Source organism: Solea senegalensis, linkage group LG12 (assembly GCF_019176455.1).
Source record: "Solea senegalensis isolate Sse05_10M linkage group LG12, IFAPA_SoseM_1, whole genome shotgun sequence".
Lineage (NCBI taxonomy): Eukaryota > Metazoa > Chordata > Actinopteri > Pleuronectiformes > Soleidae > Solea > Solea senegalensis.
The window spans coordinates 22,384,156-22,456,244 of record NC_058032.1 but is presented as its reverse complement, the minus strand read 5'-3'; the positions used below and the strand labels follow the sequence as shown (position 1 = coordinate 22,456,244).

General features: G+C 38.9%; 2 protein-coding genes and 1 long non-coding RNA gene across 3 annotated transcripts; all 3 read left to right on the top strand.

Moving 5' to 3' along the window:
• The first annotated feature begins 33,692 nt into the window (after positions 1 to 33,692).
• LOC122778985 lies at positions 33,693 to 35,860 on the top strand. The gene is made up of 3 exons (XR_006361491.1): positions 33,693 to 33,827; positions 34,113 to 34,144; positions 35,450 to 35,860. It is a non-coding gene; the product is annotated as an uncharacterized LOC122778985 (long non-coding RNA).
• Positions 35,861 to 51,861: 16,001 nt separating this feature from the next.
• LOC122778825 (dynein regulatory complex subunit 4-like) lies at positions 51,862 to 52,998 on the top strand. The gene has a single exon (XM_044040928.1). It carries the CDS (start codon positions 51,862 to 51,864, stop codon positions 52,996 to 52,998), a length of 1,137 nt encoding a protein of 378 aa, XP_043896863.1.
• Positions 52,999 to 55,912: 2,914 nt separating this feature from the next.
• Positions 55,913 to 63,128, top strand: LOC122778824 (cyclic AMP-responsive element-binding protein 1-like). The gene is made up of 8 exons (XM_044040926.1): positions 55,913 to 55,924; positions 56,467 to 56,535; positions 58,505 to 58,634; positions 58,724 to 58,799; positions 59,127 to 59,248; positions 61,895 to 62,080; positions 62,171 to 62,324; positions 62,959 to 63,128. The coding sequence occupies exons 1-8, from the start codon at positions 55,913 to 55,915 to the stop codon at positions 63,101 to 63,103; spliced, it is 894 nt and encodes a 297-aa protein (XP_043896861.1). The 3' UTR covers positions 63,104 to 63,128.
• Positions 63,129 to 72,089: the final 8,961 nt, after the last annotated feature.

Sequence of the window (72,089 nt, the reverse complement as noted above, 5' to 3'; positions counted from 1 at the left end):
AACTCGTGATTGAGACCAGTAACTCCTCTGAAAAGTGTTCATTGACTTTATCAATCAAGTGAGAAGTCAGAGCTCACTTTTCCATTTTGCCTTCAATTCAAACTGAGTTATTTTTGCAACCAGTGGAATTGCCCCTGGTCTCTATTAAATATATTATCAACTTTGGTCTGTCCCGATCAGGGAAACTGGAAGTCTACATCCATCTATACACGGTCAATGGTTAAGACACTGCATTTACTCACAATGATTTGGAGAGTTTAACCTAAAACGTATCCCTTACTTGCACTATGTTGAACCCTAAAGGCCCTGGTATACCTCCGCACACCATCGGGTGGCGGTACAAGTCTGGACACAGGGAATAGGACGCATTCATACCAAAGAAGAAGAGTAAGGTGCTGGTGGGGCGGAAACTCAGTTCCTGTTCTGCTGACTGAGCTTATGCAGCTGTCTGCCATGTGGCGAAGGAAGGAACAGCATGAAAAACAAATCACTCACTGAGATGACTCATTACTCCCGAGTCATATAAAAGATTAGTTCATTTTGAACGAATCGTTCACAAACGACACATCACTAGTACCCTTTTAGCGCCATAATACGTGTGCTAATTTTGTCTATTTTTTTTAGATAAATGTTGGCCATCTGGCTGATTAAAACCGTGACCTGGATGACGTCACGATCAGCTGTCCCCTTCTGCTTTGTCTCGATCTGATTCTGCTTTGTTTTGACGTCATTCTGTTTCGCTTCACGGCTTCTCCCGCTGTGTCGCGGCCTTGTATTCGCTTGTCTTCGTTTAGGTTTATTTCAATTTTGTTTATTAATTTTATCGTTATTTCACCTGCCCTTTTTGTTTTTTGATTTCTGAGATTTATTTTGGTTTATTTTTTTAATTGATTTAATTGATTGCTGTGTTAGATACATTTTTATTTAACACAGCATATTATTTAAGTGATTTATAAAGTGTTATGTTTATTTTCTTTAATTATTCTGTGGAGTTATATGTAAGTTTTGGTAGTATAATTTGCCCAGTCGTAATTATTTGGTTCATTTTGTGTGGTTCTGGTTATTATTTTCTTTGAGTTATTTGTGGTATATTATTTGTTTTTACTTATTCTGGGCAATTTATATTTTGTTTCATTTGAACATAATTTGCCCGTATGATTATAATCCTGAGTTTATTTGTGTAATTTCTGTATCTTGTTTTAGTGCCAAGGCCGGTGGTGGTGCTGTGTCCCCTGGGATTTGGGTATTCACTGTGTGCCTGTCACATCACCTGGTGATTTGAGTATTTTTAATTTAGACTCCTCCTGAGAGAGCTGAGGTGAGACCTAGCTTCATTTCATCACAAACCTAAGCCTGAACAGATTTATTTTTTTTGGTTTGAATGAACACATTGTTCTTTTAAAAGATTAATTAAAGTGTGCATTATTTGAACATTTGAATCACGTCTCCTGCATCTTGAGTAGAATGTACTTCTTTGGGTGAAAGTCCCAAAGTGGCGTAGTCAGCTCCTTAACTTTAACAACATTACATCTTAGTTAGGTTTCCTCCTAACTAAGGCTAGGACAGAGTCCAACTCAAAGTATTAGTGTTTAAATGTCTAGTGTGTAGGAATTTGTGACATCTAGTGGTGGAACTGCAGATAATAATAATTATCAGCTGCTTATGGTGCATCAGGAGGAACTGTGCTGGCCTCCCCAGAGTAGAACGCTTCCACATGGCTGGCTAATTCTTTTGCACTGCTGTGGAAACATGTTGACACAAAATGGTGGCCTTTTTTTTTCCATGGCAGAGCTTTTATACACTAAAACGAATGTACTTGTGAGTAGTATATTCAATTTCAGGCAGTAAAGCCTCCAAATGTTACACACTGGACCTTTAACAATCTGAAAATGAGACTCATTTTTCTTTCTACAACAGAAATTGATAACACATTTCAGACCATGGCTGAAATCAATGCAAATGGCTTTGGACACAAGGTCAAAAAGGGCACGGTGGACCTTTCATTTGTGGAACATAAGTTCAGCTCACCATTTCTTAGGGGGCTTATTTCACAGATCATTTTTTGGATCAGGCCCAAATCTCTGGACCCATGGACATGACCCTATCTTCTAAATGCATAGGAACAATGGAGCAAACCAGGCAAGTTCTTCACTGAAATTCTCTCATCTTCTCTTTCCATTTCATCACGATCTCCCACTTCATGTTAAAAGGTGGAAACGGATACACAGAGAACAAGGTCGCCTTTCTCGCTCTCTGCATGTCTCTATATTTCTCTCTATCTCCCTGTGGAATCAGAGAATCACTCAAATTTTCTTACCTTTTGAACTGCCTTTTTTCCCTTGCATCAAACCACTGTAGCCTGCAGCAGGGAGCTCGTCCGGCTCTCAGAGTGTCGAAACAAGTGGGATGATCGATGTTTACAACCAGTCAAACAGCTACTATTAGATATCAGTGTTTTAGTTAAGCTTCAGATTCAGTTGTCTGTTTGGAGCCTTCGGGGGCCGATAACACTATCTTTGGCATTAGCTTTTCTCCAGAAAGGTCTGAGACTGCTTCCCCTCAAACACAGGCCAGCCTCCAGGGCTTGGAAATAAAACAAATGCATTTTTTTTTTTATTTCTTGTTTGTCTGGTGGGTAGGAAGGGTTAGCGAGCCTAGGGGGGAGTTTTGCTAAATGGAAATGTCAATGCATCTCAGCACAGCCAGGAAAAAACCCACCTTCATGCAAGATAAATGCATGCAATATGTAGTCCCATATGGTGCAATCCCATTAGCTTATGCAGCCACGCATGTTGAAGTTTGTCATAAACAGACGGCATGTAATAAATGTTTAGGGAGGGAACCAGGCTTATGCTTTTGTTTACTCAGGGAAACAGGACAAAGGCTGTGATTGAAACAGGCTCTGGAACCTTCTGTAACTGATACTGGTGTTTCTCAAATTTGTGCAAAATGCACACTCTCGGCAGTTTGTCCATTCAGCCTGCTGTGGAGACATGGCAGCCATATAAAAGCATTGAAGGGTTTCATGTAACACATTTAGAAGATAAGCCTTCATGCTAATGTTGTACTTTTCTTTCAAAAATTACTGTGGCCAGTGTGGTTGTGGCAGGCTTTAGGGGACTTGCTTTTCTCAAATGGTGGACCCAATGCCAAAGTGAGGCCGACTCTCGGCCCCTGTCCATCGTTGTGTCATCTCTTGTCCTTGTCCTCTAGGAGCTGGCACTGGGTGGTCTTTCCCAGGTTAGGCACACAGCTGTTCCCGAGATTGGTGGACTTGGGACTGCTGTGCATTTGAGTCCTGATAGACCTACCACTGGGCACACACACATATTTGGTTAATCACTTCATATTAGTGCAATTGTTGTAGGTTATTGCTGTCATTGTTGTTGCAGTGGTTATTATTGTTATGGTTGTTTTGGTCAGCCTGTTACTGTCTATAATGTTGTAAATTATTTATTAACCTCATATGTATATATGTATATATATATATATATATACATATACATATACATATACACATACACATACACAGTATGTCTCGCTACTTGTGTAGTCCTCACCTCTTATTTTTTCTAATGTTTAACTGCAGACTACGTTTAGCAGATTACCTACTGCCAGAGCAGAGAGGTATTTGTATGCACATTTGCTAGCATGAGTGAGTGAGTGAATTGGAGACAGGCAGGGGGTTTGAGAAGCAGGGCTATAATCAGTGTTTTGAAAATGCTTCTGCAAGTTATTTATATGACACAGCATTGCTTTGTCCTTTTTGGAACAATTTCCACAAGCACATGGATTAGTTAGCCAAAAAAAAAAAAAAAATTGGCTGTAAAAGCCCTAATTTGGTTGTAAATACACAAATTATGTTATTCTAAATATATTTTTCAGACTTTAACACTTCTATACCATTTTTACCATTTTTATACCATTTCCCCATGGAGCTTCATGCCACTCCATTCAAGGATAACATGAAAGATGGAAACCAACATTGGACCAAATATCTTAACTTCGCTGTGATGATAAATGTGTTTTGTTCAGTATATTCTACAAATATTATTATAGTGTAGATAATAGTGACTGGCCAGTGGAGCAGAGTTCAAGCGAACTAAACCCAGTCTCTCTTCTAACCACAAGAAATATAGAGGATTTCTTGTGGTTCGCTTTTGGCCCTGCACTTTCAAGTGGAAAGGCCTGGGTCATACTTTCAACAGAGGTCCACTGGGATCCAAGAGAATAACATTTTGTTATCCGTCCATGTCCAAAGCAGAAACACCTACTGTACATGCTCCCTTTAGCACACCACCTTCCAGTCCAGTTGGTGGAGCTTTCTAATTTTGGTCAAAAGAGACAACAAGTAAGACAATAACCAATCATTTTGCTGTACTCAAACTCATTGATAGGAAGACAGACCTTTTTTTACCATTCAAAACTTTCCATGTCTACTCAAGAAGAGGGGTAGTTTATTACACTAACTAAATACATAGTCAGTGCCAAATTATAATAATAATTTTGAATAAAACAATATTCCTCCCCCAAAAAGTGATTGATATTTAGACTCTTATTCCATCAGTGTAGCACACGTTACACATTCTCTCTGCATTGGCAGCACAAATCGTCTGTTTAAATCTGTCTCACATGCTCATAATAATTTATTCATCATCAGACTAAAGCACTCACTAATAATAAGAATAATAGTAAATTTGAAACACCATCTCTCAGCAGAGGAGGGGGTCTGTGACACCAACTATCTCCCACGTACAATGTCATTCTTTCTTCTTTTCTCAGGAGACAAAACAACTTGTCTAATTTAGCTTCTTGTGACCACAGGGATTCCATGTAACTCTAACACTCTAATGTTCACTGTTAACAACCTGGAGCTCTCTAACAAGTGTTATTGACTCAATGGAAGTTTCTATCTCACCTTGAAGCAGCTCAGCGAGTTAAAGAGCACAGTTGTTGGAGCATAATAGAGTTAGTACCTCCTTTGTGATCGGTGTTTCTTCAAAACCTGCAGTCTCTTCTCATATAAAGCTTGATGTTTTGTTGAAACGAACAGCCACAAACTGAGCAGGAAAAAAAGATCTGCTGGATGTCAAATGTTGTAATTTGTTGTCTTCTCATAAAAGAACATTGTACAGTGCAGTGTATGGGCATGCTGAACGTCTCCTCTGGGTTTGGTGTATTTCTGTAGCTACAGTCTTAGTTGTGAGCTTGGCACATGCAGCTGGTCGCCGTCAGGTAATGGGGTGCCAAACCGTTAAGACATAGACACTAAATAAAAAAAAAAAAATTAAAAAAAAATCATAAAATAGACAGAGAGCCAGTGGAATGAGGCCAGGACATCAGCAGCATTTCTGACGACCCAATGTACAGAGTTTTAGTCCAATTGAGAGGTGATAAAAGCATGAATAACCCTATCAAAATTTCACACAGGGAGCTCAGCATTCACTTTACAAAAGTTTGTTTTCACAATAGAGCATATCTGTTTATCAAGAATGATAATCGGAAGCATTAATCATTTTGGCCTGGGGAAAATCAACACCGGATCAAAAAGGTCGACCCAAGAAAGTTTTTTGTGGCATGGCGTAAGTGTGCAGCCTCTCCCTCTTACTTTTAATCTACAATGTGTCACAAATGATAAATTTCATTCCTGTGACGCTCTCCTCCTGCAACCGCCAAAGTCACAATTAATCATCCTGTATTATTAAGTGTTCAGTAAGTACAATCAAATGAGAAGCAGATCTGATGGTCATAACTGGAATCAACACAGTTCAAACAATAGCACACCCTTAACTGGATCGGGAAAATTGCATTTAACACAAGGTGGACATGCACACAGAGAGGAGTGTGATCTTGCAGTCTGAAGAGCATGTTCTTATTCTTAAAACAAACATCCACCCAGCATGTTAGAGGATTTTCAAATCTGACTTGATTTTAAAAACATGGGAGACCCCAGACACAAGAAACTATGTATCTGATTTGCACTGTTTTAATCCTGAGAAAACATAGACTAGATGATCCCGTCAAGATGCTGGACCACACAATTGTGTTTAATCAAACATTTTCAGGGAGCAGATTCCATGTATTTTGGATCTCACTGAAACTCTAAACAAAAGTGCACACACAGCATCCATTTCCTGGTCAACTCTCATTGCTTTTTGTGGGGTTCTACTCACGATGACATCAACATTGAGTCTTGTAACCCCTCACACTACAGGATAATTTGTAAAGCCACTCTCAATTATCGGGTCCGAAATCTGGCCAATTATCCGCATGCTTTACGAATTAAGCTGGTTTAATGCTAGTCCAGTAAAATCTACAAGTACAAGCAAACTTAACTTAACTTAACTTAAAATGGATACAATGGTTTACAGATAGAGCAGAAAGCCCTCCTCTTGTCTTCTTTTGCTCTTTCCCTCCAGATCCCAATCTTTGGGATGCTTGATTAATGCTGCAACTACCACGGGAAGACAAGCCCTGTAGCGGTCGATAGCAGGGCGGTAACGTGATTCTGTCACCCCCGCAAACTCCCTTACACATACTTTTGTTTCAGCTCTCACACACGAACACACACACACACGCGTGCTGCTCGATGTCATTTGAAGGGACATCAGTTCGTATGAAAGATAATAGCCTTGCAGCTGGGAGCCAGCAGTCATGATGAGCCCTACGATCATTAGAGGTTGGGGGTGAGATATTGTTGGGACGCATCCTCTGCTTGGAAGGTCACAGAGCGAGACAATTTCCATCTTATTTAAACTTGGGTGTCATTTGAAAACGGCAAAATGGGTTCTGTCTTACTCACTCTTTCTTTCGGCTTGTTTGGTTGTAGGTTGAAACAAACCCAACCTAGACATGTAAATGATCACGTAAGGGCTGCATTTAGGAATGCACAATAATAGACTAATCGTTTTCTGTGAAATCCACCAACATCTGATAATATAGATTCGACTTTCTTTTAGCTATCAACTTGTTTGTCATCTGTTTGCCTTTAAATGGGATCATAATTTAATACAGGGACAACACAGAATCAGAAATTGTCTTTTTTCAACGCCGTTATAAATGCATCGCACCATTCGGTACATTCATCTACCTGCCCGGACAGCTTTCTCTATCTTTCTCTATTTCAAACACTCATAGAGATGCATGCACACACATGGACTGACAGCTGATTCATCTGCCCCTCCTCTCCACACAAATTGCATGTGGCCTGTATCAAACAATAAGGGATTGCTTGTTGGTCTGTGGAAAAAAACTGTCCATCAATTCATTGTCTACCGCTTTATCTTCCACATAAGAGTCGCAGGTCACTGTGGCATTTGGGAGCAAATCAGAGAACCCTGAGAAAACCCACATAGACATAGAGAGAACATGCAGAAATTACCTTGTTCCAACTGGGTCACGAAGCAGAATCTTTCTGCAGCAAGGCAACAGTGCCAACCACTTCTCGCTACTCTGCCATGTGGCGGACCTATATATGTATGGTACCAGTTGTTGGGAGAAATATTGTTTGTTTTTCACTTGAGAGAAGCTCTGGGTGGATTTGGTGAAGCAAACACTGCAGCTTTGTGTCTGGCTCTGGGGCACAGTCCCATCATTAAGCAGCATCTGTGTAAGTAAGCATCTCTGATTTGTTGCATGGGTGGCAAAGACTGTAGCCCTTATGCCCAGTTCAGATTTAAAGGACTGGTCATTCTCCCTCAGAGGAATGGCCCTCTGGGTGGACTGACAGTGTGAGTGTGTGTCATTAGCAGAGAGACAAAGAGAGAGAGAGAGAGAGAGTAGCCGAGGAGACAAAAACAGCTTATAATTTCTTTTTATGGAGCTCTGACTCTTGGCAATGGATTTTATCCCTCTGCTGTGAGTAATCATGTTTGCAATCACCCATACACACTCATAATGGAAGCAGGTTTTCATTAATGATGCCATTGTGCATTTCTGCGAACCAAAGATAAGGTATGTGTGGCTTAATGTCCCTGAACCAAAACTATCTTACTTATTTACACGTCTGCACACTTGTACATGTTAGTGTTTGAACCACGTGGTGCTTGTGGCAGAAATTAGAAAACATGATGATTGTTTTGTGGTTCTAAATGTTGATGTGAAGTTTAAGCACAAAAACACTTGGTTAGCGCCAACTTCCCTCATAGTTTCAACAACCCTTTGATGCAAAAGTGTTGAAAACACACTGACATTTGGTCTTGACCTAGTCTTGAGCTATTGTTTGTTATGTACGCCTTGTTTCTGGGTTTAGTAAAAGAAAAAGCTAATTTATGAGTTCCTTTCAATGTTGTTTAATTAATATTGAGTGTTAATTTGGTGAGATAAGCAAAAGGTTGTGCAAAATTGAAACTCCTTTTTTACACAAGCCACATATTCCTCCTCTTGTCCTTTTTTGATGTTGCTGATGGCCAGATGGTAGCGCGAGCATAGACGCAATGATTTTTTTGCTCTTTTTTTTTTTTTACAAACTGCCACACCTAAATTGCAGTATATATGTGTGTGGTATATGCCAGTTGCACAGCAGCCGAGAGAAAAGAGCCCCAGAGGGTCATCTCCACCACTCAGAAAAGTTCCTGCTGCCTAAAAAAAAAAAGCTCACGCAACATTCTCAAGGACCCATCTCACCCAGGACACATACCTGCTTGAACTGCTGCCTTGAGGGAGACGATACAGGACAATTAAAACAAGGACGAGTTGTCTAAAAACTAGCTTTTAGCCAAAGGCAGGAGCAAGGACAACAAGAATAATAATGTAAATTGTTATTCAGTTTGTAATACATTTTGCTCTTGGACAGACGAGAAGAGCTTAATTCTGTTTTACTGACACACAGATTAGATTCTCTGACTGGGAATAAATCCAGTATTTGTTTTCCCTTAAACTATCAAAACAGACACTCCATTAATAAACACTTATGAGTATCTGCTTAGCTCATGTCCTTGTGCTTTTATCACAAGTTGTCAGAGACAAGAGTCTCTACATGTCGACATCATTATCCGCATGTATTTTCTTTTGCTTCTGTATGTTTTAAAACGAGTCGGCTCAAGCCAAAAAATCTCTCAGTGGATCTCATTCGATGAAGCACTTGGAGGAGATTTGTGCCACTTAACCATCAATGAAGAGCCCTGTTTAATTTTCTCCGCGGAATGCAGTGCAATAGAAAATGTGTATTTGATTCAGTTGGATAAAGGTAGTTGAAGTATTTGTAAACAAGTGATTCAAGAGGCTCTTATAATATTCATATTTCCTATTACATCTCCATCAAACATTGATACACTTTGCATCCATACATATGGACCCAAATAAAAGTATGCCAGAAATAAATAAATGAAATGGGTAAACAAAATTAAGAAATATTGGCAAATGTAATGTACTAATACATGATAATAGCAATAGGGAAATTGACTTGAAATTTGATTATTAGGTGTAAATTCTGTAAATATATAATAAACAGAAAACCATGTGACTGTGGACTGACTCCAGCATTTATCTCTGTTTATAGTATATAGTATATGTATATAAAAAAAGAACCAAAAAAACTCACCCGAAAACCGTGATATGACTGCATGTTGTACATTTCGCAGTTTTTTAGGATGTTTCTTCCTCGGCTGTTAGACCAAAATGTCTTCTGTTGCTCTCTTGATTGTTTAAACCACAGCACTGACCACCTCCATCCCCTTATGCCCTCTGAAAGTCAACGCCATCAAATCCATCCAGTTTAATTAACAATGGACGATAGAGAGGCCGGCTGGAGGTTAGGTTGTGTGGTTGGATGCCATATATATACTGGCTGATGCATAACCTGATGAGTGAATTAATTAATTTATTTCAAACATAGAATAAAGTAAGGAAAACAGATAAACAAACATATCTCTGTCTATTTTGTTTCCACACACAAAAAAAAACTCTCATTACTTTGTTAAAACACATTCCTTGTGATACCAAGATGTTGCTGACGCTCACATACCTCACACCCCAACCTGGTTAGGTTGTTTTCTTTGCAGTGAATATTTTTGTTGACATTGTGTTTTGATGTGTGAAATGAGTCAACACTACCAGGAATAAATTAACTTTGATTGTGAAGCTACACCTCTCAAAGTCAAGACTGAAGTCTTGGCACATCATTTAACACCCGCCTATGAACAATTAGAAGATAATTATGACTGAAATATACGACTAACTTTTTGACTTCTAAATGTTCCACAGTGTTCTTATATTTTATAAACTATTTGCCCCTAATAGAAGAAAAAAACATTTAACCCTTAAAGGTATAGCTCAAGATCTTTGAAGTGTGTTTTTATGAGGTACTTCTACATAGTCAGTATATTATATACAGGTCACAAATAGAAGGAACTGGAGGTGGGAGGGTGTGAGGTCAGAGAAAACAAGGATTTTGCCATATAAAAATATGCACTTGCATAGCTGTGCTTAATTGGAAATCAGAAGTGCCACATGGGAAGTTGTGTCTAGCATGTCATGAACTCAAGCAATTTCACAAAATTAGACTTAACATGTCATGAAAATTATGGGAAAGTGTTGTATGTCTCCCAGACAAGCGAAATAACTTCATTTGAATGCAGCATATTTAATTAAATGGTCAAATGATTCTCATGGTTCGAGATCAAATGTATTGATTTAAATGTAACTGAACACCAGAACACTTTTTTGAGGTCAGTAATGCTATTTGCTGTTCCAGGCGCAAATCTTTGCAGAAAGTATTAAAATTACACATGCTGTGATAAAAATTGCCATCTACTGCCTCTTGGATCAAACACCTTTTACTGCATTCAAGTTTTACCATTTGCCTTCTTAGTCCATGCTTGTGTCTGTCATGATCTGTCACCTCCTTTTAGTATCTTGTTTTGTTTTTCCTTCATGTTCCATGTCTTGTCTTCCTGTTTTATTTTGGAAATCACTCACCCTTGTCTCTGTTTCAGGTTCCTGTCTACCCTGCCCCCTTCCTTGTTGGCGTGCACCTGATCCCTGATTGTGTCTACCGCACCTGCATCCTATCACTCCTAACTGCTCATATTCCCCTCTGTGTCTTGTCTCGTCGCCAGTTCGTTGTAGTTCATAGCTCACGTCCCAGCACTCTTTTTCATAGCCATAGTCTTGTCTTCTCGCGTTTTTGAACCTTGCCTGCCTTTTTGACCTTGCCTTTTTGCCTGACGCTTTTGTACCTCTGCCTGATCTCTTGTTGATCTCCCGTGTACCGAACCTCTGCCTGGAATTAAACTCTGTTACTGACCGATTCGTGTTCTGAGTCCTGCATTTGAGTCCTTTGTTCTGCTCTGCCATAGTTCACGACAGAACGAACTGGCCAGACATGGACTCAGCAGATTCAGGGGCAAAAGCTGGCTTTGTTCTGCTCTGCCATAGTTCAAGACAGTGTCACTGGTACTCGCCTGTCATCCTCTTACCCAACAAGCTCAAGGCTCATTGTTTCAGGCTCCTCCCATTTTATAAACCCTGGCGCTGTCACCTTTATTTCTCCATAACTGAGAGTGCGGTGTCAGCGACTGAGAGGCTCAACCTACTTACCACTGAGATTTCACTACCAGACCACATCCTCTGCACTGCTCCCCACTCTCCATTACTCTTCCTCTCCCTTACTCAGCTCTCAGCCCACTTCTTGGCATGTTTTTGTTCAAAATTAGACAATGGGCAGAATTAGCTTCAGGCAAGGGGGATTTAGTTACCCTTTAAAGTCTACAGGATATATGAAACAGTCTGAAACATACAATAATTGCTGACTCCTGTGTCAGCAGACAAACATTGATTAAGAACAAGATCGAAACAATAAAAAAAAAACACTCAACACTGGTAACATTGGCCTTTGAAATGGTATGCCAACTTGCACAGAGAGCAGCCTTTTCTGTGTAATACACCTACCATGGTATGGTGGTGGTATTTAATTACCCAATACAATCAATCCTAAAAAATCCGAACAATCCTTTGAATTTGTGGTGTAGGAGTGAAAGGTTACACAGATCGTCTGCCTTGGTATTTTTACATTTTCAAGAGAACTCAACAAGTAAATAACTGTTGCCTCAAATTAGGTCTGATCGGTTATCTTAAAAGACAATGACAGAACAAAAAATGCCATCTTCACTTTCAGACATTCTTCACTTGTAGTGTGAGAAATAATCTGAGGCGAGAGCATCTCATTAATGCCTCAGTCCCCGAAGAGTCGAGGGATTCGCATCTCATGGAGATAATGTCTGGCACACAGAGAGGGAGAAACGGGCAGATGGAGGGGGGTAAAATGGATAAAACAAAAAACATGATGATAAACAGTGAGAGAAAGAGGAGAGACCGGGGGAAAAAAACGCACATCAGACGACAGATTTCGAAATTGCCTCGTGCCAACTCTGCTTATTATATTTCACATCTCATTATGTGTTGGGGGCTTTTTTGGAGATGGCTGTTTGTCAGTGGCTGTGACTGGAATAACAATGACGACAGGCTCGTGTTTCTGCTTCATTTGCAGTGAAAAGACACAGGAACTTGCCTGTGCACGACTGTGACTCCAACATGGTCGGGTTACATATACTGTAGCTTTGACCTTTAGCACCTTCATACAAAGCTGGAAGTGAACTGTTTCACATGAATGTATTTTTTCCCCTCAGTGCAGTCAAGTAGCAACTGGTCATGACCTCAACAATATGAAATTGAACTCCTCTTTTGAAGTCTCCAGAATCACGATTTGGCCAGCACCATGTGCAACTGTAATTTCAGAATTACCACTCAGCTCCTATTGGACAATACAAGCTGGCAATCACACTGGTGTTTACTCATATATTTATTGTCAATTTCCCTGTAAATAGAAACATATTTTCCCTATCTATAATCCTACAATCTGCATAATTTAAATATTCACTAATGTTGAAAATCAAGTGAGAATTTAAAGCTCATTTTCCCACTGACTTCCTTTCAGATTGTGCAGAAGGCTTTCGTTGAATGACCACTGACGGGCTTACCCCACGTCTTTTTAATTTACCATAATTTGTTGTAGCTGCACAGTCTCTCCTTTTTTGCAGGTTTATCCATTGTAGTTTAATTTGGAAGAATTTGTGCGTCTGATGCGGGACTCATACTCACACCTCGTCTGAGGTCGTCGATGATTCTCAAGTGTCGTGATCAGCACTGCTGCTGTCGTTCTATCATTCATTGGTTAGACCAGCGTAGCAGTCAATAAACAGGACAGGAGAGGGCACGTACAGGACAAACAAATTAGGCCCAATATATGGGACGTCCCAGCTAATATGGGACAGTTGGCAACCCTATTCACTGCTGTCCCCCATTTTTTTTCTTTCTTTCACCTGAAAACCTGCTATTGTCTAAAAAATTTAACAAAATAACTCTGTTTAAATGGAAAATCTACAAGGCAATTAAATGTGCTCTCAACTGCAACGCTAATGGATTTATGTACCATAGTGAGATTGATGCAAATGCATTCATGAGCTGAAGTGCAGGTCTGAGTGGATTTCATTTAAATATGACATATATATATATATATATATATATATATATAGAGAGAGAGAGAGAGAGAGAGAGAGATACAGTATATATAGATATATATATTCATATTAATATACATACTGATATATTTATATATTGGAACACCAATGTTCGATATGTTTATTTGGGTTACAAAAGGAATGCTGTTGAGGCCTGGCAGTAAAGTGAGAATGTCTGATACAATTTTGCATCAGAAACTTCTTCATAATGGGTTTTTGTTGTACAACAATGAATACATTAAAATACAAAGTGTCTCTGGAAGCTTGGGGTGTGAATGTGAACACACTCTTGTGTCAAATTATGATCTGTAAACCCTGCATTTTATGTCTGTTGTCTTGTAGTTTGTTGTTTGTTTTTTTTTTAAACACCAATGTCTTGTGTTATACTGGCATCAAATTTTAAAGTGTTTTCACAGCTCAGTTCACAGTTGAGATTTATCACATCAGTACAGACTTATTTACTAGAGGATTGAGAGCCTGAGGGTTCTGAGCAGTATCCTAGCAGTTCCTAGGTCTGCACTTTACTGGACAGAGGTCTCAGATGTTGTTCTTGGAATCTGTTGGAGCTACTCTCCCAGGGGGGTTCCAAAAATACAAACAACAATAAGACACCAGAGAGAGAGTAAAACTCAGGAGGACCGTGATGTTACCGCAGAGAAGATTGTAACCAACTGGCAACGATTGAATGCAGATCTGGAGCATAGGAAGGCTGGGTTGATGAGGAGATGGAGAGCAGGTGTGCTCCTGATGCAGGTGGAGACGAGCATGACAGAGCCACCCTCAACAGGCACCTCCTGGCGGTGAGGGTGGTAGGAGGTAAGAAGTGTGGAAAGCCCAGCAGAAGGCTTTGCACACTTGGGAGGTGAATAGCGGGCATCAGATCAGAGACAATGTCTGAAGGTGTGTTTTATGAGGAGATCTGCAGTCTCTAGGGCAGAGGGAAGATTAGGGAGAGCAACAAAATGCATGGCCTTGGAGAATCGGTCTATGATGGTAAGAATAGTATTGTTACCTTCTGTTATAGCCGCTGGACATCGTCCTCACTAATTTAGCCTTGAGTTAGATATGCAAGGAGGAGGAGACCAGAGAGAGGCTGGTGCATAGCTTTGCTGCGGGATCGGATGAAGCAGGCAGAAATGAAGGCTTGTGTGTCGGCTGCCATGGTAGGCCACCAGAAACACCGCCTGAGGAACTCCATAGTGTGATGGGTACCAGGCTACTGGAGAATTTGAGATCTAACTGGTCAGGCACAAACAAACAGTTAGGTGGACTGTTACCTGGGTCAGGCTGATCCTGTTGAGCATGTTTGAACATGGTCTCAATTAGCCAAGAAGCAGCCCGCAGGATGAGGGAAGGAAGGAGGATAGGTTCAGGGTCCATATCCGACCTCTCCTGGTCAGTCTGGCGGGACAGGATGTCCGGCTTGATGTTGCATAAGCCAGGTCGGTAGGTGAGGGTGAAATTGAACTGACCCACCTGGCCCGACGCAGGCTAAGTTGCTGGTGGAGCAAAGGTACTTGACGTTCTTATGGTCAATCCACACAATAAAAGGTTGGGAGGAACCCTCCAACCAGTGCTTCCTGTAGGGTAAGTTCTGAAACTATTGCCAACAGCTCTCTGTTTCCCATGTCGTAGTTCCTTTCTGCAGGGGAGAGTCGCCTCAAGAAGAAGACGCAGGGATGAAGCTTCTGGTCGGAGGAGGTGCGTTGAGACAGCACTGCCCTGAGACTGGTTTTGGAAGCATCCACCTCCACAATGAATTGACATGATGGGTTTGGGTGAGACAGGATGGGGGCTGATTTTTAACTGAAGAAAAGCAGAGTCAGCAGACAGGGGCCAGGAGAATAGAATGTGAGATGAGGTGAGTTGAGTAGAGTCAAGGGAGCTGAGCTCACATAATAGCCAATTATTTAGCTTCAGAGCCCCTTTAAAATATTGGGATGAATAATAAAGTAGTGAAGATAGGGGGAGAGTAATGCAGAGGCTTGGGTTTGTGATGGTAATCAGTAATCCATCCTTGCAAGAGGGTAATGAGGCAGAGACATAAGAAAGAGACCACGAACAGATAGACAACAATTGTATCAAATGGAGGATTGCTCTGCTGACTTATCCTTTTTATACTCATGTCAGGGAAATATGCATAGCCTTCCCATACCAGACAAGATGGCATTTCCTTCATTAGCATCTGCTTCATAATGCTTATGAAGTCCATGGCTAACAGGAATGGAATTGGGCTTGAAGTTCCCCTGAGCAAGGTACCAAATCCCCATTGCTTGGGTCCAGAAAAGTGCTGCCCACTACTCCTGTGTTCATTACTGGTGTGAAAAAATAATGGGATACAGAGCTCAAATTCTCTATCATTAATTGGTGTGTGTGTGTGTGTGTGTGTGTGTGCAAAAAACAACACATTCTAAATTCTAACACATGTTCTGGCTGGTTTGTCAGTTCCATTTTGATTTTTGATTTTGATTCTTAATAATACACTTACACAAACAGTACATCATATACAGTACATACTGGAGCTATAGGGGCAGCCAAGGGGCAGCCCTTGGCCAAGTGGAAAGGGAACTTGACTTGTAACCGGAGGGTCACTGGTTCAAATCAAAGGGCTGGGGTACCCCTGAGCAAGGTACCCAACCCCCAATGCTCCCTGGGCGCTACGCAGTGTGTCAGCCCACTGCTCCTAATTCTAGGATGGGTCAAATGCAGAGGAATACTTAGGGATTAGTAAAATTAAATTCTTTAGTACTGGTTCGTTTCATCAGGACTTTGGATCAACAAGCTCTCAATTCACATGTTTATTTTGCTTGTCTTAATCCAGAACTGTGTTAATGACATATGGTAAAGTAAGAAGGCAAAACGTTGTGATCACATAACACTCCTGAGAAAGAGATGGAATTCATACCCATAATGGCTCAGTATCAGCACCTTGGAGGAAATTACCTAATAAAGCTGTGCAGTTCATGGTTGACCAGTGTTTGATCCCTCAGACCATTCTTCAGTTATTCCCGATTATCATCACATAAAAGCATGTGCACTGTGGTGAAAGATCATTTCCACTGTCTATTTTGTTGTGAAAAAAATAAATAGATAAATAAATTAAAAATGAAACTACAGTGGCCCTTGTGTCCACAACTCTTCCATATTATCTACCATTTCCTCCCTTTTATTCATTGGTTTATTTAATTTCCGGTTGGAAAACTGAAGCCTGGGAAGAAAAGGGGTAGCGGTTAGCCATCAGTCATCAACATCATCTTGGTTTCATTCGCAAATTTCATAGCGTAGTAGGCCCATTTTGTAAATTATAATTAGATCATAAAACACTGCACTTGAGTAGAAAGTAGTGTGATTGACACCACATTGGATTGAACAATTGTGCTCATTTAATTATTAATGAGGCACCACTTTAATTTAACATTTATATTTATATATTTAATATAATTAATATGAGGAATGAGCAATTCCTCTAAACTGTGTTCAAAGTAAACACTTGTTTACCTACTGAAAGTTAATCAATTCAATATTTACCAATCTCATTACTGGAGTTACAAGTTCTTGAAACATTGATCTTAATTAAAAAAAGTAAATGAAAAGTTAATTATGAATACAAGTTTAACAGCAATAATGGAAGATATATAAATCCACTCATATAATTTATGAGTGGAGTCGTAGATGTATTTGGCGCAATGTTCTTTTGGTGGTCAGTTTGGCTGCAGTCTTGGTCGGCAAGTGCTGCTTGGCTGCTGGCTTCAGACCTTGATGATTCTAACAAAACTTTATCTTTATCTTCTTCTGTTGGACTGTAAATAGCATTCTCTTCAGCCATTGGACAAAGTTATTATCTATGCTAACAAAGATGGTGAAAAATGCATTCATCTCAGAACTAATGGTGGAGTCCTGGATACGGTGAGCAAAATGCAAAATGAGTCAAAACAGTTTACAAAAAATGTGTGAGAGTGAAGATTTAAAACTAGAAAAAATGCTTACATTTACGAAAAGATAAGCTAAAAAGTAAAAATGTTTGTTGCATTTGTCTCAGGGGCAAGGCTACCAGACAGGGGCCGGCTCTGTGTGTGGCATGCAATACTTTTACATTGTAATAGTTGTAACTATATTATGAATATAGTTATTCTCTATATTACATGCAAGGGACACATAGTGTTTTTACAATAATCAAATATTGGCACTTTAAGTGGAAGTCATATTTTGCAAACCATTTCACAAGATCAAGTGAACACGGAAAAAAAAAAAAAAACATAAGCCTGTACATAAAATGTTATTCTTTCTTCATCTAGAATGTCATTGTCCAACTGACTAAATTAGAAGATATCATTTTCATGATGGAAGTATGGTCACGTGTTAGAGTATCTAACTTAATATCTAACTTTGTCATAGTCCCACATAGAAAAAAAGAGAATGACATCAATTTGCAGAAGAGGATGAGCTGTTTAAGGTCATAACGTTTCAATATTGATCCTTTTACTTCACTTAAATTTTTGGGTGTGATTTCAGCTCAACCAACTTATACTGTATTATAAAAGTAGGTATATAAATGCAACGCATGTCTGTCTGGCTGATAATCTGGTAATAATTATTCAACTAAATGATATTATCATTGGCAAGTGTTAAATCATGTCTTTAAGTAGACCACACTGTCAAATCAAACGAAAACCATTGTGAAAACTCTGGTTGTATTAAATTACTGTGTTGCTCTAGTGGTGTGGATGTATTTGTTTTTTTTAAGTATCAAAATCAGCTTTTTGTGTTAGCTATATGCTATATTTCAGCTATTTCTGGCAGTCCTTCTCTCACATTTATAATAAGGTGATAATAATTCCATTAAAACAGGTGGACTGATCAGATCTTAACAGCCCTTCACCTTAATTGACTGAGACTGTTTGACTTTTGCAATAAAAGGCTGAAAGCAAATGTGATAATCTGTCTCACTCCCATTTGTCTGCTAAAACTGATCTCTTGCCCCCCAGTGCTGAAGAGCAAGGGAGTACCATAAACAAAATGAGCCCTTTGTGTTAGACTGATGTACTCCAGATGTTGAAATATTCCTGCAAGGGGAAGGTGGGACCTCAGCAAAATAGTTAATCCCCGAGCCGCCGTCCCCTGCCTGATGGATGGCTGCTTTGGAGCTGTAATGAACTTCTTCACTTGTGGTGAAAAACAGCAGCAGAATGACTGTCAGTCTTTCCGCCAGCAGCTCCAATAGACTGAAGGAGACGAAGGAGACGTGTTTTTTTGTTTTTTTTTCTCCTGCTGAGAAACACGTGGGTGATGTGAAAGATTCTTTTTTTTTTTTCAGCTTTTCACATGGTGCTGTTTTTCACAACCCATTCCTCAGTAATGTGATGAGATCTGGGTGTGCACCCTGAAGGGATATCATGCTTATTATAATTGAACTGTCTTACACAGTTGTAACTTTCACCTGAATTAATACTACTATATCATAGACATGTTCAATAACACTATTGATAATGCACAGTCAGTGTCACTGTCACTTTATTTATTAATGTTAATTAAGTACTACAAACTATTACCACCACTGGGTGAGATTTTGATCGATAACGATAAGTAATGTCCTGTCGGCAAGTTAGGTGTGTTTTAATAGACGGGGCCTTGTTACAGTTCAAAATTGTTTTTCTTTGTTGAGGTAGAGAGGAAGAGTGTTCTGTACAAAATGTTTTATTCCAATGAGCAGTTGAGCAGTGTTCGGTTGAAGCTTCCATGGAAATGCGACGAATGATACCCAATTTCACTGGTGAAAAAACATGTGGTTTACACAGTTTTTAACCAGTGAGAATCGGTTTAATCTGCATTTACTCCCAGGTCAAATGACTCACCAGTGCATTATTTGGTACACAAATGGGGATGTTTTGTCTTTGTCTGTTCCACTTTTTCAAAGTGATGCTAATTCCCGCATAATTTCCAGTGCATTGCTAAGACACACAATGATCTTTCATCCGTTACCATAGCGTCATCCCTGAATGTTTTCAGTAAAAGTTAATTTTTACAACTTCAGCCTACGCTCAAGATCTGTCTGTCCATGTGGTAGCCCATTAACTGTTGAACGGTTCACTTGACAGGCTGCAAACTTGGCAAATGACTATTAAGGAGAGTAGTGTTGTTGTTAGGATAAGGAATTCATGAGATTTTGGTAGAAATGCAGTAGAAATGACCCAATCAACTTTAAAGAGAGCCAAACCTCTTTCATGGCATGTGCTTCTGGAGCTGAACACTGCGAAGGACTCCAAGAATCTTTTTAAACCAAACAAACTCGTTTGCATTGCGACTGGCTCTGCTTCAGCATCACTAAGGCTAATCAGCTATGCGAGCAAGCCTGTTGCTATTTGCTGCCCTGATCCTCCGAATTATCAATTCTTCCAAATCAACTTCACAGTCGTACCACTGAATCCGCTCGACGACTGCGGATTTGAATCTATTAACTGGATCGGCGTGCAGTGGAACATCAGCATGAGCAATTGCATGTGAACTTTTAATTATGGAAAAGTATTGAAATTCCTCATGCCTGGCATTAAGTGGGTCATGTTTCTTTTACACAGCCCAATTAGATGGTGAGGAAGAACTGAGAAGAGAGATGAAAAAATACTCCCTCTCATTGAATACAGGCCTCAAGCCTAATTTCCCAATAAGGACCTTTGGTTTGGGTGGTATGATTTTTCATTTTATTCTTTTTTTATTTCTATTTTAGTTTTTATGTCCCTGACTGAGGATTCCAAAAATACTATATTGTATATTAGATTTGACATTTAAATTGACTTACTGAACCTGGGTACTTGTCATACATACATTACTCAAAAATCTTGCTAACAAAAACCAAGTTGCGTTGAAACCTTTTGTTTTGTTTTGAGAATGTATGATTAGTCAAACTTACACTAGCTTTTATACTTCATACAAACCTCTATGTTCATACATTTGTCCTACAGATATTGCTAAAACAGCGGTGGTCACAGGAGATGCATTGGTTTACTGATGGTACTGTGTCTGAACGGAGCCTAAAACTGTCGACTCCATGAATTATAGTGCTGAGCAAAAGATTCCCAGGCAACTACTTCCATGTTAAAGGGCGAACAGACGGTAGAAATAGTACAGACATCATGTGACACACATAAACCCTAATGCTACTAAATGTAGAAAAATTGCATCACAGATGTTCCCCCAACCACTTAACACTTTACTCAGCACTTTCCCTCTTTCATTGTGTTTTAAACGAGCAGCCACGTTGAGGTAAATGCCAGCTCCCACCTGCACCCTTAAATTTTTTGCTATTCCAAAGACATAACAATAACAGCTTGGCTATTTAGGAGCAACATCTCATCCCATGGTAGTGGATGGGGTGGGAATGGTGATAGAACGACCTAGGAGAGAGAGGAGGAGCCATTATCTGAAAGAGCTTAACTAAAGAGTTACAGCTAGCTCCGGGCAAGTTCCAGTCACTTCAGAATACATTCATTAATCACGACTAAAGCGTTTTACTGCCACAGTTAAAGAGAGAGAGGAGAGAGCTAGGGTGTCTCTGTTACCGAAAATCTTACATCAATGTGTTTGACTGAGCTGGAGCATTATTCTGTTAATGAAAAGGAGGAAATAGACGTGTTTTAGTATTATGCCACGTAATACCTAATGATATCAAGGATTTATTTTTCACAACCACCCAAATGGCTCCCTGGATGCTGAGCACACCCAGATAATACCAGTGAGAGAGCAGAAAACCAATAATTCTGGCCGGGCTGTGAAGCTCTATCGGATTTACTGTCAAGCTCCTTCATGACTTTAATAAAGTTCCTCTTTCCGTCCTTCCACACCAAGTCCCCGGGGTCTTTACAGCTACACGACCACCAGCATCAGTCATTAAGGTAACTTAAGAAACAGTGTGCACTGTTCCTGTCATTAATTAGAACTCATTAAAAGTCTTCTGTTGCTGGAATCTGAGCTGCCTCTTGGAGTTGTAATCATTGTCTGATTGAGGATGTTGTCGGTGTTGTTTGTTAAAGCAGGTACAAAGGAAAAGCTGTGTGCGTCATATAAATGGAATAGTTCAATGTTTTGGGAAATTGCACTTGCTTTCTAAAAGTGGGATAAAAAAAGATGGATTATCATCAACTATGACACATTTTTGCATGAAATGAAATTACTTACAAAAGTCACAAGTAGATGCAATTTTGTATCATTTGTAGTGGACAATGTGAATTCTGTGAATATTAATATTGAGTGAATGTGGACGTATTAAAAGTGTACAAATACAATTACCATTGGAAAAAAATCATACTCACAATTATGGTTCGAGAAATAACTGAAGAGTCAACTTCATAACTGTCTATGATAATAATCATGAGTTTTCTCTCTTACCTCATGCATTCTTTCAACTCGGCTCGATTACTGTAAGGCTCTTTATGTTGCCGGGTAAGCCAGGCTTCCAGTCTGTTCAAAATGCTGCTGCATGCCCTTTAACAAATACTAGGCATTAACATATTTATGTTATTTGATTAACATATTTCTCCCATTCAGGCTTCCTTTCCACTTGCTCCCAGTACACTACAAGATCCATTTTAAGTTATTACTGTTTGTTTGTAAGTGTCTTAATGGCCTCGCTCTGCCTTACCTCTCTGATTTACCTCAGCTACACTCCCTCACGGTTCCTAGATCAGCTGATCAGCTGCTCTTGATCGTCCCAAAAACGAAGCGGAAGCACAGTCAATTTGTGGAATTGGTTTGCTGCTACAAATTAGGCAGACCTCGTTGATTCCTGTTTTAAAGTCTGTCTTTAAAACACACATTCAACTCAGTGTGAGTTTTTGCTGTGTGTACTATGTTTTTTGCTTCTCATGTGTGTTGTGCTTTGTTAGTTATTTATGTTTTTAAAATGTGGCCTTCATTACCGTACAGCACTTTGGTGTTGCTTTATATGTGCTTTATAAATAAATTGGATTGGATTTGAATGGATTTCTTGTGCTTACTGATGTACCATTTCCAGGGGGGCCAAATCAAGATGTCACTATTTAGAAGCAATATATGGACTAATGATGTTTTTGCTGCTCTTATTTGCTGAGGCTGGGTGTGGCTTATGTTGGCTGGAGGCTCGCTGGCTGCACAACTGCGCCTCATCTTCTTAATGTCAACAGCTTATTGAGTCTGGTCCTTCCTCCACTCTGTGCCAGAACGTTCCTCAGAGTGGTAACACCCAGCCTCTGGATAACGTCACCCCCTTTGTGGGGTGATATTATCCTATGCTCCTCCTAACCTCACCTGTGATGCTTTGTTTGCAGACCATGTGCCTCCAGAGTTCCTCCACCGGTGCCACGCCATCCACAGTGTCTGAACTAACTAAATAAATGTTTCCTCAGAAAAGTTAAACTTCACACTTCTTTTGATCATCGGCATACCCTCAAGTGTCTGAAAGTGAGGTAACATTTCATCTAACTAGGAAGCAATTCCAGCAATTTGCAGCATTGACACCAAATAGAATGGAGCCCAATTATAAATGAATCTTCAAAAAACAACTAAAAAAGCTGATGTTACAGAGCTGTCAGGGAGTTCATTGCACAAGATTTACAGCACCTCACTACATAGTCCATTGTCTTCTACAGAACAACCTGCTCTCTGGTGATTAGGTGTGAAGGACATTTTTCCTTCTCTCGCTTATCTCCACCACCTACCTCTGCATTCAGGCACTGAGGACTCTCAAGACGATCGGTATGAAGCTTCTTTAGCAAGGACATCTGGTCACTGCAACACAAAAGGCAGAAGTATGTAGATCGCAGGCAGGGAAAGTGTTTTGTGGTCTAATTCGATCATTGTATCATGGTCAGGCAATTATCTTTTATAATATTGCATGTTTCATAAAACGTGTGTTGATATGTATTGGTATTGAAAAGCAGTATCAGTTTGAATATAATCTAATGATACCCATCTCTATCTATCATATGCACATTTATTTTATTAATTTTAGCTTTACTAAGATGTGTAAAAAGAAACAAAAAACATTTCATACAAAGAAAATTGCAGTAAAATTCAGCTCATATATATATATATATATATATATATATATATATATATATATATATATATATATATACTGTACATATATACATATATACAGTATATTCAAGAAAAGATGGATGCTGTTATGACTGTGGGAATTATTAGTTAGCAGATAATCAATAGCCTGGCACTCTCTGTAATGAAAGAATGAATTGGATGTTTGTGTGATGGCGTCCTCGTCATCATCATCATCATCATCATGAGCAGAGCTGAACTGTGATGAACACAAGTTTAGACTTTTCGGCAAAATAATCGTAGTGTATTTGAATTGTATGTTTTGAATGTGTGAAGAAACACATGCACAGTTCAGTGGTTTTGCACATTGTCAAAAATACTGAATTTACAATATAACAATTGAATATATGATTGTGTAATACTGTAAAATCACTGAATTAAAGACTTAAACCAAAAAAAGAGAGAATACATGCAAAAATGTGCTGTAATTGTGATAATAGATCATTGCTGAAATATAAATGGAATAAAACACTTAACGTACAATAACTATGATAAACAAATTGACACATTGACAGTTCACAATACTAACAACAACAATATTTCTGAAGGCTGGTGTCTGTGATGTAAGAAAATAAGTATTTACACTTGAGGAAAAGTCAAAATATTACACTAAATCTTGAAATACTTCATCATTGGAATAATACATTTTTTAACCTGAGGGAAAACAAGTTATGTGTTTTAGTGTGGTGGCTAATCATTTAATATGATTATTAAAAATTATTATTGTTATGTTCTTTTGTACATAAAATATTACAAAAACATAGAACTTTATTGCACTGATAACTTGTTTATTTTGCAAAAACCTGTGTTATGTCCTTGTACCCTGAACAGTGCAATGCAATATACATTGCAGAGTAATGATACGGCTTGAGTAACATTATTGCATCCCACAAACTAGTGATAAACAGTGGGGGTCTACAGAGAGAGCAAGAGAGAGAGAGAGAGAGAAGGCTTTTACTACACAGTATAATCAACAACATAATGCTTTTATACTTAGGTTTTCAGAAATGAGCACATCATTGTAATTTCTGCAGGATAACTTACAACTTTACAAATGAGTACTTAATTTGCTGACCGAAGGCTTGACATCATGTGTTTTTTTTTAAATAGGACATTTAAGATGAGCCTAACCCTAACCCAACACCCAATACACATTGTTACAGTTTTAATCAGAAAGCACAGTTAGTGTACCCTAATTTGAGAGCTTCAAAGTCATTGTGATGGTTAAATAGCTTGTTGTGGGGAGATGGGGGGCTGTCTCCACTCCCCGTACTGTTTGTTAGTGGGAGACCAGCCTTGCAAAATAAAGGCCGCAGACCCAGAGTCCTCAGAATCAGGAGGTCTTGCAAGAACCACAAATGTGGTTTATAGTATATAAAGAAGAAGACAATTGATGGATGGATGTAAAAATATGTACTCCTAAACTGTAAGGGTGAGCTCCACAGAGAAAAAGCAAGAAAAAGTGAGCAGACTTACTGTTGCTGTTAAATGTGGCTTATAAGAAGGTATTCCCCTCTCACGTTCACTCTTGGACTTCAGGCGTATGAATCCAGACCTTCGGGTACAAGTAGAAAGAAATGACCTCATTACTGTGTTGTGGTCTTAACCCCATAAAAATAAGGAGCAAAAAATATTGAACTTTCCATGCCAGTAAGTCACAAATCCCTATGCTATCCTCACACTGAGGCATATTGTGTTTCTATGTCTGCTTTTCACCTTGTTGATCAATTGTGATTATCAATAGTGTGATTAACCTTTATTTGAATTGAACACCATGTTTCCAACACATGCCAATATTTTAGGATAATGAACGTGGCAGAGAAGAAAAGTAGAGAAAGAAAGAGATCATGAGTGACCTCTTCATCGTGAATCTCACTGAATTAGTGGAGTTGCTTGTAACCCATCACAGCATAATTAAATGATGTGGGGCAGAGCATCGCGGAGCATGGGGCATATTAGATGTGCTACTTAATGTGACCAGGAAAATCCCAAGTGTGTTATTGATCAGCTGCTTAATGTTCCTCGGCTCAGCCTCAACCCTCGACCTCCATTCCATTTTCCAGTCATTACAGTCGGGCTGGCAGGATTTAGTACAGCTGCAGGGGATTCGATGATACATGCAGGGATTGAAAAAACGGACACAGGAGAAATGTGAGGTAAAATAAATAAAAAATAAAATAAAACTCAGAGGTATATTGTCACCTTTATCCCTTTCCCCCTGCAAGTTTAAATCAATGAGTGTTGCTAATGGCTAAATACTAAATATACCTGTCTAGTGCTGGCTGGAACATTGGAGTCTGGCCCTGCCCCTTCAGTGGCAGCCAAAAAAGCAGCCACTGTACAGCTGGCAGACATTTTGGAGCCCCGACAAGATACATATCGATAAGTCCATGATTTTGGATGGTGAGGAGGGCACAATTGGGAGAGGTTTGGGGGCTGAGTGTAAGGAGGAAGGAGACAAGTAAGAAAAGGAAGGTATTGATTGGCACTCATGCAGAGAATTCAACTACAGTGACTTCTTGACCCCCTCATTAAACAATATGAGTGGAGATCAATGAGGTGTCAGACAGGGAGCTGCTGCTGCTTTTAAGAGCGAGCTGATGCTTGCAGGATGGAGAGTGTGTGTGTTTGTGTTTATGCCTTTGTGAGGTCCAAAAAAACACACATACCTATCTTTGTGAGGACATTTTGACTTTGTGGGGACATTTTCTCTGGGCCGCCACTACTTTAAAGACTACCCTATTTTAGGGTTAGGGTTAGAACATATGTTCTTTGTTGGATATTGTTACATTGATAATCATTATGTTAAATAAATAATTGAATGAAATACACAAAATATTATGAATCAAATATATATTGATTAAACAGAATGCATAGAATTGTCATAACTTAAAAAGGTCACATCATAACAATTTCATTTTAAGCGTAAATATTTGTGTTATTGCAGAAATGCCAGCCAGAAATGTATAGATTAATTTAACAGTGCAGCAGTGAGAGTTTGTGTTTGTTTTGAGCAATATTAAATGTGGCTGGTTGTTTTTCAGTCAGTGTATTCTTCACGTAATTGTACTCACATAGGTGATATAAAAAGGATAGGGAACAATAAAACATAACTTTCTTTCTATTCTTCCCTTACCTCATGTCCTTGCCTCAACTCCGCCTCATCCTCACATGATGAAATTCATTCAAGAGTCTTGAATAAAAGCATTCAATGGATATATAATAATAATGATAATAATAATAATAATAATAATAAAATAATAATGCTATGTGAAATTGTTTTTTAACAAAACAATCAACAATAATAATTATACATTTTATTTGTTGGAGCCTTTCTAGACACTCAAGGTCATGCAAAACATTAAAATAGAATAAAAAAAAATATAATTTAGTAATAAAAAACAATAAAAAAAAAAAATATAGTGCTGTGTGGTTATTGAGTTTTTAGTTTGGAATGTGGGAGAGAGTTTGTCTCCATGGTGAAGAGATGGGCAGGAGGGACAGTGAGGTGAGAGTTCTGAACCAGTTGGAGTTTATGGAGGGTTTTTTGAGGGAGACCAGACTTTATTTCAAGGAGACAGTTGAGGGAGCAAGGTGGGAGAATGGAGTTGGGTTTGGTGGACAGGTAGAGCTGGGTGTGGAAGTGAATGTGGCGCTTATGTAAGATATGGCCAAGGGGGAGAAGGTACATGATAAAGATTAGGGGCCCCAGGACAGAGCCCTGGGGCACACCTGTGGTGACCGGGACTGGATCAGATGTAAATAATTTTAACTGAGCGCGGCCGGGTTGGGGTTAGAGTTAAAGCAGGTGAGGGGTGCGTGGGTGATGCCCATGGAGTGAAGTCTGTCTAGGAGGATAGTGTGTGAGATGGTGTCAAAGGCCACAGTCAGATCAAGCAGGATGAGTACTGATGATAGTACAGAGTCAGCTGCAAGGAGGAAGTCCTTGGTGATTTGGGTGATTGGTGTGGCATTGAGTAGCGACTGTTTTTTCAAGCATTTTTGAGATGGGACAGAGGTTATTGAGGTAATTTGGGTAATTAGGTTTCTTCACAATCGGAGTGACAGCAGCATAGAAGACCCTCGCGGGCTTATTTTCACGGACTAGAAATTAGCCTTGTTTTGGTTTGTAACAATTTTGTCGTAAACAGAAGACAAGTCCAAGTCAAGAGGCATAGACAGGAAATAGGAAAGAGAAAACAGACAATAACATATTACCCAGCCATATGCAGTGTGAATTAATGTGTTTGTTTCCATGACATTTATTTAGCCTGACATTGTGTTGTTGTCAGCTCATTCTGGTTTGGGGATATTTTGTGTTGATCAGTCAGTAGTGACTAATGCATCTGTCCAACCAACGTCTTTACTTTTTTTAGCAGTTACCAGGAGCAGTCAACATTTCTCACAACAAAACAAGTAGACTAATGGAATAAAATTTTGCCCATAGAGAGTGTGAGTTAAATGAAGCCGTGTTTTAGTTCATGCAGGACACAGTAGTCGTATATGCCCCAGCTGTAATCACTCATGTAAATAAGCTTAATTTTTTGCTACACCAATGTTGCCTCACTCTGCTGCTGCTGGCAGAGCTTTGTCATCACCCCAGCCTCCATTTTTCTAAATTAGTGTTTAAGAGGCTCAAAAGTTTGAAAATGTTATCTAGTGTCTTGCTTGTCGTAAATAGGTTTTCAGCATTTTGCTCCTAATTTGGCTCAGTGTGCTGCTTGGACAATCCAGGGAACATCTGAAACATCCTCCTTGCCAAGTCTAACGGCATTTCCCTTTGTTACAATACATTTAGTTTAATTATGATGGACAGGATAGATTCTCTCGTTGCGCTCTACATGCTGACCCTGGGGTCAATTTAAAAAAGAAAAAAAACACATATGTGCCACTTAATTAAATCAGTTTTCAAATAGAGAAGTCACAAAATAACCAATTTGGGTTTACTGGTGGAGGCAGCAACAGCAAGATATCCTCAGATATCATACTTTTAAACAGGCTTATATTGTGTGTGTGGCCAACATTTATTCATCCTTCTGTCCCAGACAGCAGCGGTGTCAGTGTTCACATCAATACCCTTGAAATTGTAGAGGGAAGAGAGAAGGAAAGGTCAAAATCATGTTAAATCAACTGTCAATATATGTTTCAATTCATCATGGACACCTTCCTTTATAATAGCAGTGCACAGTCTCTGTTTACTGATGCCACTCTATCTCAGACCTGCTTTTCTCTACTTGGCCACCAGATGTCCTCAGACTCTTCTTTTTATTCCCTCAGCCTCTCGCACACGTTTCAGTATTCAAGAGTGCACGTCACTGTTGCATCATTCATATTGTGAGTGTTGAGGTGCATCCTGTGGCATGTTCTCTCCCTGTAATTTGCTCCTGTCCCCCACTGTGTACACAAAGCTGCCTCACTGAACCTGTGTATCTGCCAAGGTTGTTGACAAGCTTGCTGCAAAAGGACGATTACTGCTGTTCAACAACTGAAACAAAGCAGCTCAGTGAAAGGAGTTTCTAAAGTCATGTGTCAAGGAATCCATGTTCATTCATTTAATTTTTTTTAATGCATGGTAAATGAGAAGCTTTTTCAAAAGCAAATTCAGACCACAACCTTAAAGTGGACTTTATATACAGTATGTAAAATAATGATGATATCTGAAGAACATCTTGTGGGAACCCTTTCAAAGTTGACACATCTGGCACAAGCATTCACTTGAACTCACGGAAAAATAGATTAGATTTTGTTGAATTTAGAGGCACACGGTCACATGACCTGGCAACAAAATGCAAGGCCCCTATTTTTTATCTATACCAACTTTACAGTATTATTATTTATTATTTCACAATTACTTTGGGCAAGAAAATTGTGTGTGGGGGGGATTTTATATCATCCCATGCCTATCTGGGCATAAATCAAAATTAAATGATAACAAATTGCTTTGGGCAGGCAATTTGACAGTGGTCATGAAGAAGAGATGACTTGTCAGAATCCAACATTTATTTACTTTGATAATTGATCTCGTTGCAGTAATGTTACATAGAGGTTGAACACATGCTTGAAAGTCTAAAGATATTACGATGACAAAAAGACTTCAGGTGTGTTGGCGTCTGGGCCGAACAAGCAGATGCATCTCATCTCTGCTCTTAATCCTCCTACAGACTCTGTCACTTCAGCAATCCTATAAGATCATTATAAGTCACACTATGTAACGTGGATCTAATAAACCTGACTAAGACATCAAGTATGATGTGAGCAGATTATACAGTGCTGACATTTATTGAATGATAGGCTACGATGTGAGTCATCATTTGCAGTAAAGGTTGGCAAGGTCATTAGCATGTGTCAGTGGCAAACGCTGTATCCCCTATACCAGCATTCTGTTTAAACTTCGCTTCCATTGTTTATGAGTGTGTTGTACTCAGAACTGTGGGACAGTCCAAATTCACCATATTGCATATTTATACAATGCATAATGGGCTATGTAAGTTCAGTTTTGTCAAGGGCAGTATAAACATAAAAAAACATGACACAAACCCAAGAAAATAATTGACAAAATTATTGAAAAAAATGACCTCCAAAATGAGATTTATTCTTATAATTATTTTATTTACTGGCTAATACACCAACTTTAGAATTTCTGACCACATTTTCTGGCTCTGGTCTGTCAACAAATCAAATAATTTTCACTCCTTAAGATTCCTTAAGATCCTTAAGGGGGTGGAGTGGCTCAGTGGTTAAGACCGGTACCCTATGTGCAAAAAAACATCATGGTCGCAATGGTCGCAAGTTCGATTCCACCCCTCGCTGATTGTACTCAATTCCATTGTAAGTCGCTTTGGATAAAAGCGTCTGCTAAATGACATGTAATGTAATGTAATAATAATGTAATTAGGAAATGAAGTCAATAATCAAAGAAAGAGGGTTAGGGACATTGATAGAGAAAGAGGGCAACATAGAGGACTGTAGCTAAACACAGTACAGTATGAAATTGAACCGCAATTAAAGTGGTGAAAATATTGCTTCTCGTTTGATACCAGAGCCTTTATGTAAATATTCTGTACAAACACTGTCTCACAGCAGTGTTCAGCTGCTTTGGTCCCCACCTGCCTGAGTCTCAGAGCCCCACACACACACTTGTTATTAGTGAAGACACATGAATGAATGAATGGATAAAATGAAATTTATTTTGAACATGATAAACACAGATAAAGCATTTTTCACATGAAATTGCTCATAGAAAAAAAAATGAATCAGATAAATGAAAGTTCCCTACAAAAATCATAGACATAATGCATTCCCGAACCCCTCACCCTAACCCTAAACCTAACCTATAGACCCAATTCTAACCCTAACCCTAAAAACAGGTCTGAGCCATTATGGTGCCCAGATGAAATATCCGCACAAGGTCGAAATGTCCTCACAAATATAGATTTGTATGTTTTTTGGACATCACAAAGACATAAATAAAAGTAAACACACACACACATACGTAGAGTCTGGGGGAAGGCAGAACCAAACGATCACTGATTATCCCACATAGTTGAAGAACATTTTTACTGTGTTTCCCTGGTTGATTATTGTTTATTTCTGTTCCGGTACTGACATTACCGTTGTGCATGAAGGAGAATGCTGACAAAGTCACTCAAAACATGCTTCTGACATTAACAAATGTGTGTCAGAACCATGTTTTGACTCTGTTACACATAAACAGTCATATAATTGTATCATTTAATAATACATTAACAGGAAATAAGTGATCAACACAACCTAAATTGTGGGACCTGGATGCTAACTCTGTCATAGAAAGAGATATTTCAGACTTTGGCAAGAGTTTTCTAAGGTGAGCCTTTTGTTAGGTGTCTAAAATCAGCTGGTTGCCTGTGCAGGTGGTCAGAAAGCGCAGTCAGCCCTGACTAAAAAATAGTATGACTATAGTATGATTTTGGAGGTAATTTTGGACCACCTACGAGTGTATCTTCAAAGTTTTACAAAAGTGTTTGTTATCTTTACTAGATTGTGTGTTCCTTTATCAGGTTTTTGTTCGCCTAGTGGTCTACGACACTTAGATTTGGCTGCCAGGTTCCCCCAGGGGACACTGGTTCAAATCCCACGCAACATAATTTTCAGTGACGACATACTAACCTATGACTTTTTTGACTGATTTTGGACGAAATACTAACCTATGACTTATTTGACTGATTTCTCACGAGATACTATACTATGACTTTTTTGACTGATTTTGGACGACATACTAACCTATAACTTTTATGACTGATTTTGGACGACATATTAACCTATGACTTTTTTGACTGATTTTGGACAACAAACGAAACTATGACTATTTTGAATAATTTTGGAAGATATACTTTACTATGATTTTGGAGGTGATTTTGGACCACCTACGAGAGTATCTTCAAAGTTATAGATGAGTGTTTGTTATCTTAACTATATTGTGCAGTGCTCTGTCTGGATCCATTGGCCTAGTGGTCCAGATGCTTAGATGTATCTGCCAGGTTTCTATACAGGGCACTGGTTCGAATCCCACGCAAGACAGTCGCTTACATAACTTTCAGTGATTTGGACAACACACTAACCTGTGACTTTTTGACTGATTTTGGACGACATACTATACTATGACCTTTTAGACTGATTTCGGACGACAAACTAACATATGAAATTTTTGACTGATTTTGGACGACACACTAGCCTCTGACTTTTTTGACTGATTTTGGACGACATTCTAAGATCTTCTTATGTTTTCTTTTACTCATTTTGACAGACAGACAGACGACTTTATTGATCCATTTGGGAGGTTCCCTCGGGGAAATTAACAGCTCCAACATCAACACACAGCACTGTTAAGATTAGAGTCACACTTTACAGGAGACTGGAAAGAGAAACACCCCAGTTACCAAACACCATAAAATATAGAATAGAATAAAATAAGCTAAAAATAAAGATAAAATAAAAAATAAAAATCTAAGAAAATATAAAAATACAAACGTAAATGACCCATGCAATATATATATATATATATGTATGTATACATACATACACACAACACATATATAGATATATATATACACACATACATATATACATACATATACATATATACACACATATATATATATATATATATATATATATATATATATATATATATATATATATATATATATATATATATACATATATGTGTGTATATATATATATACATATACATACATACATACATACATACACATACACATACACATATATACATATATGCACATACATACACACACAGGTACACACACACCTACAGTTACCCCGTATTGGCCAGGGTTTTATTGCACTGTCTATAAGGTTTTATTGCACATGTTATTATGTTGTTATTGTTGTGGTTATTGCACATTTCAGTGAGTTGTGATTATGGACATATGTTTGTTTAGTTCGTACTGTTTGTTTTGTTTGCCTTCCTCCCCCCCAGTAAGGAGTTGTACAATTTGATGGCCCGGACAGCATGCTAACCTTTGGCTTTTTTGACTGATTTTGGACATCATACTATGCTATGACTTTTTTGAGTGATTTTGGATGACATACTATACTATGACATTTTACTGCGAGACTGTAAGAGTGGTATGGTGGCGTAGTTGTTAGTAGGTCTTGACTAACTGTGTACAAAAATGTCATAGTTTAGTATGTAGTCCAAAATTTGACAAAAATGTTATCGTTTAGTATGTTGTCCAAAATTTGATAAAACATAATAAACTAAGATGCTGAACTAAGATGCTGAGAAAGAGAGTTTTCTAAGGTGAGCCTTTTGTTATGTGTCTAAAATATGATTTCCCTTGTGTCCTTCACTGGCAGCTACAGTATATTGCTAAGTGCGAGCCAGCATCCTTGTCTCAAGCTGGTTCTCTGTGCAGGTGGTTCAGACAGCGCAGTCAGCCCTGACTACGTGTTAGTACCTCATACAACCACAAAACAAACAAGAAATTGTTAACTATCCCTTTAAGATTAACACCTGCCCTGCGGAGCCTCATCTGCCTTTTATATGACTATAACACGTCAGCACCAAACATAACAACCACAGAGAACCCGCACAGACTCCTCAGCAGTCAAGCTCCTCTCAGATAAATTCACAACATTTCATTTGAATTTTCTGAGTTTTTATACCCAGAATGCTTTGCAAGAACCTGTTGCTCATCTGTATGGCTGTTTTCATCTGTGCAGGTAAGAATTGACCTGAACACTTTCTTAAAAAGCATCATTAAAAAAAAGAGATTTTTATATTGGGACCATGTCTCAGTCTTTGTGTGTATGTGTGAGTGAAAGGACTCTGCATTGACCATCACTCCAGGTCACTGGAAACCATTTAAAAAGCCAGTGTTGGACATTTTAACAGAGTGAAAGACAGGAAGATTTCTGTAAACTAAATTTAAATTCTTCATTTGTGTCGCATGTCTATATGAACAGTATGTATCTCATGTTTTGTTATTGTATTATATAATCTTTTAGATGCTCAACACAATTCAGGACTCAACAGAGCGGTAAGACAAAGAAAAAAACCACAAACACCCTTCAATCTCTATATTACAGCCTGAACTTCTCTTTGAACTTTGTAATAAATATCTAAACTTGAGAGTGAACTAACATAAAAACCTGTTTCTCCTTAATTAGATGATAATGGTTTTATGGGAACTTCTTACAGTATAATATTGTGTCAACAAGCATTCACTAATTGTATTTGGTCTAATCAAATGTCCTGTGAAATGAAATATAATTTATTTCAAGTTTCTTGTCTGTACTTTTTATCTTTATTAATCATCATTCATGAAGTGTAATTATCTTACAAAATCAATACTTAAAGTGAAAAGTAAGTCAATTATGATGTATTTGAAAGAGCAAGAGTATCACGTAAAAATCCACTGTTTTTTAGAGAGTTATTATATCAAAATTTGACAAGCCTCAATTTCCAAAGTTAAATTAAAATGTCAAGAATTAAAAATGACCAGTGAGATTTTCACCTGGTGCCTCTTTATTTTATGAAACAGTCTGTGTTCATAGATTCGAACACAGACTGTGTCATACAAGTAAATATAGAAGAAAATTCAGTTTTAATTTGATCTTGTTGTCAGGTTTTCTGATAAAGAATTGACAGTCAATGTTTCGGAATAGTATATAGACTTAAATCTCGACACGCCAGATTAAAATCAACTAAAGCTGTAATTTTGTAAAGACAAAATACAGTGAGAGAGAGCATGTTGTCCAACACACACACACACAGCATACAGTATATATTCAACCAACTACGTGAATTTTTTTGCAAAGGAGAGAGCAAAGAAGAAGCGATCAGAACCATGGACAGCGCAGTGCTCAGTCAAAGTGCACCAGCACTTGAGATCAGGTCAGGAGCTGTTTAATGTCAGTGGTGCTGAAATGACCACTAACTTTGACAAAAGGGCATTGTATGCAATAACCTCACAACTGCACTTGACCAATTAACTCATTAACAAATTGTTTTCCTTAATAATGGTTTAATTGTGAATTTAATCGAAGATATGATGGCGCACATCCAGACTTTATAATATATTAAAGAGAGACTTAACTGTTCATTATGTGGTCCAGACCAGCACATAGATAACAAGAAATCAGCTTTGTCCTCGGTTATTTTTTCCCTTGTGGGGCAGTGACGGCCTCTTCTACTTGAACAAATGTTATCTGTCTATCAGCAGACTGTGAGTCAATAAGCGTTACACACAAATTAATACCCACTACCCATCACAATAACTCAATCCTTATACTTGAAATACAATTGTTTCCATGTTTCTCTGATCATTAATTGTTCTCTTTAGGGTGAACAATGCTGACATTACCATTGCTGGTGAGACAGACTACAATCCTATCATGTCCTTCCTTTTGGAATAAAATGTGTCATCTTGACTCTGTTGCTTAGCTTTTAGCATGTAGCACTGTTACACATAATAAATAGTAGTCCATAGTGTCATAGGACATTTAAAAATATCTCATGAATAAATGTTTCCTTCATCCCTATGTTTGTTCAGTATCAATATTTCGTATAAAGACAAATGTCAGTCATGTTTTCAGATGAATGTTCATGAGAACCGAACAAAGGTTGTTTTACCTACAATGCTTTGCAGGATTCTGCTGCTTATACTGTGTGTATGGCCACTTCCATCTGTGCAAGTAAGACTGGATCTCAACTCAACTTAACTCAACTTTATTTATAAAGTGCTTTAAGCAGCCGTAGCTGAGACAAAGTGCTGTACATGAAAATAAATGAAACAAAAAGTAAAACAATAAAAACAATAAAACAACAAAAAAAATGTAAAAACAATAAAGATATTAAGAGAATAAAAACAATAAGACACTAAAAACAAGAGCAGAGTCTCATGCGGAGTTGAAAGCCAAGGAAAAAAATGGGTTTTAAGATGAGTTTTAAAAATGGACAGTGAGGGGGCTTGTCTTACATGGAGCGGGAGGACGTTCCAAAGTTTGGAACAGCTGCCATGTATAAAAACTGGAGTCCTGGTTTCAAAACCCACCTTTGACGTACAGCTATATGCACTCATCTCATCTACAATCCCATTTAAAAATGAATTATTATTTTGTTACTGTTCAAAAAAAGGACCATTGGCCCCCAGAAATCTTCACATTATCAAAGACGGCCCTCGTTAAAGAATGTTGTACATCCCTGTCAAACACGATCATAAAATCTCATCATAAAAAGTGTTGGAATCATGTTTTAGTAGCACTGTTACACGCATTAAACATGCTGTCATATATCTATAAGAACAATTAGAAACATCTAAAAAAAAAAATGTGCGTTCAGCTCCTTGTCTGAGCCACGTATTAGTGATGTAACATCTGCCACTGGTGTTTAGATTTCATCTCGCCTGGTGACATTAGGGTAAAGACTACAAGTGAGTTATGGTACCCTGTTCTTGGTCTCCAGAATATGCAGCATCGTTACACATAATTGTAATCTGTGTTGTCATATCTTTGTAAGGACATTTAGGAACACCTCATTAATAAATGTTTTCCTTCATCTACCAGTTTGTTCAGACATTATTTTGTTGTTGGTGTTGGTGAGTTAGACACTGTGGGAACCAACTGCCTCTTTTGTATTCTATTTTCAGCTCAGAAGGAGAAGCGCTCAGCTCTGATATCTCCCCCATTAGGCCAAAGACTACTGGGCACAATATTCTATTTAAAGGGTCGAGTGTATAAGTATTAGTAAATGTAGTAAATGGATACGAGGCAGCAGTACACCAGCAGCTCCACGTGCCTGTGAGCTAAAAATGCTGATTTTCTCTATGTAATTTGGTGCAAAAGAGTAACACAAATTTAGTCTCCTGCCCTAAGTTTACTAACTTTTCCAGAACCGCACACAGGCTAATGAAGGTTTTTTTTCAGTGCTTATGGCTTCAGTGGGACTTCTCACCTGTCATCAACCACTGAACATTCAGTAAAGCCGAGTGGTTTTAGGTTCTGGGGCTCTGGGCAATTGCCTGCTTTTGCAGCCATTTTCGCAAACTCATTTCATATTAGGCTGCTGTGGTTATTATTTGTCAGTGTATTGTGAAAGTGGATGTGTTTACTTTAGAGACTTCTCCCCCGCACACATTATTTACCCAGACTGCGAAAATAGGTGAACTGTGTATTAGCGACGGTCATTCTGCAGAGCCGTGGAATTCATCACAGAAATCACCCTTCATGCCAGAGTAATTCCCCACTGAAGACCCGATTCATGAAAGCTTATAAATTGACTTTAATAATAAGTAGCCTCGGATACAGAGCCCATTCTTGTTGGTTTCTCCCCCTCGTTCGTCCCTCACTTATTCTTACCTCACTTTTTTTTATCTGACTCTTACCCCCATAGTCTCTCTGCAAGCATACATCACAGGGACGCAGGCGCACATATAATTCAATGTGATAAGAAATCCAAATTGCACCGCAAAGGAAAAAAACAAACACTTTCATTTGTCTAAAAGAACTCAAAAATGGGACTTCCATCAAAGTAAAGACGTTTCCTTTTTTTGTCTTTTTTGCCGAAGCATGTACGTGAAAAATACATCATTATGAAAACCCATGTTTAGCATTTTCTCTCGGAGTAGATTCATACATTTCAGTCTCCTCCGTCAGCCATTATCGTGTCACACAAAGCCAACAGAGGATGTATGAGAATTAGGAGTTGTTGTTTTTTTAATTCTTACTGTCATGACTAAAATTATGGTCGTCTGCTGTGTGTTCTTGCAGAAATCTATCACTGCTTAGAATAAGTACAGCTTTGTTATGAGTTTAGAAAGCGTGTGTGCGTGTGTGTGTGTGTGTCTCCCTTGACAGATCATATCAGCCAACTGGAACTCAGGAAAAAAGATTAGAGAAAATGAACTCCCGTGTGTGTTTCATCACTTTCATACTCTAGTGCCGAATTGGCCGGCGGCCCATAGTCGAAGTCAGTCTCTCCTGGAGAGGAGACACAGAACAAGAAGACAGCTGCAGACACTGAGCCTTGAAGTGAGGGTCGCACACAGGATCTGAAGCAGTCGGGAGATTTGAAAGGTGTACAGTTTATCTGATATAAAACACTGGAAGAAACACAAAATGAAAAGTGTTTTTTTTCTTTCTGCTCTCATTTGTTATGCTAATGGTGGAAACATGACTGCAACTCATCCACAAACAATGATCTCTCACTTTCGTCTGCCACAATTATTACAACACACGTTAAAGTGATATAGTTTGACAAAACAAATTCTACACATGTAGTGTGTTTTGTGCAGAGCAGGATACTGGATACAGTTAGCATCAATTTATGATTCTGTAAAAAGATCCAAAACACACCTACAGTACATTGCAAGGCTGCAAGTAACCTGTCCTGTGTGTTCCCCGCATTTGGCCTTTATGTGCTGGGATTGGCTCCAGCTGCCCCTGTGACCCTCATGTGGAGGTGGAGGATAAAGCAGTGGATGGATGGTTCCCCAAGATCTTCCTCCCAGAGTCCAAAAACCGAACGTAGGTGTGAATGTGAGAGTGAATGGTTGTCTGTATGTGGCCCTGTGATGGACTGGCGATCTGTCCAGGGACTACCGTGCCTTTCGCCCTGTCAGCTGAGATTGCCACAGCTCCCCCCCGCGACCCTCATGTGGAGGATAAAGCGGTAGAAGACGGATGGAAAGATGGATGCTGTACCACAAACGGCTGGAGGCTTTCGTCAACTTTAAATTATGTAATTTACTCCAAATCTTATTCATGGGTGGAGCAGGAAGATAGGCTCCTTCTCGGAAAGTCACTAGATTTGTCGCTAGTCACTTTTTTGAAAGTTAATGTATATTTATTATGTATATGTAAAGTGTACATAGTTGCATTACTTGTTAAAGTGAAAAACACGATCCTCCAAATAGTTCACCAATGACTGTAATTCATTCAAGACAGATGTTACCAACTGACAACCAAGGCTTAGAAGAGTGAGGAAAAGACTCACTCTTAAAAAGGCTACCTGTGGTATCTGTAGTCCATGGACAGATGTTACACTCTCACACTAAAAACAAAATATAAAATGTAAATTACAAAGCAATACAGCCTTACTTGAGTTATAAAACTGCATACAAAGCACAATAAAGTCAAGGTAGGAACAAGACAGTGACTGGTAGCAGGTTACTCAGCACAGATACACTCTAGTGCTGACCTGAGCACTAATACTCTCCAATAAACCTGAAATTTGAAAGATTGAATTTAATGAAATTTTTATTAAATTCAAGATCCAGCTGCACGTGCCTGGTCCACTTGCACTAGTTGGAAAATAGCACAGTTATTCATAGAAGGGGAGACTTAATTTAAGGAAGAAAGGGGAAAGTTAATGTGGAAAATTAAAATAACAAAGTGCTAACTAAGAAAATTGCCTCAGGATAGAGGATTTTTAATTGCATAGATGGTGATATGATTGCAGTGAGTGTTCCCCACTGGAGTCACGCAGAAGCAGCAGCAGCAGCAGCAGCAGGGACTTCTACAGGGAGTGTGATACAGCGCTAAGGAGTTAATAAGCACGGAGACACATGCAATAGTCCTTAGATACATGAATGATGTGATGGAACATGACTTCCTTTATTATCGTTAGTGCTGAATCACTGTCATTGATGCTCTGCTTTCTCAATAGATAAACAGCTCTGCCAATCAAATAAAGCTCAAGGTTTCAACATTCACACAAACATCACAGGGAATGTACCATTCTCTCATAAACATCTACTGTTACCTGCTGGTGTAGATTACTCCCTGACCGTTAACCATCTCACTGTAAGTGCATTTCAAGTAAAATTAAAAATTAACATTAATATTTAAGATCAATACAGTGCATGAAAAAAAAACTGTATTTGCATTTTATGTTATTTAAAAAAAAAACACACACAAAGTGCTTCACTAATTCGTTAAAATACATAGTACAACTTCAATTGTGTTAAAATATCAGTTTAATGATGGAATATACTGTCTGAATTAAGTATGTGTGAGGAGGTTATAAACACTGATCAAACACAACATGTTGTGTGTTAAATGTTTCTGTATAGCTGATCAATATAGCAGCCACAATGGGCTCCTTTCTCCTTTTATTAAAGCCATTTTCATGACTTTACAAATAATCAACACATATACTCCTGTAGCAACTGTTAGGGTAATCAATAATGCTCTGTTTATAATGCATTCTTAGGTCTACACAATTTAAAACCTTCAACTTCTTCTCTCAACATGCTGTAAATTGTGGGTGAAGCTTTAAGTGGGAGCTTTTATAACATTAGAGGACATTATTCCAGTCAGGTTTTAGGGCCTCATTAAATCCTGCATGAGCGTGGAACACAGGAGCAAAGGCCATCTTATCCTGCACCTAATTGTTGTGTAGGTATATTTCAGAATAGAAGACAACCAAACAAAACAATAAGGACAAACCTTAGACAAAATGAGTATAAATTAAAATGTAGCTTGAATACGGTTTGAAAGCTGGGACACACCAAGTCAACTTCAGAGAACAAAAGCTGACGGATCGAGTCGGTTCAGCACATGAGTGGTGAATGCACGAGGCGCAGTAGCTCTCCAAAGTCTCCAGTGACCAATGTGTCGTCCCCAAAACTTGCCGGTTTTGGCAGCTGTCAGAACCTGAGTTGCTCAAAAGCATCAACATTGCAGAATGTGTCTGAGTATGGGTGTTAGAAAACAACGAGTCAGTGTTTTTCTTTCAATTTTTTTTTTTGCCATTTGAGCATTTTTATGAAGCAACATTTCCAGTAAGTACAAAACATCACATATCCTTGCTTGTTTTTCACAGAAGGCAAAATAGGACCGAGCATTCAAAAATAAATACAACTAAAGAAAAACAAAACTGAGAGTGACAACGAACGACACAAAACCTTCAGGTTTTAAGTTACCGTTGACCAAAACACTGTGTAATCATACACAACAAAAGCATGATAAGGTAACACACATTATGATACCCAACAATGTTAATATTCGCATACGTTTGAGTGCCAGGTAATACTTTCTGTGGCTCCAAATGATGTAACCATTTACCAATCTGTACACCTCCAATTTAGGTCCACACATACACGCTGATCACACATGCTGTGGTCTTGTTTTGGCCAAAAGAGCCACAAGGAGGACTGTAACCACGGAACCTTGCCGTTTTCCTCCGGTACCCTAGTAAATAAAAACGTACTGATCAAACCAAACCGTTCCATGTGTGGAAACATGGTTCATGTGTAACCCAATTAAACTCACGTTGAGTTTAAAATGACTGAAAGGACACATACTTGTTGTGAGTAAATTAAGTCACATGAAATAATAATGTGGACTATTCCTATATGGGAATCGTGCCAAATGAATAATTGTGAATGTTTTTTTATTAAGTTGTTCCATTCCTAGTCTGAATATATGGTTGTCTGGCAGAGTTACACCATTAAATTTGGGTCCAGACAGGCCCGCTCACTTCTGATTCATATGCCACAAATTTTACTACCCTATTTGTGAGTTCAATTGCCACATTTAAAAGACATTTTCCCAGGGAAATGCAAACCCTACAGAGAATCCATCATAGAGATGTCAAGAATAATAATGCTGAGGAGTGGGCTTCAGCTCTCGCTGTGTTCAAATTCCAGCTTGCCGTCCACAATTTTCCACATTGCTGCCGCTGTTTCCATGGTGAGCAAAGTCTGCACTGGTCATGTCAAGTAAAAATGCATCAAATAAGTCATCACTACTTCTATATAAACGTTCATCATAAAGTCTTGCTTTGTATCTTCTCCTTTTGGTGTTGATGGCAATGAAGAATTTGGTCACTATTTTAATTGTAAATTGGGTCGCGATAGTGAAGCGGGCCCCGACATTAAAAAGTCTGGGACACACCATAATATACTTTGCTTCAGGCAACATGGAGGCTTAGCAGGCTCAGGGGATGCATTTCAGTCATGAAGAGTCTACTGGGGAGAGTACAAATGCATTATCTGTGCTTGTTACATCGTCAAGGGTAATTATGAGATTTGACCGAATGAACCCAGCAAGTAAACACCACTGGCAGTGGCTATACTAATATACCAAATTTTCATTTAGTCTTCACCAGCAATACAAGTATTCAAATAGACCGTGAGGTTGCAGAGATATACTCATTTCATTACGAGTGTGAGCAGAGACCTACAAAATTGGCTTAGGGCTTAAAGGGCTAATTTACAGCAGGTTTCAGCAGGACGTGTGGCCTAACACGATGTACCTTTCAGTGCTTTACATTTCTACTTGGTTCTGTTTAAAACACTTTAACACTTTATTGAATTTAAATGAATTTCTTGGGGAAAATCTTGCAAGAATTGCGAGTTCCCCCAGCCTTTGAAGGCAAGGTCCCTTTCTACTAGGCCATGAACTGCCCTTTAATCCAACCAAAATAATGCTATGGAATTGCAATATTTTTTGAAATATTGGCCCCTATAGATGAAATGCAGAAGCTTTGTTTCCTGTGAATTTAGAGGATCATGGACTCTTTGCAGATGCTTTCACTGAAACCACAATTGAATTGAGTCTAAATGAGTAATCCCTTCCACGCACATGACAATGTTTTTGTTTGCTTTTACAGAAACAAGTTAAAGTTCAGTTCAGTTCATCACTTGGAAAGTGTGCTTTCACATTTCCTTAAAGAAACTAAACTCCAAACAGAGAGAGATTAATACACTGATATTTTGTATGTCATAGAACTAGTTTAAAATAACATAGAATGTATTCATTCGATGTTGTGTCACAGTTTGGGTTGTTTTGCTCATTAAAATGAGGAAAAACAATATCATCTTATATGCAATGATTCCTTGACTGGTTCAGTGCAGATTTATATTTTTAATTCAAACATTGACAATAAAACGCTGCCATTAAACACAATTTAAGACAAGAGTAATTCAGACACAAACCTAAACTTGATTATTCCCTTTCTCTTCTTCCTCTGCCAGGTTGAATTCATAAAAATGGTAAGACGCTGAGAGCTTTGAGGCTCTTAAAATCTCTGCAAAGCTTCATATGACTTATTGTGACATTAGCAAGAATGTAGCATAACACCAAACAATGAATAATAATTATTTAATAATAATTAAGAAGGCCATTATGTCACATTGACAATAAACACTATAGGCTATATAATTAAAATGTCAAATAAACTCCTTTGTTGATTTGTTGCTTCTGTTTAATATTGATGTCTTCTGTTCCTTGAGGTCACTCAAACAACCTACTGTTGTCTGGACACTGAAGATGACTTTGAAATGTTAAATTACTCATTCAAATCCTGAGGAATTGAGCATATGGGGATTGGGAGGTCCTCGTGTTAACATAATGCAGGTGCAAAACTGTTTTCAATCACATCAACATGTGCATCTGTGCCCCTGTTTGTGCCAGAGGTTTTCTCAGCACTGTGTTGGAGTAATTAGAGGCAATCAACCCTGCAAGAGCCAATCACACACGGCTGAGAAGACACTGGATTTTACGGCAGGAAGGTAGGGATGAGAGGAGGAACGGAGAGACAAGAATGACAAAGAGAGAACAACAGTTCTATCTCCTCTGTTCTGTTTAGGATTTTTGTCCACATACGTCTACAATAGGGCTCCGCGATGCAGCGAGGTTGGCCGACCCAATAAAGCATATACAGTGAGTTCAGCTCCTTCAGAGGACACGCCCCACAGTGCCTCAGAGCAGAGAATGCAACATCATCCATCTACTGCTGCTTTATCCTCCACATGAGGGTCCACTCTCAGCTGACATTGGGTGAAAGGTGGGGTACACCCTGGGCAGATCAGCAGTCCATCACAGGGCCACATACAGAGACAAACAACCATCCACTCGCACACCTGCGGTCAATTTACTATATTTGTTGCTATGGTGACATCACTTATATGCAATAAACAATTTTTTGTAAACACCTATTTTTTTAATCATTCAAATTTGGTTAGTTTTCCGGGAGGGGGGGGATCAGTTGAGGATCAGTTGTTCCTCAACTGATCACAGCCTACATAATTAGGAAACTATCTTCTGTGCAAGCTGCAGTGGATTCTGGGAATCCACTGCAGAAACTACAAGTTTATTTCCGCTGTACAGTTTTAAACTCCAACTAGTTATAAATCAAATACATGTTATCTTCAAGCCCCATTTTATGTGTTATTGTAATGGAAAGTCTAATTTAATAAAATTAGATTAGCCATAGTGCTTACAAAATCAGGGTCATAAAATCTGACTGTGTTAAATTATACTGGTTAAAACCCACACCATATTAGCTAAAGGGCAACCCCCAGGGCCTGATTAAGTCTGGCAAGTAGTGTTGTTGTGCATTTGATTTTAGTTTTAGTCTAGTCTTTGTGTCAAACTGTCATTTTAATTTTTATTAGTTTTAGGCAAAAACATTAATACTCTTTTTGTCGAGTCGAGTTTCAGTCGACTAAAAGTCTGAGCATTTTAGTCTAGTTTTAGTCAATGATGCCTTTTTAGATTTGTTGTGTTTAACCCCAGCCCTAACCCGGGCTATGTTGCTTATCCTGGCTTAACATAGCCTCAAGTTGGTTGCGTGAAAGCAATGGCGCATGAGTTACCATGGCGATTTATTCGCTGCGGTTAACCTGGTCCAGACTAGGCTAAGCAACAGGATATGTTAATCCTGCCAATCATTAATAAACATGTTTTACATGTTATTCATGATCATTTTTTTAAGATTACATGTGGTTCAATGTCATTTTAATTCCGATTAGTCTTGATTAAACCGTTTTTACAGCCATATATCTGTGCCATTGTTGAGATGAGGTGGTAAAGGTGGTTTTATTTTAGATGATGAAGCTCTGACACTTTCAAACTTTCAAACTTTCTGACAAGACACGTACCTGCATGAGATTATTGATTACTTATTCGGTGATCGTATCCATAGTTATTCATCGCACAGCACAGAGCTGTGAACTCACTACAGATGAGCTGACAGGGACTACATTATTATTTTTGCATTTTCTTGTGTGCAAGTGGAAAATTTAAATAAAGGCACAATTTAATGCTCTATCAAAACTGTATGTGATAAAATCAGTTATCATGTATATGTGATATTGCTGCATATCGATGCATGAAAAATTATCTGTCATTCAGCTGGTTTTAATGCAGGTAACGTCTTTTCAGTCACTGTTTGCAGAACACCCGATAGCACCCCCTACTGGCCATAACCACATTCTCTTACAGTCACAGTAGGAAAACTCATGTGTTACAGTTTTCTGTGTGATTGGTCACGTGACTGACGTCCTCCAGGGCAGACATGAAAGCGATTTCACACTGCAGAGTGACCTTTTTTTTTTTTGTTTTTTATTAAACTGTGAGGTGGGATAACTTTTTAAATTACAAATATGATGAAGTCAGTGGAGCACCTCTGCTTTTTTACATGAAATCCCAATGTATCCAACCTCAGTTTACAATATAGAACAGTACAGAACGGTATAAAATGGTTGTGTAAGTATTTATATTGGGCTACTTATACATTCAGTCGTCCGCAGTCCAGTCAGACTTTTTCTTTGATCTTAGTAAAAGTGAAAGTAAGGTATTTTTTTTAAGTATCAAGTGTTTAATATCTTCATAAGTTTCCATTATAAGCTATTTTTCGCTTGGTGACACACATCCTCTCCATTTCTGCATCAGTAAATCCGGGTTTGACATTCGTGCAACAGACTAAGCCAGGGTGAATTTAATAGCGTAGTATATTTGCTATCTTTCATAATTATTTATCCTTACAAAATTGACAAAGACCTTCCATGTTGGTTATATAAACATGCAGTCTGAATTGGAGGTGGAAAGACTAAATCTATGCCCGTATTTATTTGCGCTACATCAGCTGAAGACCTGACTGCACAGCACCATGACGCATAAAGGACACTCGGCACAAGTGACTGCTCACAGTGACATGCTGGATGTGATTGATCTTCACACCCTATTAAACACATTTAAACAGCTGAGAGAAAGAACACTTTCGGTAATGTAATTTTTGAAGTGCATATTTTTGAAGTGCATATTCAAAAGCAAGTTTTAGAGAGTCAGATAATCCTGTAACCTGGTGCGCTGTATAGCAGAAGTGTGGGTAAGTAATAATTCTGCATTCAATTCTATCCAAAGCTCGTACTGGACCTTTCTGCATGGAGTTTGCATGTTCTCCCTGTGTGTGCCTGGGTTTTCTCCGGGTTCTCCAGCTTCCTCAAACAGTCCATAAAACATGAAATATGGGGGTTAGGTAAATTAGCCATAGGCGTGAGAGTGAGAGTGTATGATTGAATGGTTGTTTGTTTCTATGTGGCCCTGTGATGGACTGGGGAACTGTCCAGGATGTACCCCGCCTATCGCCCTATGTCAGCTGAGATTGGCACAGCACCCCTGCGACGCTCCTGTGGAGGATAAAGCAGTAGAAAATGGAGTGTCCACCCTATGTCAGCTGGTATTGGCACCAGTGCCCTCATATGGAGAATAAAGAGGTAGAAGATGAGTGAGTGAGTGAGTACTTACTGGCCAATTACCAAACACTGCCATCCAATGTTCCTGCAATGTTCCTGCAGTGTCCAAAAATAGTCTTGGTTATAAATCCTGGCAGAGTGATAAACTGCCAAAGATTTGAGAGGCTTCAGAGTGGGAACTGTGGAATGCATATAAATGATGTCACCATAGCAAAAAACTTTATTGAACAATTTGCTATGTAGAATTTTGAGGGATACGTGCCTATAGGGCCCTGGGCATTACATGATTCATTTTGTTCACACTGCCATGTTGGTAGGAAAAGCTTCGGCAAAGATGAACGGTGCTAGTTTCAAGCTGTCAGAGTTCACTGCTCACTTTAAATCCATGGAGAACGGCTGAAATATCACAAAGCGTTACCGTCTGAATATATCTGATCCGTATAATGCCCCTGGCGAGCTTTTCACAAGTTTGAAAACAGCCAGAAAGGACATTATTCCAGACCTGCAATATCCTGAAATCTTCAACTTCCTGATTGACTTCCCTTCCTCATACTCTAGAGTCACTGAGAGTTTACAAGAGCCTTGAGGGAAACAAATGCTGGCAGTCTGGCTTTGTGACAAACATTCAACTCTGGAGTCTACATGGCCAAAGATAGCATTAGCATAACATGGCATTTAGCTGCAGTAATGTTGCTGTGCAGACCCCCATCATCTCTCTGGATCTGTGGATATCCGGTAAAATGCTCTTTTGTCTCACATGCCTGATTTATGTGTTGTCTAGTATATACAGTATGTCTATAGAGGTAAACAGCATTGTTTCTTGCTAGAAGGCGTTGCCTTGGGAGTATGGAAACAGCTGCAGTGGACATTATTCCAGACCTGCAGTATCCAGACATCTTGAACTTTCTGATCAATTGATATAAAGCAGAATCCATTGCCTGTACATAATCCTCACTCCTTTTGCCTGCGAGTGTGTTTTAGGGCAGCATCATCTCTTGAGCTCTTTGGTGATCTGGTTAATTGCTCTACGAGACAGTTTTGACGTCCTGGGACCCGACAGCTATCCACCATCTCTACTTCAGGCAGATTACTGTAATAGATTTGAAAAGCACAGCTTCCTGCCAAAATGGCATTGTTGAAATTCGGACTCCTGCATGAAGGGATTTCATGACGTCATCTATCGGAGCTCTGTGCCCATGGAGACAAATAATTCAGCATTTGCTACTATTTGCCAAACACTTACTCAGTATTTTTCAGATGTCTGCAGCAGTAGTGTTGGACAATATCCCTTCAGCTGCTTGTTTGACTCAGCACCAGTTACAGATGGTAGCACAGTTTGTGGAGCTGTAAAGTTTCTTTTTTTTTTTTTTTGGATATATGGAGTCCAAATTGTCCTGATGATCAATTATGAATCAGAGGAGGTGTGCAGACTGTACTTAATAAATAAACTTGCTGCATATGCGTTGCTCTTGGCGTTGAAATGGAAAATGACAACAGCTGTGTGCAGCAATCTGCTGAGGCTTTGCTGAAGGGGAAAAGAAGGGGAATGTAAGTGGGGATGCATTTGAACAGCAGGTGTAAATGCAATCCCGCTAAATGAAAGCACAGGCATGTGCAAGACATGAGGCACACGCCAGTGCCAGTTGGAAAGGAGGTTGCAGTTAAAGAAATAGGTGATATCAAGGGATCGTATCCATCCTTTTTCCGCTGCTTACTCGTCATATGCTTTGGACAAATTTGTGGCAGCCACATCCACAGGGAAGGGATAGAGCTCAGAGGAGGTTCAAAGGAAAAGGAAGAGCTCCATCTAGTGGGAGGATAATGAGTGACAAGAAAGAAGACCACTCACAAACATTAGACATTATATGGTATAGACTAGTTTTAATGTATATATATAATATATATATATATATATATATAAATATATACATTGGTGTATATATATATTATATATAAATGGGTGTGTATATAAATGGGTGTGTTCGACTTTGATGATATGGAATCGAAATGATGGGATGGATTTCAATTTATAGAAATATGAAACTGAAAAACCCAAAAAATAAATATAAACACATACAAACTTCTCACTCACTAAAATCACTGGCCTAAAAGAAAAGAAAACAAAAGTGTTTTCCTTAACTTTAATCATACCCAGTTAATGCCTAAGCCTAAACTTAAACTAAACAGAATTCAAAGCACTTAACTTAACCACCTCATTAGTACCAGATTTTGGTCTCCATGAGGACTACTGGTCCTTACAATGTCAGTTTTTATGCCCGCACTCACTCACTCACATTCTCTCTCTCTGTCTGTCTGTCTCCCTCATGTGCCACCTTTAAACACGGCTTTATGGAAGGTGTCGGATGGATTCACCTTGCCTGATGAACATGTCTCTATTCATATGCAAAGCAGCAATTTAAGGTGATAGATTTGTCAGCGTTTGTGTCTGGCGTAGATCTCTGTGGTAGCGTCTGCCACGCGGCAGGATATGCAGTCCTTAGCTGTAGTTTGCCAAGTTGAGGTGTATCCGTGCATAATAAAAAAAAACACTTAATAATTATGTTACTTTACTTAAAATTACATTACTTAAAAATAACGTAATTTGCACATTGGTCAACAATGTGCTTTATACATAAATTGGATTGGATTTTGTTGACAGCGCCCTCTATCAGCCACCACAAGTATGACTCGTGTCTGTGTGATTTTGTAGTAAAGCCACTGGAGGGAAAGTGGATGAAATGAATGGAAGGGTCAACTCAGGTATTTCCACAAATTGAAATCACATTTCTTGTTGTATTTATTTTTTATTTAAGGGAGTCATTTTTCACAGGAAGGATAATGTATTCATTAATAGGAAACTGCTATTGCAGGAAAGTACAACCAAGGTTGATGTGTCCTTAAGGTTTTTTTTTTATTTTTTAAGTGGACTTTGCAAAAGAAAAAGCAGCACACAGTTAGTGTATGTGTTATATTATCACATTGACACACATACACAGAGTGAGCAAGTTATTTCTTAAGGACCTTTTCCTGGTATAAAACAGACTTTGTCAGGACCAGTAGTCCTCATGGGGATTAGATCCGGTTCCTAATGAGGCAAAACTTCATTTCTAAGGCTCTTTCTAGATTGATGGATTAAAATGTGAAATACGGTTAGGGATTTGACTGTTGGTGTGTTTTCACCTGAAGGAACTAATACCAGGAAATTTTTTTAGGAACAATGTGATTTCTCCTCTGCATGAACCAGGCACTAAATGGAAGTGAAAGTACTGGGTAGAGTTTTTTGGCCCAAAAATGGTTCCTGTTCGAGGGATAATACTTTGTGAATTACAGGAACTTTCAGGGTGGATTTTACAGTCCTGAACGTACCTGCATGTGTTCCAGCATTTTATTTCTGTCAGTCAATCTCTGCAAATGTGTGACTAGAGATTAGGGTTAGCCATTAACTGTTTATGGATCAGGTTAAGACAATGTAGAGGATTAGTTGGGCAAATATGTATGTTTGTGTGTGTGTGTGTGTGTATTTGTTATTTGACTTTTTCTTGCATAAACACTAAGAAAACCTGGTCCTAATGAGGCAGAACCCCCATTTCTACAGAACGGGTTAAATTTAGGGCTAAGATGTGAATTGTGGTAGGTTAAGGTTGGAGTTAGGCATTAACTGGGTATGGTTAAGGTTAAGGGTTAGGTTTTGTTTGTGTGGTCTAAATGAATAGTGGAACAATTCAATCCAGTTTTTCAATTGTTTGGTGTTTTGGTTGTGTTTGCCAAAACCCTGTTGTTTTTTATAAGAAAGATACAAACTATAAGGGCAGTATCTAGGGATGGAGTGTGTGTATATCAAGCTTCAAAATTTGCCATAAATGCACGTGTTTAAACCACTAATTTTGCCAATTTGCAAAATCCAATAAACTGCTGTGGTGAACAACACAATGTAACATTACCATACTATAATTAAGCTTGTGTATAATCAGAAGTGTGTGATGAATGTGTACAATTTAGGAGTTTGTAGAAGTGATGGAGAAACCTGAGGGATGTCCTACGTGAGAAAGAAACAAGAGGAAGAAGTGATAAATTGCCAGACATGAGGAAGAATGAAAAAGGGGTAAAGACACATAGAAGCAATGGGTTGTTGTTTTTAGATCAATTGAATTAATTCAGGAGGTATGCTATAAACAGTTACACAATGCAATCCTGTATTCCCAATCCTGTAATTTTCTGACAATAAAGATTCAGAATCTACATTTACAGTCTGCTTGTTTTTATGGTAATGTGTGTTATTTATTCACTATTCTGGATGTGTTTTTTTAATAGTACACAGAGCAATTTAGACCAGGGAAAGTAGGAGAATACATGCCAACAAAGAAGAAAAGAGAGATGCAGAGGGATCACATCACCCTCTTCCACTTAAGCATGGCACCTGGAATGAGGTGTGTGCAGCCAGACAGACAGTCGTGGCTGTCAATTGTGTTGAAATGGTTCACTGTTTCAAAGAATTTGATACAATTAAACATGGCGACATCTGCTGGTCAACCTTCGACATTGCATTTGCGTGATAATAGAGGGCAATGTGTCATGAAACAGTAAGGCACTGTTATAATGTTTGATGTGCATCTTGTTTTTTCTTTCCCAGACATTGATAATATACTTGTGTTCTGTACTTCATATAATATACATGTGTTTGTGTGACATCGTAAAATACTGTAGTATTTATTTGGTTTTGCAATACAAATGTATTTACAATATGTACACTATAGTTATTGTAAATCGGTATGTATATATAGTATAGTGCAAATGTGAGCATATGTCAGTTTATCAAATGTTATGCTAATCCTACCTATACCTCACTCTCCCTGGTTGTCAATCAATGAAACTGTAGTATTAACGCACGCAAAGTTAAGAGGGATTTTGCCCGTTTGTAAACATTGATCGATAATCGTGGATTTCTTTTTAGCTCAAACTCAGGAAGCTACAAAGATACACCCAAAAGGGTTCATTAAGTTCCCCTTAAACTAGTCAAACTGACAGTTCACAGTAGCTCATCTAGCAAACAAGAAGACCAAAATAAAGTGGGCCTTGTAACAGATACAGTAAATTGTCCTTATATAATTACCTTTGATGTCATGATGTAATCATGACATCATGCCTCTCATTGTAAGTTTTAAATAATATTATGGCTATTAACGGAAAAGGGTTCGGGTAAAGTCCTGCTGAACGACAAAGGATTTAACTTTCAAATCAGAGTTTTTTAAAAGAACAGGTTTTGCTGTTTGACGATGCCCAAAGGTAAAGGCAAGAAGGGCAAGGATGCAATCTCGTTTGCCGAGCTGGACAAGATGTCCCCCGAGGACATGTCAGAGAAACAGCTGAAGAAGTACGTTATTTACCTCCAGGAGGAGCTTGAGAAGGAGCGTCGGGAGAGGACATACTTCCAGCTGGATGTGGACAAACTGAATTCCTTCTTGGAAATGTGCAGTGGGGACCTGGAGGAGACGAAAGCAAAGCTGTGCCTCAAAGATATAGAGCGCAAGGAGGCCGACAAGCATCACCGAACGGAGATCGGGAAGTACGAGACGAAAGTGAAACACGCCGAGTTTGAGCAGCACAGCGCAGTCTCAGAAGTGAAGATGGAAGTCTCTGCCTCTGCATCGCTGATCAAAAAACAGCAAACAGAGTCGGAGCTTGAGCTCCAGAGGATCATTCAAAATATGCTTGAGGATCAGAGAAGGGACAAAGTCATGAAAGAAACCAGTGTCAAGGAGGTCATACTGAAACATCAGTTGGAGCTGCTGGAGCTGAACAAAGACTATGACAAGAGAATCAGAGAAATGAAGGACCAGTATTGCAAGAAGTATCAGATGAAGATCAATGCAGATGAGAAAAAGCATTGGGAACTGGTCAAAAAGCATGAGGACCAGTTTAGAAGTAATGCTGACCACCTGATTCAGAAACATAAGGCCACTCTCAGAGCTGTGTCGGACAAACTCTCTACCTTGCAGACTGACGCGATGAAGCAGGAGAAGGCGTTGGAGAAGAAAGTGGCTGAGCTACAGAAGCTGCTGACTCAAGTGGACAAAGACGTTTCGGCAGCTCAGCAGGAGAATGAATCTCTATGTAGTTCTGTGGAGAAATCTGAATTCAAGCTGACTGATCTTGACCGACGGATGCGCGACTACAACCAGCACAGGGGGGACATTGTTAAGAAAAAAGCTTGCATGAAGGTCATCACGGATGAGCTGAGGGACGTGACGGTGAAGCATGAGCTGCTGCAGCATGAATTAGAGGAACATGAGAAGGAGTGCGAGGAGATGCAGAGAAAGCACAGGCAGGCCACGTGGAACCTGCAACAGCAGGGAGCTCTTAAGGAACAAGGTCTTCAGAGGAAGCTGGCACTTCTGACACAAACTGGGTAGATTCTCAGCTGCCATCGCCACCACTAGAACACCACTCATGAGATCAGCTGCTGTCAGATCTAGGCCACATCTAAGCTACGGCAACACTGCAACCAAGATCTAACCTTCTTACCCCCATATTCCCATTGCATTTTAAGTATCAAAATCAGGATTGAGCCATTGGGTTTATTCATAGGCATGTAAACGAGATCAACCCCTCCCACTACATGCAGAACATACGATGTGCATATGATCTCATGTTGCGTTGGGGCCTCATTTTATGCATCTTCGTCTTTCGGCTTCTGTCTTTAGGGGTCGCCGCAGCGGATCATCTACCTCCATCTTACCTTTTTCCTTTTGTCCTCCTGTAACACCAGCTGTCCTCATGTTGTCCTTAAAGACATAAATAAACCTTATGTGTGGTCTTCCTCTTTTCCTCCTGCCTGGTAACTCCTTCAACATCCTTTGTCCAATATTATCACTATGCCTCTGCTCATTACCAAACCATCTCAAGCTTATCGCTAATACTTTACTTCCAAACCATTCAACCTGAGCTGCCCCTTGAATATGTTCGTTTCTAATCCTGGTCTCTCCGCTCTGCCACCTCCAGCTCCGTCTTCTGTCTTTTAGACAGTGCCAGTGTCTCCAGGCTATACATCATTTTACGCTCATGAGGCCCGCTCTCATCCTTTACCATATTGTAGATGATAGGGCAGCCTTTTGAGTGACAGCCTATCATCTACACCCTGCAGATCACAAACATGAAGCTGCTTTTAATTTGACGCAATATTTTCCAGCCAATTTCATCATAGGCAGACAGACACAATCACGGCAAGATGACTCAGCATTCCCAACTGCATTGCCTGGCGAAATGTCGTTGAGAAATGTTCCCTCAGTGTAACTGCTGTAATCTCTTGGAACTAAAATGTGTTTTCTGGCCCTGACCTGGAAAGGGGTAACCCTGATGTAACTGGAAATAAGTTTTTGAAGCCTATAGACTTTGTATAAAACTATAGTTTTGTAAGACACGGACAAATGAAACGGACTGTGCTGTCAACACTGTTTATACCGGGAACCAGCCCAAAACATTGAGGCTCACACTTTGTAAAAACATAGCTGCCAGCAGGGACACATTTAACAAATGGTTAAAAATAAAATCAAGTCCAAGCTTTTTATTTTTCGTCCAGCTTCCTTTAGGAGTTGCCACAGGGAGAAGCCAAAATAATATCTTAAGAATATGTTGCTTTTCCTTATGTTCTGCTGGATGTACTCAAGCATTGCACAGCCAGTGCTATGAGTGAATACAACATGCAGCCACACTGAAAACAAATCTGAACTATGCCTTTAACCTTACGTATAATGTGTATCTTGGCCTTGACCCTAACTAAAGCACACACACACACACACACAGTCCAAATAAAGAACATCGATGAATGTGTGTACTAGAAAGAGTGAGTGTTTCCTTTTCACACCAGTAATGTTTTTTGTTTTTTTTGCTGTGCCTGCTGCTCTAAAGAGATTAATAAACCTATACTGCCACTCGGTGGTCAAGTTATGTATTACATATCCTTCTACCCCACAATCAGGGATGGAGACTGTTTTATGTCCCTATACTAATCATTGGTATCTGTCTGAAACTGATAAAAATCATTTTATATTTCATTTTATATATACTACATAAGTACTTCAATAAGCACAGACCATAAAAAGGTTAATAAACAGAAGTAACAGCATTATTACGCTGTATTTACGTCAATCAATTCACACAATGCTCATGTTCCTCAGCATAGCAGTTTGTGGCAACATTCCTGTGCTGCACAAAGATGCATTTTATATCACAACTTAGCAGGTGGTTTGGAAAAAACACATCGTAAAGTAGCAACCATCAATCAATCAAAGCATCAAGCACTTATTAGTATAGCACAAAGTGTTTTGCACAATAAAATCCACCCAAAACTAAAGCTATAGGTTTATGGCTTTGGCTTCTCATGCATGTGATCATCCATTTGTGCCCATATTTGCCAGTCTGCCTGAAGACTAATACACAGCTTTAACTGAGTCATATTATGGGGCTGTATGTTTTTTGTTTTTATAGAAGCAGCCCACATCTTAGCATTTTTCTTACCAAGTTTGACATAGATGAGATGAACAGTTGTTAAGAAGAAATGAAAGGAACAGATAATACATCCATAATACAATATATGTCTATGCATTGGCTCCCAGTCCTCCCAGTCCTCGTCAGACTTTAGAACACAATGGGATTCTTATAAATGCTTTGAAGTAACGTTGTAAAAAGAATACAATTGCAAGTAAGAAGAATAAGATGACAGGATAAAAGGCCATGAGGTGGTATGATGGCATTATGTGCAAGTGATGACATCAGGCTAATGGTGACCTCCGAATTTGGTCAAGCTAAAGGACAAGCCAAGGGAAGGCCAACTGCTGTTAAACACGGCAAATAAGTTTTAAGAAGGGAGACGACTCCACTGAACCCGTGAGCCTTATCTACGCAGGTAGGTCATTTACCGTTGAAAGAGTCCGACCAATATTATTTATGCTATATAGTGCGCAAAAATTGGTGACAGGGCTTGGAAACCAACGTTCATCGCCGACAAAAGCTGTGTTGTCACAGTGAATTGATGAGGATGCTTAAAAACAATAAAGGGAAGGGGGAGACACTGACTGGACCGTGCACAGCAGACATCTTTGCTTACCTTGTTTGTGATGTAAATGGTCTTTATATTTATGTTTTTCAAATAGCACTTTGTCTTGATGACCACTTTTTGTACAGTTCACTAACGGCTGGGTGCAGGAACTTCAAATCTTAAAACCGGCAAACAGTGTGAACATTCAGATTAGAGTATGTGGAGCTACGTGGAGTCCAGATATATTATTGTTATTAAAATGTTATTAATATTATTCAGATATAATTAATATGATTTTGAAGGTATAAAGGCAGCTCTCGGATAAGATGATGATGCTTCTCACGTCTCCATTATGCTTCATATGAAAGTTGTCCAAAGGAGCTAGGATGTATGTATATACACATCTTTTGTACACGTACCTCCATTGGACGACGCAAAACTAACTCTATTGTGGGTTTCTTTATCCCTTTGTGATCATTCGCGGAGCTGCTGCACCCCGTAACACAGCAACGTTTCACCAAAGGGCTGAGAAAATGTAGTTAACAGTACGGTAACAGTAAAAGATGGAGTAATGATCAAGCAGCAGCAACATAAACAATAACTGGCTGATGATAACACGGCGTGATGACAAGGTCAAATTGCCTATTGAGATGATTTGTGAGTCACTACACAATGCTGTATCATCATGTCCAAGGCATTTCCCCCTCCCACTGTTAATCACAGGTTCCCCTTTGAAAGTCTTGGTCTTGTCTTGATCTTGGATCACTAGCTCCTACTATGACAGATACTGTCGATGCAGCCCCAGAACATTTATATCTGTTTCTCTTCAAATACCCATCCTCAGCTCAACCATCAAGGACAGGAGACTGCTATGACAAAGACTGAGAGCCAGCAGATTGCAAATTTAGCCCAGGTAAGATTAATGCAACAGCCTGTCCTTATTTAGTTGCAGAAAATTGTACTCAGTCAGGTTTTAATATAGTTTTTATGCCAAGTGTCACATGACAATATGTGCCTAGCCATGGAATAACCAATAACCTGGTTTTGGGAGAATTTTAGCCTCAAATATTTACCCCATCTGGGAGCCAATAACCATATCATCACATTAACATAGTCCAACCCCCTCCTGGTCTCGCTGTCAGTGACATCTGATATCTGTTAGCCCACAGGACAGAAACTATTGTAGTAGTTTGAACAATGGTTATCAATACCAGGTCTAGGGACCCCGAGGGTTCTATGATGAGGTCCCGGGGAGTTCCCAGAGGAAAAATAAAATGATATATGAAGGATCAAATATATATATATATATATATATATATATATATATATATATATATATATATATATATATATATATATATATATATATATATATACATATATATATATACGTATTTCTAATATTGAATAAAATAAAACACATTTTAAGCGACTCTATGGTGTAGTGTTCATTGCTGAACCTCAGCTAGTTGCTAAATCATTAGCATCACAGTCAATATTTCATACCCAAAGCTGTGTCAGTCACACATTATTCAAGCACATCAGGTTGGTTTGTTATTCATATTATTAGCAGATGCTCACATACTCCTGTTACAGCTTATAATACAATCATTTGATCAAACAAGTCGTTAGCCAGTTCTCAATTAAAAACCATATGGGACTTTCAATTCACAGGTAATTCAGAGCTGAATCGGCCACATTAATTAAGCCTGCAAACATCTTAACACACAACGGCGCCATCCTGTGTATAATGGAACCAGAACTGTCCATGGTGCTGATCATCTTGGCGATGGCAACAGTAAACGATTTGTCACAGCTGTCCATGTAACTGTGGTGCGTAAAGGCGTGCTGCACAGCGGCAGCATTTGAGAAATAAGAATTTCTTACCGCCTGAAGCACACAACTCCAAATGTGGCCTTCCTCTCCGGGTTGGCGCTGATGAAGCTCCTCATTTGGCTGCCAATGTCCAGACTATCCAAAATATCCCCAAGGACTTGCATGGGCAAAGTGTGTGGATGGAGTTTAGACAAACGTGCGGCTATGTCCTGCATGGTGTTACAGGGAGAGTCGCTGAAGACGTCCCCAATCATTTTTAGCTGCGTTTTTGTCATCCTGTGCTCATCTGGCATTTTCAGTCCAGCTGTGTTGAGCTGTGAACTCCTGGCCACTGACTCACAAGGCTCGAAAAGTGCTTCACAGCACAGGAGGCCAAAATTGGTTTTAGCTTTCAGGGCCTTCTTATACAGGCCTCCAATTTTGGCTCTGGTCTCTCCCCTCACACTTCAGTCATCCTTAAGCTGCTCCAAAGTTTCAGTGATCCGTCTGAAATAAACACAGTCATGCAGTCATGCTTCGTCCTCCATATGCATAAGCTCTGGAGAAAGTTTGCAGTTACACATTGCGGCTTCTTCTTCCGTAGTATTTCCGTAGCATAGCAGAAGTGAGATCGGCGTGCGCATGACCAGAGGCAACTGTCTTTGTAAAGTACTGCCACGATTTAGTTCTCTGCAAATTTGTCTTTCCTTGTCCATCTTCATTCGATGATGAAAATGCATTGCGGCTTCTTGAAGGGGCAGTAACACTAACAAGCCTCCACAGCAGTGCCTGCATATAATATAAAGTAGCCATGTTTCCTTTGTGACGTTGCAGCCAAAAAACAACAAAAGCACTCTGCTGTGGCATCACCATACCCAAATTGGAATCGGTTCACGGCGATAAAACAAACCAAATTCAAATACAAAGTTCATGGTTTTAAGACCCACAATACTGTGATTTGAAGCATGGAGTGGCTTCGTCATGATTTCAACTTGCATATTCTGTAAAAAAAACTTTTTCTATACTCATGGCTGGTCACATATGGTCTTATCTCTTTTGAATTTCAGGTATCAACAAACCACACCTCAGCAACAAGTCCCACTGTTACGCTGGCTCAACTTCCAAATGAACAGATGGTTCAGGACCACTGTATCATCCAGGGTCAACAGGTCCAGGCTTTACGAGTACTTGACACATGTGCACAAGCTCAGTTTTGAGTAGCATAGTCCAGCTATTGCATTATATTTATTTGACATATTTATTTATTTGTTTATTCCAGATCTCAGCTCAAAGTGAGGAATCACAGGACTCAATAGACAGTGTGAGGAATAGAGAGACCATGTCATGGCGCCCTTCATACAGGTAACTCTTTAGGACAAAATGCTCTTGCACCAAGTGGCAGGAAGTTCCTATTGCTTTCTTTGTAATCATTATTTATCTCCATTTTCTTCTTCCCCCAAGGGATCACTTTTGGGGACTTCCCTCATTCATTTTCTGTGAGGGCACCCTACACAATCTGCCTTGCACATATGAATGCCAGGTTGCAATTCCCAACCACAGTAGCCACTGCAACTCCTGTTCTAGTTATCTATTTTGCCCAACTAGATTTTTTCAATATGTTCTGATTTGATTGGTTGATGCATATGAACTGTTTTTGTAAGAAACTCTAATGGTTGTTTATTGTAACAGGAGAATTCTGAACGACCTTTTATCCAATGCGCCACCTGACCCTCGTGCCCAGGAGGAAAAGGATCTATCGACTCCTACACCTGTCCCCACGCCCATGTACCACCCCAGCAGTGGCCAATACAGTAAGTTAAAGTTATAAAGACTGGTTTAAAGTTACAGTTTGTGGTATTTCTGGGGCTATATTAGCATTTTTTCTTAGAAAAAGCCATTTATAATAATATAATCACGACCCGCTACCGCAAAGTCCTCCACAATCGCGACACACCATGTTCCTACAGGAGCCTCACGCAGACAAACATACAGTACATATGTCGCGCTGGGAAAGCCAACTCCATCAACGAAGAAGAAATTATGTCACGTGACTGAGGAGGACGTTGTAGCGGAGACGATGGCGAATCTACGTTATCAAAGAAAAGAAAACACAGTGCCGAAAAACGTGTTTGTGGCAGATGACAGAAGATAACAAGAGTAAAACTGTTACTGAGTGGGATCATTTACAAACTGCACTGCACATCAAGATGAGAGACCTCCACCAGATGACCACGGACGGCCTGGTTTATTTCAAACCAGCCCTTCACCGTCCATCAGTTTTGATGCAGTCAGAAGTCAGGAGAGGTCTGGGTAAGTTACAGACATTTGACTGTATTTACTGCATCATATCAACAACAATCATACACTGAGTTGATTCTATGTGACATCGCTGTCTTCAACAGGACCAGGCTTCCAGACTGATGGACGTAAAACAGTTGGAGTTCACCACACTTACAATAAACCACTGAATCATGTGCGACTCCGACATTTTTTTTCGGTTACAATATAGATATTTATGTGACAGTATTTAAAATAAAATACAAATATATCTGTTTATCTTTTATTATTTATTTCCTTTTCAGTATAGGGAGTATAAATATAAGTAAATTAGTGTAACATTATATTAAAATACAGAAAAACATGTACATAAAGCATTAATTCTTAAACTGCGGGCCGGGCCGTGAAAGTAATTAAACATGAATAAATATGTTTTTAATTTTCAGTTTTGCATTTAAGTTTTAAATACGAAATAACTGTAAGGAATAAAACAAAACCATGGTGTTTAAATGACTGTTCTTCATGTTGATGTTGGGTGTCCAGTAACAACTGGTCAGCACAGACCTAACATTTCAGTATTCGCACTCAATGATAATTTGTTAAGTTCAATAAATTGTAAATAGTTATTTATGTTGGTGGATAATTATGTCATTTGAGAGTGAGCACTTTGTTGTCAAATATTATATGAAACCCAGCTGTAATAACCACATGCGTGCGTAATTAAGTGAAGTGGACTGATTTCTGTATCCCCATGTTCACATGAAAACAATAATATATATAGGCTTCAAATCTTGTGTCTTGATCAGGGTCATTATTTAGAGGATTTTCAGATTTCAAAGTGGGCCCCAGCACTCTTAAGTTTGGAAATGCCAAATAGCCACCTGTTACACAGCAGCCATGGATTCTGATATGATGGTTCTCACTCACATTGCAGCTCCACATATTGGACATATGTGTGATCTAGGACCACATCCTGGAGTGACACAAATATGATTTGAAAATTGTCTTTCTGTGTCTACACAGCCCGGAAAAAAAAAAAAAAAAAATCATAGCCAACGATGTCATGTGTCATGTTTGGACACTTCCTGAGGGATGAAAGGAGCTGTGGCGGATGGCTTTGAACTGTGATAGAGAGCTTCAGGCACACTCAGTGTGCAGCCTGCTGGACAATATAATAATTAGAAGAAGAAGACAAGAAAAAGAAGAACTGACTTATGGTAGTAGGAGTCAGTCACTACATTCGCATGCATGTTAAAAGTCAGATTTTAGTCAGACTTAAGGTCTTTGCACACCAGACACATTTTTTGGTGTGCAAATTAGTCACAGTATTTCAAATGTGTCCAATCAACACAGCTTTCACATAGGCCCAGTGCAAAACTGCAACTGTTTTCGGATTGTGGTTGATTTCCCCAAGCTTCCTTTTCCGACAAATTTACAGCTAACCAATCAGAAGGAGTGTTGTTGATGACGGTGGTGGCTAACTCAATTACACACAATTACAAGACGTGTGTAGGGGGGTTGCAATGGAGCTTCAGAGTGATAGTGTATGTAAAACAAGTTTCAAAAAAGTTTTCAGTGAACTGCTGTCTCCATGGCAGCAGCAGCTGCATGTTTATTAATTTCTTCATTTCGCGCTTGATGTGCATGGGAGGGTGTGTCGCAATTGGCATCCAAATGATCCATACTTTCAAACCATATATTCGCAACACGTCCAGTGTGCAAAGACCTTAAGAAAACGGTTTGGTTTTCTGTGTCTGGGTTTTGTTTTTGTGTCACGCAAACATGTTAGTCTGAGTAAAATCGAGATAATTTGATTCAAAGTCCGATTTCTCCTGCATGTAACTGCATGAAACCACTTAAGACTGGAGTTCTATGTTCTGAGTCATCAAAGGACTTCAACGATGCCTATCAAGTAACACGAGATGCAATGTTGCTGCAGGAACTTTGAATTTCACGGAAGAGGATGACACTGGGGAGAGAACCCTCACATTGGGATTAAGAACTTAAAACTTTTGAGGACCCTCTTACTGTGCAGTCTGCTGGAAATTATTATTATTAGAAGAAGACGAAAAAGACAGTTTGCTGCTCTGTGTTGCACTGGCATCCAACCATACTAAAAGTTAGTAAGACTAGAACATCAGCTTCATTTAACAGGTTTCTGTCCTTTCTAAATCACACAGTTGAACTCACACAGGGTGGAGCCATTCAACTAGCCAATAGCGGTACAAACCAGGTCCAGAGTCTCCAAACTTTGACGAAGACCAACACAGCAGCTGCTGCCCAGCCTGGAGCCATGATCCTCCAATATGCACAGACAAGGAATGGCCAGCAGATACTTGTTCCGGCTAACCCGATGGTTGTCCAAGGTGAGTCCAGTGCCCGTGCTTACACAACAGTAAATGAACAAGATTTAAAAGTAGCATTTACTTTCATTTTCTTCAATCTGCACTTTTTAGCCACCCCCAGTGGGGCTCAGCCATATCAGCTTCGGACTGCCCCTGCTGGCTCCATGGCCCATGGGATGATTATGGCCTCTACCCCTGCCCTTCTCACCCAGGGTGCCACAAAGGAGGTCACTCGCAAACAAGAAGTCCGACTGATAAAGAACAGGTATGAACGGGAAGATAATCTGTGTCTTCTTGTGTATCGTATCCAAGACCGGGATTAAAGTTATCTGTTGTGATGGCGAATTTCCGTCAATATTAAACAAATATAGAGGAGAAAAAAACAGCTATCACCTAATTTGCATTTAGTAGCAGCACGTTTTTTTTAATGTCACAATTCTAAACCTCCTCTTTTATCCGGGCTTGGGACCAGCAAAATTGACTCAAAGGAGACACTCTGGCAGAGTTTTTTTAATTATTATTTTTAGTCATTTATTTTGTTTTTAGCACAGTAATTTATCTTACATTAACGGATCAGCCAGCAGTGGTTTTACAAAAGCAATACAAAAGCTGTTCAAAATCACCCTCTTTTTAAAATGCTACTTGTCTTGAATATTTAAATGTTGTAGATTAAAGCCTTCAATGCTGTATTAGAGAACAGAAGGTCTGTTGTGGCACTATAGTTTTTTTCCACGAAAACAACTGAGCAGCAGCTGAAAAAAATCCCTGTTCAGGCTTGGTAACAATGCTTTGATGAATCTGGAGTCACATAGATGGTAGAGTCAGAATCTAAATTAAATAACATTCCCAAAAGCCTCCAAAAAACATGAAAAACAAACAATGTCTTATCTTTCCCACAGAGAGGCAGCCCGTGAATGTCGCAGGAAGAAGAAGGAGTATATTCAATATCTGCAAACCCGAGTGACCACCCTGGAGCACCAAAACAAGATAATTGCCGAAGAAATTCAAGCCATTAAAGCCCTAAACAAGAAAAAACCTGAGTAGGACTAGAGTGGAGCCAATGTTCAGCCTTGGAGTTTCATACCCAAGACCAGCCCAGTGTTTCAGCAGTAGAGGAAATTGAATACATGCAGGAATAGTTCAATAGTAGTTTTAATAATTTAATTAAATAATACCTCACATCAATAAACCATTAGTCAAATAAAGAATTTTAAAAATAAATGAGTTAGTCTCTTCATCTTCACGAGCTGCTGTTGTCTCACTGGTCACTGACTTTGTCTGCAGACGCCTGTTTTGATCAGCATGAGAACAATGTGGTACGTACAGAAATCGAGGAAAACAAGGTACTGCAACTAGTTGAGTTTAATATATTTTAATTGGCAGTACATTGAGGTTATGTATATGGGATGTGCCAAATGATTTGACTACATCAATTTTAATATGGAATAAATTAATATAATTTTGACTCGGGATCTCACTGGGAATTCTCCCGATTCTCCCAATAGGCCACTCCAGGCCTGGGATTTGGTGTCCTGAACACAAAAATGTAAACATCTAAAGTACAATTTAGTTATTACTGTATAGGTTATTGCTTACAATACAGCTGCAACGTTGACTGCAATGTTGAGCTATTTCAGTGAAGCTCCATATGTGCCCAGCCATGGAAAAAACAGGAATGTACGCTGAAGGTCATTTTGAGTTATTTACAGATACTGAAAGTGTGATTTCTAAGATTTCCATTAACGTCTAACATGGAAATCTGAAAATATTTGAAGATGTGGCCATTTGAAATTTTTAAGATATTAAGAGACGAAGACATCTCGGACAGCACACTTGACATTGTTGGCTGTTACTTAAGACACACGTTGGATAGATTTGTCTGTAAAATATACACTACAGAGGTTGAGATTGTTTGTGAGGGCACTGTGCAGGTCCTATGGCATAGTGGATTAAATAGTGACACTTGGGTGTAATAACATCCCCAAATACATCCTTCATTTCTGACAGGAATTCCTCAACAAGTACATTTAACAACAAGAGATTATCTCTACTCACCTTTGGAGTCATCACAATCTCAGAAAGACATGCCAATATTTACAATCAGGTGGTAAATCCACCAATCGTGAGCTGATAAGTTATCACCGGATAAAGTTGCAAGAGCAGCGTGAACTGTGTGCTGTTTCATCAACAGTTACTGGTAAAACCATCAGCAAGCTTTTTTTAGATTATCCATCATAGGTTTTAAGATGACATTCAAACCACACATTTGACATGAGCGTAGGGTACCAACAATGCTAAATGACAATGCACACGACTTGTGTTTGTTTCTTTTTGACCCCAAAGGACTGACAACATATAAATATATACACATATATAGATATACATATATCTATATATGTATATATATACAGTTGAGGCCAAAATTATTAGCCCCCCAGGAATTATGGAACATTTTCCTAAAATTCTTCCCAATGTTTGCAGCATTGATAAAACTTGATATAATCAAACATTCACCAGTGCCATTTAGTAGCTTTTGCTACATTTTGGATATAAAATAAATTTTTTGGCTTGCTTTATATCATATATAGTGAAAAATGGGGTGGTCAAAAATATTAGCCCCCATATGAATTTTTATTTTCAAAACAAACCTAATTAACCAATCAGGTTTCAAACCACACCTGTGCAGTCAATTGGCTTCCTGACAACACCTGAGCATTAAATCAGCATAAAAGGAATCCAAGGAACAGGGCACATGTGCACATTGAGAGGGATTACTTTTACTCATCATGCCAAAGACAAAGGAAATCAGTTTTGAGCTCAGAAAGAAGATAGTGGAGGCTCAGGAGAAGGGGGAAGGTTATACTGCCATTTCCAAGCGTTTCATAGTGTCTAGAACCGCTGTACGCTGCATCATTGCCAAGTACAAGGAGACAAATTCAGTAAGAAACAAACCTGGGCGTGGTCGTAAGCACAAGATTTCAAGAACTCTGGAGAGAAAAACTCTGGAAAATCATCAGAGATGTCAGCAAGAACCCCCAGACATCTGCCAAGATGACTGTTGCTGACCTGGCATCTTCTGGAGTTGATGTTTCAAGGAACACAGTTGTGAGGGCTCTTCATCGTGATGGGCTTCACGGCCATCGTCTGAGAAGAACCCCTTTACTCAAAGAGCGGCACATCAAAGCAAGACTGAAGTTTGCCCGTGAACATTTGAAAGGTAAACATGAGTTTTGGAAGTCTGTGCTTTGGTCTGATGAGACTAAACTGGAACTGTTTGGGCACATGGATGTGGCGTATGTTTGGCGAAGAAAGGGAGAGACCTTCAACCCAAAGAACACAGTTCCCACAGTTAAACATGGTGGTGGGAGCATCATGCTGTGGGGCTGTTTTGCAGCCTTGGGCACAGGGAGCCTTGTTCAGGTGTATGACATCAGGAAAAAAGAAAATTATGTTGAAATTTTGAGGAATAATATGCAGAAATCTGCTCGTAGTCTATCCATAGGTGGTCACTGGGTCTTCCAACAAGACAATGACCCGAAGCACACATCGAAATTGGTTCAACAGTTCATTAAGGATACCAAAACCAAGGTCCTGGAATGACCTGCACAGAGCCCAGACCTCAATCCTATTGAGAATCTGTAGCGGGTGCTCAAGGTGAATGTCCATGCTCGGAAACCACGCAATTTGGACCAGCTGGAACACTTTGCAATGGAAGAATAGGCCAAAATCCCTCAGAAGACCTGTGCCAACCTAGTAAAGAACTACTTTAAGAGGTTGTTGTCAGCTGTGGCTCAGAAATGGTACACTATTGACTATTAATGGCCAGGGGGCTAATAATTTTTAATAATGTCTCATTTTTGCCTTTTCTTGTTTCAATTCAGTGTATCAATAAAATATTCTAATCAAACTTAGTGGACATTTTGTCTTTGTCATTTTGGAAACAAATGCAATACAAGCACTTGTTGTTAATGGTAATTTCCAGAGAGAAATAAAGAGTTTTGTCTAATTTCACAAGGGGGGCTAATAATTTTGGCCTCAACTGTATATATACACACATATATATATATATATATATATATATATATATATATACACATACATATACATACATACATACATATGTATATATATATATATATATATATGTATGTATGTATGTATATATGTATATATATATATACATACATATGTATATATATATATATATATATATATATATATATATATATATATATATATATATATACATCGAATCTGGAAGCAGAACCTGAAGTGATCACCCCAGAGTTGGACTAACAAGGAAAGGTAACCATTTAACTCACAGTTTTAGATTGTACCATCTTTCAAAGGGACTGCTAATTGGTCAGCCGTCAACACACGCTCACTCATAATTTGTAGGGATGCACCTGTCCAACTTCCAGTCTCGATACCGATACCCGGGCTTTGCATATCGGTCGATACCTGATACCAGTCCGATACCATTGATGAATTAATAAACTGTACACCTCACCATGTGGAAGAGACTATAGGCATCAAGCTTGACTTAAACATTACTTTCCTAACTCTGTAAAACTAAATGTAACAAATTAACACATAGATTCAAATGTTCTGAGTTGTTTTCAATTTATTAATTTGTTATTAAAATAAACAGCTGAACCTTTGAATTAAGTAAATGAAATAACAAACAGTAATGAAACTTATTTGTAAATATTTTAACAGGAATTCAAAAAAAAATAAAGCAGCTGAACCTGAAAATAAACAAATAACTTATTTGTCAAACATATGAACCATACAAAATACAAAATATTTTGAGGATCACTGTACATGGAGTATAAAACCTCAGACATAAAGCAGTGTTCACTAGACTTGGTCAATGTGAAATGCAGTTTAAGTGCCTCCCACTGGTCCAAAATGCGTGGAACCACTGGTTCAATGGAGAGCCAACGTGTGGCACACACCTTTGTTATTTGTTAGGGTTTCTCCCCACTGTTGATGGACTTATATATGGCACTGTATGCCTCCCTGCCCTTTGGAGACACTGAAAACCAATTCTGAGTCTCCCGTACCAAGTACTGGACACTACGGGGCATGGTGTCATTGAAAGCATCACTTACAGCAAGCTGCAGAGAGTGACACACACAGCAAATTAACACCCGATCTTTTTTAAGACAACACTTCTTCAGGAAAGTCACAACAGCTTGGGCTATAGATCAGGCATCTCCTCCCTCCAACTCAACAAGCCCCAGAAATGTTGAGACAACTATTTTAAACTCGATGCTGAAGAAGATATCGACAGCAGTAAGTTTTGTGGCAAACGCATGCCACAAAGATGCTTATTAACAATAAATAAATGTGTCTTTCATATTCACAGTCAAAATGTCTTCAGAAGAAGACAAGGAAGAAGGTGAGACAAATACAAAACCCAGTCCTGACAGAAATAAGCAATAGAATGCAACAAAACATAAAACAATTTAATCTGAGGAAAAATGATAATCATACATTTTCTGAAAACATAGTCTATTTTATATTTCCCCCTCACTTCTGTGACCCAGTCACACTTCTGTCATCCCAAAACGCAGACATAACGTCTGCAGGTGGGACTCACCTATCTGCGGAGGGATATGGAAGTGTCCAATCTGCGGATTGAGCTAATCACCATCACGTATCTCACAATTACCGAAGATTTACAAGTGAACGGATGTAAGTACAAAGTAGTTAAGCAAGATAAAATAAAAAAAACAACATAAAACAATTACAACAATTTAACAATTGTTTAGAATTGATATGTGTTCATAACTTCTTTGTGCATGTGTTTTTAAGATGGCTTCTTCAAAAATCCCACAAATGCAGCAGGAGCATGAAGGCCTGCAGCTGAAGCTACTTGCAGTAATTACGTCATAAAACCTTCTCACTAGAAAATGTGTTTTCAACTCAGTGGCATATAACTACTTATTGAAACATAAAATGATACATTTTACATTAAAGGTATTAAAAAAAAAAAGTAATCTTAGAGCTGTTAATAACTATTTTGATACTAAACTAATACTTTATTATGAATATGTTATGTAACTAATAACATAATACATCACAAAACAAGTCAATGACTGTCTTTAGCTACAAGAGTTTATATTTACCCTGGAGTTGTTTTGGGCATTTGATAACTAACAATGTAAACAATAAACATGATTACCAGACAAAAGATAAATAAAAATGTATCAATATTTTTTAATCAAATGAATTTCCTTGAGTTTTGTGCCCAGTTCCCTGTAATCTACAGTGTTCCAACTAAATGATGACATGACTTATCAGAACAATGTACTCCCTTGGTTCATTCACAAGAAGTACTGCCATACTTTTGATATTGTTGCTGATGTAAAACATTCTAATTAATGTTAAAACATCTAAAACATTCTAAACCATTCTAATTAAATTTGAATAAATGCATTAAATAAGTAACCTAACTATAAACATTTCCAAACTCACATTAAAATTACCATAAACATCACTTAAAAATACTATACCAAATACCAACAAAAAATGCAAAATATCAAAAACCATGACAATAACCCCACCATCAACGTCAGTAACAAAAATAACAAAGGTATAAAAAATATGACAACTCCTGAAAAGTCATTTTGAGTGTTTAAAAATAAAAAAATCAAAGAAAAATAATGAATGTGTTATTTTTTATTGCAATAACTTAGACAGTATCGAAACTTTTACAACAACTATTTCTGATATGTGTTCATCTATTACAACTATCTGAACCACCTAAGGTGATAAAGCACCACACATAGGAAATGTGAAATGAATTTCACCATTTTCACATAATGCTGTTTTCACATAGTCTAATCTTTAAAATTAAACACAATGTTACAAAAGCTGCAACACATGGTGGAGGCAGACAATATGTCATTTACATTTTCTCATGCTGCTCTAACATGGATTGTTGTATCCACCTAAAACTCAAGATGTGACACCACAGACACGCCCTAAACATGACTACAAAAGATGACCTCCCAACAGGAAGTGAACTCTAACTTTGCAGTACATTGCCCAATCTGCTCCAAACTTCCAACAGGAGACCGCCACCCACTCTGATGAGGTTGTTGCACATGTCTCGTGGCACCACAGCTCAAATTATTATTATTATTATTTTTTTTACATTTACATTTTTCACTCAGAAGTTGTGATAAAAAGCACCAGGGGCACAACATTGGAGGCAGAAGAGGTAATAAAAATGTGGCTCCGTAACTTCCGAGATCGGGACAGGGGAAGGAGCACGTAAAGGACATAATGCCTCTTTTTCTCCTCTCCTTTGCTAGTTTTTGCTGATGTTTTTGAGTTGTTTCCTGCACCACACCCAGCCCAAAGTAGGGTTACTATGGGCTTGCTGCAGGCCCACAATGGGCCCCACCTAAGGCACATTCTGCTAACTGTGGGCAACCCAAACTCAGCCCACACAACAGTTTTTTCATGAATTGATGCCTACTTCATCATACAAGAGTGTCACATCTTGAAAATTGGACCATTACATTTTTAGGTTTTAAATGACAGGTTACGCGCACAATAAACAGAAATGTCATGCATTTCGAACTGGTAAAATAACAGGATGAGACGAAGAGGAGAGCTCAAAACACAAGTTAACTAGGTGACGGACGAAGACAAACTCACAAACAGACAAAGGAAGGGGGAGTGGTTATATACACTGAACAACCTTCGCTGTCAGTGCCGGCGTATTATTCTTCTCAGCCTGAGAGACAGATATGAAGAGGTAAAGTAAAATGGTAACCCTGTGAACTCTTTATCTTATAGTAACCTTAATAAATGTGGCAGGAGATTTTGCAGCCATATTATAATCATATCATCATTTTATACAGTATAATCTGATATGTCACTGTAGATTAAACCAGCCAGATGTATATTAAGTACTTAAAATTGAGCCCAAACTAAAATCTACAGCAGTAAATGTAACATACACATTAATATAGGGGCAATATTAATCCAAGCTTATCATATATATATATGAATGTGTATGTGTGTGCATATATATATATATATATATATATATACACATACATACATACATGCATATATACACATTCATATACTGTATATAGTATGTATATAGTTTTAGTCATGAGCGGAAAAGTATTATCTAAAAATCTAATTTAGAAATGTGTTTAAGCTTTAAAAGCAAATATCAAGATTTTATTTTAACAGTTCCTCTATTCCTTCACAGTCAAGAATACGGTAATCGACACCCTGGTGTTTCTCTTCTGGCTAGCAAGTGGGGCATCGTATAGGGTGGTCTCCAGAGTTTTTGACATGCCTCGATCTACTGACCATATCGTCCACAGGGTCACAGAGGAACTGGTGGCCCTGCGCCACAGGGTTATTTACCTCCCACACACCCCAGAAGAACTGGACTCTGTTTCCCATGGGTTTGCAGGGCTGGCGAGGCACCCAGCTTTCACCAAAGCAGCTGGAGCTATCGACGGCTGCCATGTCAGTATCGCATGACATGGAGGCTTGACCAGCTGTCTGTCCTGGAGGAGGCTCCTGTTGACCATGACTACTTATAATCCGTAAGTCAATAATTGCAGTTTCATATAGTTATTCAAATTCCAATTTAGTAATTTCAAATACAGTGGTTATCTTTTTTATAATCAGAATAGCAATGTGATATACTCTGCCTCATTCCTTTCTAATACCATAGTGCAGTGACATGGCAGCCGTCGAATGAGCCAGCCCTACAAACCCAGAGCATGGACAATGCAGTGGACAGTGAAGACAAGTTGGAGAAGCACCAGGGTCTCGATTGTGACAGCCTATCAAGGTCCAGAAGTACAACCAGAGAAATACATCTCAGCAGAAAATCCAGCCCGTGTGTCTTCTGACAAATGAACCTGCCCAGCACAGAACACCCATGTTGATCCTACAAAACAAAGTTTTTATTTTTCAATGTATTTCTAAACTATCTAATAATGTTATTTAATGTTTATAGTTGTTAATTTAAAATGTTAATATAGTTTGTTTTGTTTTGGACTAGTTTTTTTCTATTACAACAATTAATTTATTAATAATAATAAATTCATCAATCTATTGAGCAGTATATTATTAAACAATATAAACACACATATTTACATATATTTTTTTATTGTATTTTTTTTATTATTTTTATGTTATTTTTACACATTTTTCAAGGATGGAGAGAAGTCGGTCCATCCTCCTCTTATTCCTCTCATCCTCTCCCTCTGCAAGGAACAATTATTACCGAGAGGTATTTAAACAGAATATTGAATATTGTTGTTGCCGGAAGGAAGGGTTGTTTTACATGTAAAAAAAGGAAGTGGAATAAAAGTGAGACGCTGTTGGCATTAACACCGGCCATTCGTGTCCTTCGATTGTTTATTAACGTAGACGCCCTCGGTTACACAGTGTATTGTTTTAAAGCATTTGTCATAATGATAGCAGTTTTGCAGAGGAATAAAATAGAAGTGACTCAGAATGTGCACCATCTGTGTGTGGCCAACTGAAAATTCCCTCTGACATAAAGTGCAGAAGGCTTTCGTTGAATCACCACTGACGGGCTTACCCCACGTCTTTTTAACTTCCCATAATTTGTTGAAGCTGCACAGTCTCTTCTTTTTTGCAGGTTTATCCTTTGTAGTTTAATTTGGATGAATTTGCACGTTTACTTACAGTATATTGATCATGTGCGACTGATGCGGGACTCCACCTCGTCTCCTGGCGCGAGGTGGGACGGCACCTGTCATCATCACACTGTGATTGGATGATGACAGGAGTCGTGATCAGCACTACTGCTGCTGTTGTTGTTGTATCATGCAGTGGTTAGATCAGCTTAACAGTCAATAAAGGCCCAATATGTGGGACGTCCCGGCTAATAAGGGACAGTTGGCAACCCTACGTACAACCGATGCGCTCAGCAGCTACAACAAGAGTAGTTCTTCTTCTTCTATGGTTGAATATAAAGCAGGACACAGCACCAAACTTCACCTAAAGCAAG

Bases quoted from the DNA above. Each gene is read 5' to 3' on its own strand.
- LOC122778825 (XM_044040928.1), top strand. From the start codon at position 51,862: ATGCCCAAAGGTAAAGGCAAGAAGGGCAAGGATGCAATCTCGTTTGCC.
- LOC122778824 (XM_044040926.1), top strand. The intron at 56,536-58,504 runs GTAAGATTAATG...TTTGAATTTCAG, and splicing joins AGATTGCAAATTTAGCCCAG to GTATCAACAAACCACACCTC. The intron at 59,249-61,894 runs GTAAGTTAAAGT...TAAATCACACAG, and splicing joins CCCCAGCAGTGGCCAATACA to TTGAACTCACACAGGGTGGA.